A 72,089-nucleotide genomic window follows, 5' to 3' on the forward strand; every position below is an offset into this window, starting at 1 on the left:
ATATCATTTTGAAACCACATCAGTCAACTTATCAAGAACAAAGAGACTTGTCATCAGTGAACATTACAGCATTTCCTGTACCTGATGATATAGTTTGGGAAAAAGTTGATTTTGATATATTTGGCCTGACACAAATTTAAAAAATTCCACATTTGTTCAAAATATCATTGAGTGATCTCATTACCTCAAGTACATTTAACGATGATTAGGACTTTGAAACTGTTAATAACATGTTGTCTGATTTGGAAAAATCTGCTGCGTTTTCTATTAGTGAATTATTGGAAGGCACATCAGATTATGAATCAGTGTATTGTTATCAACATTATGGTCATCATTTTTTGCATAAATCTGCTAATCCTAGAAATGTGTTCACATACCACCAGTGGGAACATTGACCAACACCGCCAAAATGCAGTTCAAAAACATTTGCACAAAGGTGTACCATGTTTTTCAGGGTTTAATATGTCTGACCCAGCCTCATATTATTATAAGTTTGCACCAACATCAGCACAGAAAAATATTTTAACAAATACCAAACACATTTACTCTGCATCCTTTATTGCCCAGTTGTCTGAATAGGGTTACGACTTATGGAAAGACACTACAGACTGGAAATCAGTCTGGGGGTACTAGAGAAGAATGTATGACGTTACAACGCAAACATTTACAACGCATACCTTTACAACGCAGTTTTTACATCGCAATATCCATTACAACGCATGATTTTACATCGCATGCCATCACAACGCATTTTTAGAAACTACATTTACAACGCATTCCATTACATCACATTATACCATTACAACACATACCATTACATAGCATTTAGGTAAGTGTTGGATAGTGTAGGGGTAAAAATTACTATTTCCACTCCAGTGAGTGCAACAGTAGGGTAAGTGTTGGATAGTGTAGGGGTAAAAATTACTATTCCTACTCCAGTGAGTGCAACAGTAGGGTAAGTGTTGGATAGTGTATGGGTAAAACTTACTATTCCCACTACAGTGAGTGCAACAATAGGGTAAGTGTTGGATAGTGTAAGGGTAAAAACTATGCATTGTAATGGTATGCATTGTAATGTATGCGTTGTAGTGACATGCATTGCAATGACGCGTTGTAGTGACATGCAATGTAATAGCTGCGTTGTAATGGCATGCAATGTAAAGGCTGTTGCGTTGTAATGACTGTGTTGTAAAGGTAGTGCAATGTAATGACTGCATTGTAAAGGTTGTTTCCCACTATAGAATGGCAAGTGCAGGGGATAGAAGTTTTATTTAGAGTATGCCTTATCCCTCAACAAATCATGTTTTTGAATGAGACAGTGCAACAGACGTCTTGCCTTGGACTAGCCAAGAACAAAGACTTGAACACACCTCGGCTGCCGACACCATCGCACACGAGGGTAGTGAAACATCACGAACATGGATTACATTAGATGAAATCATACAATACAACAGATCAGATCCTGATTGGAAGAAATGGTTGATTTGGCCCACAGACATCAATGGTTGTCAGGAAAGATTCATGGGTAGAACTGAAGGGTTTAGTATCCATTGGCCAGATCCACGTTATGTACAGAGACAACATCCAGGGGCCGTGACATCCTACAGTGTTGGGAAGTTGTGCCTTAATTGGCTAGAAACCTCAACACTCACAGAAGTGAAACAACACCTATCCTTACTCACACAGGACATGGATCTTAGGGATTTTTTGCTAGGTCCCAGGAAACCAGGTCAGAAACGTTTCATATATGCTGGCATTTACGCTGCCTACAATGAAATTTGGAAATTATCACAACAAGAGGCCACAGCAAGGATACGGGAAATATATCATATTAACTTAGAGAAATCACTAGCAGTGGTAGACAATGGGCTAACCACATTGACCTCCAGGATATATTCCTTAGGCAACATTGGATAGTCTGCAATAGACATACTGGAACAAGATTTGGCCATGTTACAACACGGGCAATCTCAATTATGTTCTATTATGTTGTTAAACTGGACGCTACAATCTTTGCATGCAGGCTATGTGCCTTGACGTTTTATAAACAGTACGTCTCTGTTTTCTGAATACAATCTAACAGATAGAAATGGCATAAAGGGGAGCTAAATATACAATGCTGCGTATCGAAAAACTGGATAGATTACTGTTCACAGTGGCGGAATCGCCGCACACAGAATGGCTAATCCATGGCCACATAACTCTACCGGTCACTACTTTACAGTTTCAATATTGCCTTGAACAAAAGCAGGCAGGCAGATATGAAAAAATGGGTAAGGAATACATTAAGGAATCTTGGGAATTACCATACAGACTTTGATGCCTGAGTGGGGATCGAGAAGCGTTTCTCAGTGGTACAAACTGTCAGAGCACTTTAAGTGGATTGCTCATATGTTCGTACAGTCTACTCACCGGGTGGAGAGAAGCAGTGACAGAACAAGTCACGTATTGCCGCCGAAAAGAGCGGGCACAGCTTATCCCATCTGATGTAACCCTCCGAACGAACAATTAAGAAATAGGTTCAAATTGAACTCAGACCAACTGGTGAAACAACGGTACTCACCCATTTCACGAGGGAGATTCCTTGCAATTATAGAGTCCCCTACACATACACTAGGGTCCTGATGAAAGCCTATATGACCCCTCGGGGCATGACAAAAGGCTGAAACATGTCGACCTATTTTCTGGACACATTTTTTAGTGCACTAGACCCTAAATAGTCTGCTCTGTGCACGATAAGTAATTTTTAATCTTACTCAAATCCAGTCTTATTAAAATTATAAACTGGCTCTTTCGAGTCTTTTAAATTCCTTTTTTTCACTCACTATATAGCACTTCACCAAACACCTAACACGGTTTTTTGATCACAACTGAAAAAACCAGAGGAATTACCTCCGGGTGGAGGAAGCATTCATTAACCCGATGATGATGCTGTCATGTTGTCAAGTAGCGGATAATCGAACATACCGCTAGAATTCCACCTGTGAACTAACACGTGATTGAGGGTTTCTTAACAGTACTTTGTACTGTAGCTTTTAACCCTGGTTCTTTCAGGACCTGTGATCCACTCTCCATTGATATTTAAACGTACATTCTACTGCACAGGGCTTGTAATGGTTCTGTGGCAAACCTGTCCTGTCATCTGAGGGGTGCTCCAGCTGCCGTGATTAGTCCAGCGTTTGGGATACTTTTGAATGGGAGTTACTTGATGCTGAACGATCAAGGTTGCTGTGGAATGCTCCAGGGCATCGCATATCTGGTAAACGTGCGCTCCAGGGTTACTTGTTGTATGCAAGTTGTTGGACTCGGCCCTTTTTGCAGGGTCATCCCTGAACGTTTTGCCTTCCTCCTAGCCTTTTTTCTGACATGGTGTTGGTGGTTCTGGGAACTTTAGCACCGCTGTTCAGTGTAAAGTGCGTGTGTTCTCTGTGGTAAACATGGTAAGATTGATATACACCTGTTTGGCATATTTAATTTACCTGTCAGTCCCTTGTAAAGTGGTATCTCATATACCCGGGGCTGGTAAATTGAATGCTACTGGTGGGCTTGCAGCGCTGATTGCGCCATCCACTAAAGCAGCCTTTCAAACCTATCTCAGGCCTCAGGGCCTGTGCACCAGTGTTACTGCCGCTGTGACGTGGCACCTAAAGTGTGCGTTGTTTGTGACCCCCTTCTGTCAGTCACCCCTAGGTTATGCCCTAGCAAGCCCTATGGGCAGGGTGTATTGTAGGTAAAAGGTAGGACATGTACCTTAAGTGTGTGACATGTCCTGGTAGTGACAAACCGCCATTATGGTTTCTCACTGCTGTGAGGCTGCCCTCTCATAGGAATGCATTGGGGATTCCCTGATAAGTATTTCAGTGGTAATTCCTGGTATGAGAGGAGCAGCGTGGTCAAGTTTGGTATGTTTGGAATAGTGATAATAAATGCTACACAGTGGTGTGCACAGATTTATTATACCTATTTTAGAAGTGCCACTTTTAGAAGTTGGCATTTCTGTGTGCTATGTGTCTGCATGCCTGATGTGGATTGCATGTCTGTCTTTGGAATGACAGAGGCTGATGAGGTGTGTGTGGCTCCAGGGAGGGCAAGGTGAGTCAGCGCTAGGCTGAATAGGGGATCTGCATTTGTAGTAGTGGGAGGAGTAGTCCCCTGACCCTAAATAGGTTTGTGCCTTCCTGTGTGAATGCTGGCTCCACACCCTTGTAGTATGTCTGATCACCGAGCCCCCACCTGACAAAGGGGGAGAGGAGCCTTGTCAACAAAGTGCTCCAAAACCCCCAGAACCAGTTAAGGCTGGTTCCCCCAAGCCCTGTGCCAAATGCAAAAAACAAATGGTGTATAAATATTGGGGCTATGACCCCATGAAGTGTTGTGCTTTTGTGCTTCCTTGTGCTGTTTGGGGGATTTGCTGCTGGGCCCCCGGAGGAACCACCATGAGGAACAGCCTCTCTGCTGGAGAGCCTTGTGTGCTGTGCCCCATGTAACTTTTAGGACCCTAGCATCTCGTAAGCGCTATCTCTTTATTACCAGGAAGAGAAGGGGCGTGTGAACCTGCAGCACAAAGCTGCAACGTGCTGTGAGGGAATCCCGGCATGTGGGATTTCCCCTGCACTGCCTTCCAGAGGAGCGGGAGTCCACCCCACATTTGGGTGTATGCAAAGGCGGGAGCCTACCCCGCATTGATGCCGCTGTCGCATTTTGGTGCGCTTTTGATGAGCCCGAGCGTGGGTTCGTGTTCCTTCACCACCACAGTCAGGGCCAGAATTCAGGCATGGTGCCTGACTGTAGGCAGAGCCAGAAGTGAGGCAGAAGTGCTGCTTTTGGTGAGCGGGGCTACCGTGCCGGCGAGATCCCCATGAGTGCAGGAGACAGAAGAGCCTGGGTCGAGGCGGGAGCCCACTCCGCCTTTGTGTGAACCCGCAGGGAAGCCGCCGGTGAGAGCAGCAAGGAAGGCGGGCCCCAGTGTGCCAGTGGAGGCCCCAAATGTGGCAGAGGAAGTTGGAGCCTAGTGGTCTCCATTGCCGCCTTCCATGGAGGAAGCCGCCGGAGACTCGCTTTGTGCCCTGTTCGCCTTGTTCCCGTGAGAGAGGGAGCGACTGTGCTGCACAAGTGCACCCTTCAAAGATGAAGAGAAGAGCCCCGGTGAGTGGGGCTGAGATGTGAGCTTGTTGGGGGGTTGGTCGAGGCACATTGTCGGTGCCTTCCCCCTGTGGTCAGGAGTCCCAGAAGAGCCTCGGTGAGTGTGTCTCACACTGAGCAGTGTTGGCGCTCCTAAGGCACAGTTGTTGCCAGTGCCTTTATTGCTGGTCACAGATGCACCGCAGTTGCGGGTAGCTGCACCAATGGGGGCCTATTGTTTTTAGTACCAGGAAGGGGTGAGTTGCACTCCACGCCCCAAGCGCATTTGCACACCAGTGATTCCGCTGCATTGGCAGCCGAGGCTACCTGGGAGGCCCTAGGGGCAATAGCCCTGACTTTCTTGACATAGGGCATTTAAGCCCCAGTGAAAGACCAGTTGGCCTGGGGTTATTTATGTGATGGTGACAGGGCGCAAGGCCCTAAGGTGCTGTGTGCACTTTTGCAGTGTTACTATGGTACACGATTATGCCCAATGTGATGCCTACTGCAGAATGTGTTTATGCTTATGATATTTATGCATAATGTGTTTATGCCTATGCAAATGTCATGCTATGATGTTTAGGCCTAATGAGATTGCATATTGTGTTTATGCTAGTGATAATGCTGAGTACAGTATTTTGCCAGCAGTTACTGGTTGTGATATTTTTACTACTTGTGCTTGTGAGGGTTCTGACAGTGGACTGATTGGCCCTGTCATGTATATAATCCCCTGTAAATATTGCCTAGTGCCAGTTGCCACAGTGTATATGTGTGATTATGATTCTAATGTGTTTTGGATGATACAAAGGCTATTTTTTATATAACCTTGTGTGAGTTTCTTTTGTGGTGTGCCTAGTGTGTTGCTGCTGTGTGTGTGTTGCGCAAACGCTTTACACATTGCCTCTGGGATAAACCTGAATGCTCGTGCCAAGCTACCAAGGGGGTACGCAGGGGTTATCTTCAGCGTGTAACTCCCTTGCCCTGACTAGAGTGGTGGTTTCTGCCTGGCTTAGGCGCATGCCCTAGCCAACCAGAAATCCCATTTCTAACACAAGTATTGTTTCCACCGCCAAATACAGTCAGGGAGGTGCCAGTATGGCCTTCACTGAATGTTTCTTTAATACGGTTTGATACTCTAGGCAGAATGAAAGCCATGCTTTTACAGATGTCTGTACCCTTAACCTCAGCTCTAGAGACTTTTGAACTTGAGATCGCAAGGTCTTTAGCTGAGAGACAGGCGCTTATTAATACCAACTGCCCTTTCTATTTTGTAGAGATGGTAAATCGTATCTTTAACATGTCTGATACGACTGGAATTGTCCACCTATTCAAGACCATAGGTTCTGGAATTCTAAGCACCTTTCAGACGGTACTTGGAGTTATACCAAACTTCATACACTCCGAATTCGGAAGCATCTTTGAAGGTGTACAGCTGATCCTGTTTCTAATAGCAGGTATCCTGATTGTCTTCTATCTGCTGTGCAATGGACGTCCCAGTCACCAAGGCGATGGAAAAAGCACTCCTGGAATGGAAAAACCGTGGCCGAATGGTACAACATCTAGGCACGCCTAACCTGAGAGAACTAAGTGCATCTTGGTTCCTGTCATTTCAACCAGTCTGGATGGACTGCATCTTACCTATTCTATGATGCCTATTTTGGGGAGAAGAATGCATGTTAGACCTTTGTTCGACACTCCCGTCATATGCGCAACCGGATGTGAATGCTCTACTGGACCCGATAACGGCCCTTGTTCTGCAGTGTCCTCAGCGCATTCCAATGTTGTTGGCGGCATTACTTGAGGCAACACAGGTTATAACTGCACCTGTTGGTACGAACATCGGCTCCTCCACTGACACGAAGGCTTTGGATGGCGCAAAGGCTGCCCCAGCACCAGCTGTGGACAGCGTTGAACATCACCTGTGCTCGATTTACGTGGTTTGTGAGGTGCTACAGGGGCCATCTACTGTGGAAGCAAGCAACGATAATGTTGTGTCTACCAGCCAGGACACAAAGCATTTGAATCATTTTGGCTCATCTTGTGCTGGGAAGAAATTCGCCGTTTTTTAAAACAAGCTCAAAATGTGGAACTCAAAAGAAAATTAACATTGACATTCCTTTCATTTATTGGGCATACATGCCTTTCTAATGCTTATAGTGGTTCGGGCTATAACTACGGACACTTTTTAAAGCAATAGTTTGCAAACATTTTTCTTTTAACATTTTTAAAGTTTTTTAGCAGTTTGTAGAAGTTTTAAACATTTTAAGAAAATTAATGTTTTATGAACTTTGAGTATACCTATAACTAGTTAGGCTGGTAGTGCGTTATTGGTTACATATGTCGTCCAGTCGGAAGAGGTGTGGGTGTTATATTCCATATAGGTACCTTATATAGGCTCAGGTAAACATCACAACCTTTCACCGATATTCCTCCCTACATTACATATATAACGGTTCTTAGGCACTAACCTTTTACCTGTATATGACACTGCATTCAGACTGCAAGTTTTTTCCTGGTTCGATACCCATACATTATGCATGAGGCTTTTTGAAAGCACATCAGGACTCACAGCAGGTCAAGCATCTCCTGCATAATATCTATGTTAAAGTTCAGGTCTGACGTCATTCTTTAGGCCGACACAGTAACACAGCAAGGTAGGACCCCCGGGGAGACCTGTGGATATATATACATCATGTCTTTCTTAGAGAGACAGAGGAGACCGTGACTTCCCGGCTGACACACTGACCAGAGACGCTGAGGTTCCTGCATGCAGATGCTCCAGCTAGCAGTGGTCTAATATCCTTTGTGGGTTGTCCAACCTGAGACCAGGACAGGGTCCCACATCTCTAATTCTCAGGTAATGAGGTGGACTAGACCTTAGAGGGATTCTTGGCATAACACCTACACAGATGCTAGGTACATTTAGGAACATCTAGTTAGGGAGACATCGTAGGAGTACGCACTTTCTTATCATGTGTTTTATGTACTGGTATATATTCATGATTAATGCAAAATGGTAGAACTCTACCATCCTTTTACTTTCGTAGCATTGCTAACCATATATCTTTGCTACTATCTAATGGCTGTTGCAGCTCATATATTCTACACTAGAAAAACAACTGTTCAATAAATACTTATTGAAACGCCCAGACTGTTTACTCTGTGTATCTCTGAGACAAACTAAGTGAGCACGAGTGACTAAGCGAAAAGTAGTACATTGTTTCCACGATCCTGAGGGATCAGGGTTGTCATGTTCTGAGGTTGCCAGAAACTATTCTCTCCTGATAGGAGGATATTCTAGTGGCACTGTGAGCTAGCTAAAGCAGTTAAGAATAAATTGTCCCGTGGCATCAATTAAAACTGCCCTAACTAGTGGCACAGACAACTTAAAAATCACACAATAATGCTCCTGGTACATACAATTGACTAAAAACATATCTTTTTTATCAACCCAATCTTTCACAAGTATATTTTTATTGTAAACATATATATACAATTTCTTAAAACAGGGAAGTTCACACAATTTAAGAAGTCACAAAAAGTTCATGTGACACACAAAAAATTATTTCATTTAAAATACCACCAACAATATAAAATACAATCAATGGAGAAACACAATACAAAATGTATACAAAAGAGAGAAAGAATATCCTAGACATTACACTCTGTCATTCGTAGAGCATATCCTGTGGGACAATTAGAGAACTAGGCCTGGATACACTATATTTTGTAGTATCTGCAGTACCAAGTTTTCCCTGGATTATGCCAAAACAATGCGTCAACACGTTTCGATGGGTTTTGTTGATATTCCATCTTTATCAAGACCACAGTTTTCAAGTCTCTCTGTACATCCTGTTATTCTGTCACTGATAATATCCTGATGGATTGATGTGAAATGCCTCTGCTTTCCTTGTTTTATTATCGTTGGCATATACCCATTTGTTATAATTTAATCTCAGATTTTAAGGCGCACTGCTCCCTCCGTTAGTGTAATGGGCAATGCGTTGTATCCCACATCGGTATTGTATTCCCTTTGCCTTTAATTAACCTCAGATTGGAATTCACGTAGGGATATTCCTTTGCGGGTTCCTGAGTTCTCCTATTTCGTAACTGCAGGGCTTTAAAACCTCCTTCTACTTATAGCATCCGTCCACGTGGAATCAGCAGAAGGTCAGATCCATGAGCCGTCTCCCTTCCGGTAGTTGGCAGACGGCTTGTGGATCTGACATGCTGCTAAATTGTATGTACCAGGAGCATTATTGTGTGATTTTTAAGTTGTCTGTGCCACTAGTTAGGGCAGTTTTAATTGATGCCAGGGGACATTTTATTCTTAACTAGTTGAGAGCACTTCAATCCCCTGGTGTTTATAATGGGCCTCTCTCTGTTTTTAGGTAGCTAGCTAAAGCAAACAGGCTAATGTATCTGGTGGGGGTACTCAGAACCAGTCTGCCACCAAACCCACAGTTTATGTTATCCGAAACACGTAGATCCTGTATAGGTAATATAGGAACTACACGACAGTAGGAGTACGACCAATGCTTGATATTGGATTTTATGCCTGCCTTTACACATTCTTTTACCACAATGGTGGAACTTTTTATTCTGTTCACCGTTCTGAAGCTTTTTGTAACTTTGCTTCTGTCCATTGATTATTGCAGCACCTATGTTCTATACAAGAATCATGTTGGTGCAATAAAATATCACCTAACGACTTTGGGAATTTCATATCCTGCAACTCCCTTCGATGTTGTGGTTTTGTTTAGTTTTTGATGGTAAGCACTACAGAACACATTTTGTTTTTTAAAGGATGGCAGGCGAATTGCTTGACTGGAATCGAGCCCGCCATTTTGTTTTATTTGCTGCGTTCAATACTGGCTCTTCTGTGCAGTTCTCAATGGAGTTTTTTCTGCCTCATATTTTTTCTGACAAAGGTCAATTCCTTTTGCTGTCTACATTCTTGAATATTGCTGGCAGCAGATTTTCTCACCCTTATGTTGTTTGATGTACCATTGCTCCTTATTGGCATCCTTGCATTGCAGTGCATGAGGTACTATTTTACATCTCATATTACTGAAACATGTTGAAGTTTTTATCTCATAGATTAACTGTATACAGAAAGCAATAGTTTATTGTCTTGCTGTTTCATTGCAGCATTCCTTTTGATATTTCAGTGAGGACTCAAAATCCAAGCCAGACCTATTGGCATTGCAAATGTTGTTTTTATTTTTTACCTATAATAATCCAACTATAGGTTCCCGTCAGCCACAGTGCCTCTCTGTCTCCACTCTCACTCTCTCTCCTATTAGAGTATTTAATACCCACCCTTTAGAGAAGCAACTGCAGTTTCTGACATATTCACATGTACAAAGTCTATATCAAAACTTTAAGAAAAGTAAATAATTTAACTGGTATACCTGATAGCCTTAGGGTGGTATTCCTCCAACATTTTGACTGTCTCCTTCCATTTTTCTGACCTTGGTTTTACTGGCTTTAGGACTCTGCACACTTTACCATTCCTAAACAGTGCTAAAGTGCTTGTGTTTTCTCCCCTAAATATGGTACAATTGGTTCATCCCCAATTGCCATGTTTAATTTACTTATAAGTCCCTAGTAAAGAGCACTACATGTACCCTGGGCCTGTAAATAAATGTTTACTAGTGGGCCTGCAGCACTGACTGTGCCACCGACATAAGTAGACCCTTAACCATGTATTAGGTCTGCCACTGCAGGGCCTGCATTTGCAGATTACTGACACGTCAACTTAGCATTTAAAGATACTTTCCAAGCCTAAAACTCCTCTTTTATTACACCTAAGTCACCCCTAAGGTAGGCCCTATGTAGACCTAGGTGCAGGGTGCTATGTAAGTAAAATGTAGGACATTTACTCTTAAGTTTTACATGTCCTGATAGTGACAAACAGCTCAATTAGTTTTCTGTGAGGCCTATTCCTCTCATATGATAACGTTGGGAATTCTTTAACACACTTTTAAGCTGTAATTCCTGATCTGAAAGGAGCCGCTGTCTTGTATTTTATATCTTTGGAATGGTAACAATAAACACTCTTTAATAGTAAAGTTGGATTTTACATTACTATTTTAGAAATGACACTTTTAGAAAGTAGGCATTTCTCTGCCCTTAGCTCTGTGTGTCTTGCTGTACACGTCTGGGGTGGGAGACAGCTACACTTTGTGCTTTCCCTCTAGACAGCCACAAATACTGGAAGTCCAGATGTATGTGAGTACCCATCTAAATGCATCTGCATACTGATGACACGTCCTGGACACGAAGGGCAGGAAGGGCTGACATTTCCACTTCAATAGGCAGTGGCCTGAACCCACTCAAATGAGTTATTACCCCCTACTGATAGTCTGGAGCCAGGGCGGGTAATAAAGGACCTTGTGCACTTCAAAGACCCTTATTTGAAGTAACCACACTTCAAAGGCACCTTTGAGTATAAGTACTGGGTATCTGACCTTCCCTAGGTAGTACACTTCTGAACCTGTGACTGCTCTGCCAGGAAGAAGAGGAACCATTGTGCTGCTAAAGGACAGCCACTCTGCTGGATCTGCTGTTTGCTCGAATGCTTGCCATACAGTGTTGCCCTGCTGCTGCCTCTCTGCCTGGGTGAGAAGGACTAACCCTGTATCATTTGAACCCACAGTGACTCCAAGGACTTGCAGACTTGCCTCCTGTTGCCTAAGTCTCAGGGTCACAAAAGACTTTGAACTCTTCCTTTCCAACCATTGGGCTCATCTGCTGGTGAGTCCTGCCAACAGGTGCCAACCCAGTCCTGGACCTTGGATGTGGACCTAGGGGCCTGCTCACATGCTAACGATGTATTGTCTGATGCCGCTGGAATAGGATTTATGCATCGCACCCGGATGTCGCCGTATTGCACTTGGACTTGCCACACTCTGGGACTGACGCTTCGCTCACAACCCTCGTTGCTTAGCTGCTGCTGCATTTTGGACCACCAAAGCATTGCTCGGCTGCACCCCATCTCTATCCACGTGAACCTAGTATTAAGGGACTTTTGTTCAGCAGGCTTAAGTGGGTGGCTGTATCTGGCCGGTGCTCCCATGTGGTCGGCCTGAAATCTTGACTTTGTCCTGGACCAGAACGACCAGTTAACCCTTAAAGTACTATTTGCTTCTAAGAGCTACTTTAATATTTATTTCTTTAAAATCTATATCTCAAAAATTATATATTGGGTTTTCTTGTTTTTGTCTTGTTTTATTTAGAAAGTCATGCTTTATTTTTCTAAGCTGTCTTTTTATGGTGTTTTCACTGTTATACTGCTTGGGTTTTGAAAACTCTCGTTCAAAGTGCCAATTGAAACAAGAATGGACACAGTGTTGTGAATTATAGAAAGGGTCATATTTTATCTACAGCAGAAAACCCTTGGATTTCAAAAATACAGAAAGGATCATCCATCTTTTTCTGTTTGTTCGCAGAACTAAGCAAAATATCAAAACTTACCTGTGTTTTTGCTGTTTAAGGTTATGTTCTCTGGATTTGTAAAGCACGCTATCACTCGCAAATTCGATTTTCACTACTGCAAGGCCTATCTCTTCCATAGGATAACATTGGAATTACCTTATTAAATTTTGTAGGTGTAACTCCCAATATTGAAAGAAGAGACTTTTTTGAGTTTGGTGACTCTGGAATCACAATGTAAAATCGAACCTTATGGTCAAGTCAGATTTGAAATTGCAATTCTGAAAATGGCACTTTTAGAAAGATACAGGGCCCGATTCACAGAACAAACTTAAGACAAAATCCTAAACTTAGTACCATTTTAGTATTCACAGAATGCACTTACTACGTCTGGTATTCACAGAATGAACTTACTACTTTTGCGATTCACAGAATAAACTTACTACTTTTGCTATTCACAGAATGGATTTAAGACTACTAACTTTACGTCCGCACTCGGGCCGGAAATTCCGTCCCGGAGGCGGGGCTTCCGGGCCGGAGGCGGAGCTTCCGGCCCAGAGGTGGAGAGTTTAAATCTCCGCCACTGGCCGGAATCCCCACCTCCGGCCCGGAAGCTCTGCCTCCGGACCGGAAGCCCCGCCTCTGGCCCGGAAGCTCCGCCTCCGGGCCGGAAGCTTCGCCTCCGGGCCGGAATTTCCGGCCCGAGTGCGGACGTAAAGTTAGTAGTCTTAAATCCATTCTGTGAATAACAAAAGTAGTAAGTTTATTCTGTGAATCGCAAAAGTAGTAAGTTCATTCTGTGAATACCAGAAGTAGTAAGTGCATTCTGTGAATACCAAAATGGTACTAAGTTTAGGATTTTGTCTTAAGTTTGTTCTGTGAATCGGGCCCTATGTCTTGAAACAGCCTAATGCACTACAATGAGAAAGAAAACCCAATCAACAATGTAAACAACAGTAAAGTAGTAGTGTGTGCACCAGCAGTGGAGGCTCCGCCCAATCCTCCTGATTCAAAAGAGAGCAAAAGAAACCTAGGACAAAGTCCTGGCCGGCAAGTGCACTACAAAAAGCACTCAAAGAGTGTGAACACAATGTAAACAACACTTGAAGCAACAATAAAATAACTTAAACACATGATAATGAAATGAGAATGTCATTTTTCATTGTAAATCCATCTTTAAGGATGAAGCAACCAAACTCCACCTTGGGCTGGTCAAATTCGTGTTTATTCAACAAGCAAAACAATCAGCTTTCTTACAAAGATTGTAATGGTCATCCCAATGCACTTGGGGCTCAAACCAATAGCCATTTGTCAGGGGAATCTGTGAACAATGATATATCTATCAATACATTCAGCGCAATACAAGATTACATACATTTCAGCAAACATGCCAAACAAAAAGGCTCAACACCAAAAGTGCATGCTGACATTGCTGATAGCTCTGAAAATTGTCAATATATCCAAGACTCATAATAAATGGTGAGAATAGTACGTAAAGACAGAAATGATAATTTCTCAGTGAGAAAAGATGCTGTACCCTGCCAGATGATAAGGATATCATCTATATATCTGCGATATAGATGGTCAGTCCAATGCTTATCAGATTGGATGTGATCCAACTCAAACTTCATCATGAAAATGTTGGCGTAACTGGGGGCCCCAGAAAAACCCATTAATTGAAGAAAAAAATCATTCTTGCCATTTAAAATAGCTGTGATATAAAGAGAACTGCAATAGCTGAAGAAGAAAAATCTTATTGGACTGTAGTTCATCTTGTTGTAGAAGCACCCACTCAACAGCTTCGATACCTTCAGAATGTGGAATGGAAGTGCACAGGGCAACCACGTCAACGGTGCATAACGAAATTTTTGAGTCTGCAGGTAACATCACCTGTTGGAGCAATTGTAAAAGATGAGTGGTATCTTGCAAATATGTGGAGCCACCTTGCACAATGATTTGGAGAAATTAATCCAGGTAATGACCAAGAGGTTCATGTAACAATCCGCACCCAGAAACAATGGGCCTTAGGGGAGAGTCATTCAAGCATTTATGGATTTTTGGAAGAATGTACACAGAAGGGCGTCACGGATAGCGTGTGAAAAGAAATTGTCGATTTTTTTCCGAGATCCAACCCATGTCCTGTGCATGTGTCAAAATATGCGAAAGAATGCCTAGAAATTTATCAGTCGGATCCTGAGGTAGTGGCAAATAGGTAGGTTTGTCAAGTAGCTTGGTGTTGACCTAGTTCTCAAAACGGTCCATGACGACCAAAGCGCCCCCTTTATCAGCTGGTGAAAAAATTGTGTTTCTCCTGAGTGTCTTTAGACCTTGACTATCCGGCCTGGATAAGTTGGAACACTTGGTAGACGCATATGATAGTTTCTTCAAATCTGACCTAACAAGGGTCTCAAATGTGTCAATGACCTTATGAGACGTAGGTGCCACAAATGTACTTTTTGATTGGAATTCACCAAACTGTGGAACTTTTTGATCTGGTCGAGTATGTTCAAGATTAGTAAAAACGTAGCACAGCTGCAGTTTTCTCATAAATTTGTAAAGAGCGATGTCAGTCTCAAATGGCTTAGAACAGTAAGTGGGTACAAATGAAACTCCTTTGTCCAGGACAGCGTCTTAGTCAAAGGACATGAGGAAATATTAATTACAATTGTTTCTTCCCTCTACTGCCGGCCGTGGCTGGTTTGACTGAATCTGTGCCCTCTGCGGGTCTTGTTGTGTCGCCCGTTGACGCTGGTGTTACTATTGGCGGGTTGTTTGCTGCTGGACTTACATCTAAAAAAAACACATTGGCAACAGTAGTAGCATCAGATGTGCCTTCAGTGGATTGAGTGGGGACAGTAGACGGGACAGGTGGTCTAGTCAAACATGTATCACCACTGGATGCCACACTTTCTTCTGAGGATGTAGCTCCAGGTTTCTTGAAATTGCGTTTTTGCGTATATACTTCCGCCCAAGAGTATACCTCAGCCAACTTATAATCTATGGTGCCCCTCCTGAATTTGCGTACTTTGCGCTCATGGATTTCCTTAGCAAACACATCTAGTTTAGTGTTGATCTCTTTGAGGGTTGTGTCCCAAGTATCTGCTTCCATACGTTGACTGATGGATTCGTGTAATTCCCTAATTTCAGACTCCAAACCCACAAGTACTGAGGACAACTCTTCAACGATTAGGAGTATCAGGTCGGGTAAGGTGTATTTATTTATTTTTAACTCGTTTTTTTAAACTTTTAATCAATTGTTAAAGGGTGGGTGGGAGGCGGGTGGCATAGCGGAGCTACGTGGAGTTACACAGAGTTTGTTCTTACCTCCGTGGTGCTCCGCGCAGCCCCACTCCACCGACTACCCCATGGGTTACTTCTGGACCTGTAAAGACCAGGTAGAAGCACTGTTGTGCTACTGATGGGCTGCCACTCTGCTGGACTTCTGTTTTGCTGGACTTCTGCCTTGCTGTGCTGCCCTGCTGCGTGCTGTTCCCTTGCCTGAGTGAGAAGGGCTGGATCTGCATCACTTGATCCCAGAGTGACTCCGATGTCTAGCTGGCTGGTCCCCTAATCTGAAAACTCATGGACATAAAAGACTTCCAACCACCCTGTTTTTGCACCTGGACTCTGTCATCTGTGAGTCTGCCCTGCCAGGTGGTGCCACTTCAGTCCTGGACCCTTGGGAATGGGCCTAGGTTTGCTCAAGGAGAATGTGCCTAGGTTTCCTCAAGGAGAACCCAAACATCTTCCTCTCATCCCCATTGATGGCAACCTCAAAGACAAAGCCGAAGCTCCACATTGCAGCAGCTTGCTCATCAGAGCCAAGTCATCACCAATGCTGCGCGGATCAGTACCAGCACATCACCGCAGCTGCATGCATCGGCACTGGTGCATCGCCTCATCTGCACCCTGCATCTTCAACGTCAACGCAACCAGGATTAGGGCACATTTGTTCAGCGGGTCTCTGTATCCGGCCCGTGCTCCATCGTCATTGGCCTGAACTTTTGAGTTTGTCTCAGTAAGGTATGACCAGTTATCCCAAGTAAGCACTTATTGCTTCTAAGCACTATTTTACAGTTTATTGTTTGAAAATAAATATCTCAATTTAGTCATTTTGGTCTTGTTTATTTATTAAATGACATTCTATGTTTCTAACCTGGTGTGAAATATTTTTGTTTAGTGTTTTCTCTGTTTTACTGTTTGAAGTGTTGCACAAATACTTTACACATTGCCTCTAAAAGTAAGCCTGATTGTCTTGTATGCAGTTAAAATGTTTCAATACAAAGTTAAGATAATCACTCTAGAAAGGGCTCCATACAAAACTTAAAACAGTTTAAGACAATTGACACTGATACAGCTCATCATTATCTCCCCACTAATTTTCTATGTGTAATAACATGAGTAAGAAATCTAAAAACTGTAATACACACTTGATCTGTCTGGAGCAACTGTAAATGCTCTAAAGCCTCCTTGCATTTCTGGTTATTTAAAATCTTTAAAGTGGCTTTTGAAACTGATTTCTTTGTTCTTTATAAAGATCACAGAAGAAAAACAGATACAATTCAGATTGGGAGGTAGTTGCGTTACATGGGCATAATTCCAAATCCTTCTCAGCAAAAACATTGGAAAGATAGGACACCAAGAAATGGGCCAGGCCAAGTCTAAACCTCATCAAAAGAAACCTGTAGTGGTGAGATACTCTCAGAAGTTATGGTTCAATATCTTTATTTCTGCCATTAGGGCCATAAAAGTAAACATAAAAACAAATACAATACCAATGTCTTAAAACATACAGTAGTAAACATATAAAAAGATTTATGATAAGGACCTTCCTTTGAAGTAGTATTTAAAAAGATCATGATTAAACTGCTATTATAAAAACAAGTCCTCTCACCCTCCCACCTGTGCTCCATCATATGCTCCATATGCTCCAATATTTCATTTTTGACCAAAAGCCTGGTCCCATCAATAGGTATCGGATTCTTGAACAACTCTGTCCTGCCAATTAACTAAAGTTCATTTTTGGCTTAAGTCAGCCACCTGATCTTATGGACCTGGGAAGGTTGTAAACAGTCATTTATCAAAGACTGCAAAAGTACCACCTCAGGTTTTGACCAGATTGAGAGCGAAGGTAAAACAGGAGCATGTTTGAGGGAATCTCCATCATACTGCACACCTAATTTTCATCTATGCAATTGAAGCAGGGGTTCAGGAAAGTGATAATAATCTGCATAAGAATTTACCTTGACTATTTTGTAAAGCAGCATGGTCAGAATAGCCCCATATGCCAGCACCATAGGAAGCTGTAGGACTAGGTCTCACTTTGTAATATTAAGAGCAGCATCCAAAGGGAGGGACCCTAATTTGGAGCCAAATTTAAAATTTAAAAATGGCCACAATAGCCTGTTCCAGTTGTGTATCCCTTACAATTTTCAAATGTACCCATTTACTTCGATGATTAAATGAGATCCCTAATTATGTGAAAGTGGCAACAGTATAAGGGTGGTGTTACCAATGTGAAATATAGGGGTTCTGCCGCGTGGGCGACCACAGATCAGTTTATGATTTAGTTTTATTAGTTGTCACTCCTATGTCAGACATGAATCCCACAAGCGATCCAGTTGTTTTTGGAGTCCTCTTCCTGTCTGAGCCATAAGTAAACAATAATTTGTGTGCATTAGGACCGGTATCTTATGAGTCCCTATCCTAGGAAGATCTATATCTGCAGATAACAAATAATTTTCCAGCTCATTTATATAAAAAGTAAAAATAAAAGGGTCCAGCACACAGCCTTGTCTGACCTCTTTTTTGATCTTGATAAAAGGGGTACATTCCCCGTGTGGCCAAAACCTAATCTTAGCTGCCACATCAGAATGAAGTTGAGAGAGGAGATAAACAATTTGTTGATTAGCCCCTGTTCAACAATAGCATTGACGACAGCATCCCTCTCATCATGTTATCAAACTCTGTGCTCAAGTCCATGTATGTCAGGAAGAGACAACCCCCCCTTGCTGGTCACATACTTACTTACAACTAGATGAAGATTTAGGCACTCATCTACAATTCCTAATGCGTGTCTGAACCCATACTGAACAGATGACAAAATCTGATTCTCACTAGCCCAAGTCTCTAAAAGGTCCAACAGGATCAAACCCATCAACTTTGTGGTCGAATAAAGCAAAAATAATGGGCAATAACAACTAGGGTCACTCCTATCCCCTGTTTTAAAGATGGGGACAATTGTTGCCTGTGACCACGATTTAGAGGGGGCATCCTCAATCACACTTCTAAGCACATCCAGAAGGGTTAGAGCACACAGTGCCAAGTTATCCTTGAAAAGATCAGGTGAGATCCATCAGGGCCTGACACTTTGTGATTATGAGATCTATTCAGTGTGGAGACAACATCCCCCAAGGACATTTTAGGATCTTTTGGACCAAATAGGGTCCCTTCCTCAATCAGTATGCTTCCTTTACAAGATACTTGCTCATTAGAATCATACAACTTATTAAAATGAGCAACCCAATCATGTTCAGGAATAGTTACCTCAGTGCCAAGTGCTGAAATAGATGCAAAGTAAGGAGCAATAACTACCTTCAAAAATGGCACAGCATTTTTTCTGACAAAGGCACTAACCGGCTGCTGCCAAGCTTCCTCTCTAATCTATTTTTGCCTTGCGCACAAGGGCTGATTTATAAGTCACCCTACAATTCCTAATAAGTGATGGATCCCTGGGGGTAGCTTTCAAGGCTTTTAGTAGATCTCCATGTGCTCTTGTATATTGCTAGTTTGATTCTGAAATATGGGGGGGTTTGGTGTCACTAGTTGAACCCGGGCCTGGGCGCAGATCTCAGAAAAAACCTCCAGTACTGCCTCAGGTTCAGAAGTCTTACTTAGACATGTCTCAACCTGGGTCATGCAACTACCCACCAGATGCACCAAAAATGTATTAGTTTCAATGTCCTTCCATTTCCACTGAACCATTCTATTTCTAGAATACTTAATAGGGCAGATCATCTTCTCAGAAAGAGCTTGATTCAAACCCAGCTTTAAGCTGAGAATTAGTGGGTTGTGATCAGTTAAGGCCCAGATTTTGATATGAAAATTACACACCGTAGGTGACCATATTTTAGATAATATAATAAAATTAGTTAGTGAGCCCTTGCCTCTACCCGTCAGCTGGGACCAAATCAATGAGATCATGCAGACCAAGCAGCCTATTCAGCTTACCTGCACATACATTAGAACTGAAAAGTAAAATATTGGAATGGCCATCCCCAGAGGTACCAAAAACATTAAGCATCATTAATAGGACAGAGCTTAACATTAAAATCTCCCCCCCCCAAAATAATTACATAATTCTCCATTAGTGTTGAGGTAACCAGCTCTTGATCATGGGCCAGAGAGTCTATAATTCAAGTGTCGATAGAGTTAAAATTGTTATGGTTAAAATTAATAAGTATTACAACGATGCCCCAGATTAGGAGAGACAAATCTCCTGAAAAAAGGTGAATTTGTCCAAGACTTTATCAACTTCGCTGCCAGGGTGGTGCTTATGAGGGTTAATAATCCTCCACTATGGTTCCCAGAGGGAAATTAAATAGCAGGTGAGAGTCTCCTGAAGGCATAATGTATGATGGGCCAATATAAATTTTATCCAACTATTGTCATTTAATTTGTTGTGAACCCCTGCAACGTCCTAAAAAAGCACTAGAATAACAGGTGAGACGAACCCCCTACTAATCTTGTCCTTAGTAATCTCTGCCCTCTCAAGTGTACAGACAGAATTATCCTATCCATTTGGGCTTAAATAGGAGGAGTCATCATAATCCATCGCAGGGTGTGCTATCATCGAATTAACTTTGGGCAATCACAAAGTATCAAGATCCAAATCGTGAAACCCAGTTTCAGTGGGCAGAGATTGCATTGTGGAAGATAAAATAACATTCAGTGATTTAAGAGTATTATAAGCACACAGTTCACTTTGGGCCCTCCCAGAACCTTTTTATCCACAGTAGCAGGTTGTGGTATATTCCTTAAAGTCAATCAATCAATCCCTTCCAAAACAGAAAAACGGTTCTGAGTTGGAAGCGAGAAACCCCCGGTTGTTCCATATGACACACCCCACTGGGATTATACAACTAACCCAGAAGGGCCAAACAAATTCTGCCAGCCGGCCCTCATAAATTGTTGACACACTCCAAAATATACCTCACAAGATTAGGGTCACGATAATTAATAACAATACAATCACCAGAATCCACTTTGGGGTTTTTGCCCACCCATTGCACCTAGCGGACAAAGTTTATTCCTCTTGTGAACACATTGTTACTTATATGCTTAAAGGAAATATTCAATCAATGGACAACCTATATTGTTGATATTGTGACTCCCGTTGAACAGGGGCCAAAGGGGGAACATTCTTGAATACAATTACATACGGACTGCATTCAGGAGGAAGGTGGGGAGTCTGGGGATTTCCAGAGTTACGCATTACAGAGGGAACCGGGTTGGATGCAGCCAAGGAGCATTCCTTGCTCTCATGTTGCAAAGCCAGAGATGTACACAAGGCTGAGCTACAGATAGCATAACTGAAATTGGGGTGCCCCATCCCTCAACTGCCCCACATTTTCTGCAGTTTGTATTTTAACTTGTTTCCCGGTTCTGTTTTCTATGGTACACAGTACTCCGCCATAGGGCTTCACAGGGCCATTTTTATTGGACTTAATATGCATAATCAGCTCCTGTAGGAATGCATCTATACGTTGGAGTGCAAGTGTCACATAAGTCGACAACTTTGTAAGAATGTTTTCCAAAATGGGAGGATTTCCTTGTAGCTCCTAATCTCTCCTCCACAGATTTGATTTCCAAATAATTGCAGACATGGCAGTAGTAAGATAATTAGTGATTGTGCCTGCACCCATCTCTCCTTCTGGCCAGTGATAGTAGCATTAGCCTTCCGCCTACTCATATTGTAAAAATTTCAGTGCTCAGATGCAGAGTCTTTGAACCAATTAGGGTGGGCCAGTCGAGATTCCTCCGGGCCCTGACTGGCACAGATGGGCCCACCCTTGGCCCAGGCTTTGCCAGGGTGCGATCCAGGCATGCCTGCATGTATCCAGCACTGTGGGAGTCTCCTGGTGCCTTTGTAGCATCAGGGGAGGATGACTCTTCCTCCCTAAGTGCAGGGAATGTTGGGGGACAGAGTCCCACCCTAGCACAGAAACCAACAACCATTGTGGACCTCTATCAGCCTGTGAAAGCAGTGTCCCATGCTGCGGGAGTCTCCTGGTGCCCTTTCAGAGTCCCAGAGTGACAGTCGCAGCTGGCATTATTCCTGGGTGGAGGGGGGTCGCATGGAGAGGGTCACTCTGGGAGGGAATGTTACTTTAATAATAAATAAATCAATGTACCTGTCCGCTGGCCGTGCCTCGCCTTTTCTTGGCACCTGCTCCTTCTCTCCTGCCTCTGGCAGAAACAGGAAGCAGGCAGCCTCCCTCCGATAAGCCAATCACAGTGCTGCAATTACAGCATTGTGATTGGTGGGGACGCCGCCCAGCCAGGGGCTTACGGGGAGGCCATTTTCTCCATATAGGCTGCATTGCAGCCTGCATGGACAAAGGGCAGAGTGTGCCCCATACAATCTTTGCGCCCTCAGAAGTGGGCACACCACTCCTCCCCTGCTCGCAGAGCAGCCCCGCCCACCCATCCTCCCGCAACTAAACATGTAATGGTAATAACGGGAAGTCATTATGATATTACGTTTCTGCTTCTCGCACTGCAAGAAAGCAGTGGGGTGACGGTCCTCTGCCCTAGAGGAATAGCCGCCCCTGCCAAATGCAGGGAATGCTTAGGGACCGAGTCCACTCCAGCGCAGCAACCAACAACCGATGTGGACCTTGATTGGCCTGTGAAAGCATCACAGGTAAATTTAGGGTTTGCCTGCTTCTTACCCTGACTATGATTGTGGTTGCTGCTTTACTAGGGCCCATACCCTAGTCAACCTACATCCCAATTTCTAACAGTCCAAAATCCAGACTGCATGCCGTTGAGGAGATTGTGGTTGCTGACATGGTATTTTAGGAGTCAGTTGATAAGAATCTCCAAGACATTTCCAGGTATGGTAGGAGGGAGAAGGGGACGGCATCTTCAATATGTTTATGTTCAGCGTTTTGCTGCGTTCCCTGCAAAGTTGAACATAGGCCCTTCAGATCATTGGAGTGGGTCCTGCGCCTCTGTGCCCTCGGAGACCATGAGTGGTCACAAGCTGGCAGGCTATGGCATGGAGTTGACGGGATGACAGTGAGCCTAAAGAACAGAGCATGGAGCAGAATGTCAAACTTGGATTTTTTCTTCTTGAAATTACAAATGCCATGAGTTCCCAGTTAAAGCCAAAGTTTTGCCATGTAAATTGTGTGATCCAAGATGGCAGTCTCTCCATTGGAGGCAAGAGAACTTCCCAATCCAAGATGTTCCTATTTCAGGCATATAAGATTCAGGGTTCAGAAGGGCAATGCATGTCACAAACCATTTTCATTTTCATTGAGCTCTCGTTCACTTGCTATATATTTGTGTTTCCTAATTTTCTCAGCATGTTAGATCTTTCCTTGTGAACTATCTTCTTTTTTTCTGTTTCCTCATCTAGCGTTGCTATTGTTATTTTTACACAAGTAGTTTGTGCATCAACTTCCTTGTGAATCTTCTAATTCTGACCTATTATCCCATTTGACTCTTTTTGCCTCCCTGATGTCAGGGGGAGTTTGGTGTTGGCTGATTTCACCATCTTCAATCAAGATCAACACAGACTGTCAAAGAATATTTTTTCTCGTTTGTTGGTTTTTCCTCCTAGCTGTGATCCTGTAAAGGAGACGCTTTCCACCATTGACCTATATTATTCTGTGCAGGGTGGATTCATCCTTTCCACAAAGTGCATTCATCAGGCCTACACCACGTCCATTCTTTGACAGATTGTGATGCAGCTGATTTTATAGGTTCTCTAGTACTATTGATCCTACTTCGGACCTGGTACAACAATTGTGATGTGAACATTTGGTGCTAAAACAGACCTTAGTGACACATTCTACAGCTATACCACTAATCCCTTCAAGTGCATCATGCTTTTCTGGGATTCAGATAAACTGCAAGACTTATTTTGATTATCGTATTGTGAATTTTGCTTTTTGTTCCCTAGCGCTGTTCCATTAAGATCACCAAAGTGATTTCAGTCATTAGTTGGTGACTTAAAGTGCATTGCATAGGTTAAATATCAATTACAATCTTACGCAATTCCATAATGAATTGATATACATGGATACAAATAATTATTGGCTGGCCTTTGAGGAAAAGAAATCTTTAGTCACAGCTAGAAACTTTAGAAATCAACAACAATGCTTATGACTTACTTCAAAAATAAATATGATAAAAATAACTCTACAATGCAATCTACTAATATATTAGAGTCACCTGTGATCCCCCCTCCCTCTCGAAAGAAGATATAAAATATCATCTTTAATAAAGCAAGCAAATAAATATATGAGCAAATTAAATGTTCCACAGCCTCTTTACCTTAGAACAGCAGCAAGAAAATCTTTGGTGTTTATCTAAATGGGCCCACACACACTCAGGGCCTCGTTTATGGCATTTTGGCATAGGGCAGGAATGCATCATATTTAAGCAATATGGTGCATTCCTGTCCTTTCTGCCTGCACGGGGGCTGTTTTGACAGCCTAGCGCTAAAGTAGTTACCCTTGCACCATAGCAAGGGTGCCTCTGTTGCAGGCAGGATTGTTTTTGTGCAGGAAGGGTCTCCTTCCAGCACAAAAACAATCCTACTAGGTGTTTTCCTCCTTTTATGTGTGCTGCAGAATGAAAGAGGAAAAAACGAGGAGAAATAAAGATACATCTCCTCGTTACGCCTCACCACGGGAGGCATATGGATTAGATGCTTCCCCCAGTTTACATCACTATGTAAATCTGGGGCAGCATCAAAATCCATGGGTGTTCAATGAAAGAACCATCTGCAATGCCTGTGGAAGGCTTCCGGGCGCAGAGAAAGGCAATGCAGCGATTTGCGCTGCGTTGCCTTACTCAAAATTTATGAGGTCATTCAAATCCACGCAGGGTGGCTTTGCGTAGCTTCATAAATCATTATGAAAGCCCTGTGTCATGCAAGTACCACTTTACGTGGAGCAAAATTGATGCAGGGCTCTCAAAAATAAGCCCCTCAATATCTAAAATTAAAGTATGTGATAACCTCAAACGTAAAAAATGAATACGTAATTCAGCCTAAAGTTTGGAATCCAAATATAACTGAGTTATCAAATCTGAGTGGGAACACAATAAATAAAGGGATAATGGAGAGAGAAGAATAAGTTGCTAGTGGCGGCAAAGAGAGTTAGAACAACTGGTAATCTCAAGAAAAAAGCACACATGGAGAGGTGGGCGGGAGCGTAAGATGTCCTCTAGCCAGTGATAAAAGAGGAGAGGGAGAGGGTTATGCTACTGGGAATCCCGGGGACGTATGGGGAAAGGCTCACAGATATCTTTCTGTCTGATAAAAGGAGCTTTATTCCTGGGGCAGATTTAAAATTGCAGAAATCAACATCCTCTCCCCAGTCTCTTTACACACTTTCCGTTTCATCCATGTAATCCACAACTGTTTCCATACCTCCCCAACCCGGAAAGCATCAACTCACCTAAATTGGATCAGAGGCACCCTATGGCTATTTCTTTGCAGTCTCCCTGGTCCTTCCTCAACTTCTAGCCTGAGGATGGACCTCATAGTTTAGGAAAGACCTAGCAGTCACCAGCAAGCCTCTAGTTTTGAGATATAAACTGACCAGCTTGTGGTCTGTTAATCTATCATCTGTTAATCGGCCTGGGAAGAGGTCGAATTTAACCATCATTTTATACTTACCAGACCACTAACAAAGCTAAAAAAAAAACCTTTCCGTATTCCACAGAATACAAGCAATCTGCTTGGACAAGCCCATCTCAGAACAGGTAAAGTCCAGCCTTGCCTGTTCCTCCAGGAGCACAAACGCATGAATGACGACACCTGATGCTGACCAATCAGCAATCGTGACAAGTACCTTTCTCCCTAATCCGACGTCAGAGGGGAAGTGCCCCTATCCAAAAGACGAGGAGGCTCAAGGCTAAAGCTTTGAACAATCGAAAAGAAATAAAAGTTTAGTTGAAGAGCGATCAGGATTTCAATTAAACTGCAAAACGTAAATGTGCCAGAATGTAAGATACGGTGGAAAGAATATATATCAGTCAATTTGTGTAGAATTGTTTATCACACTTGGTAGTAAGTGCTGAGAATATGCGTCCACGCCTTTGATGAAAGTAACATTTTCTTTTAAAACAATTATTGTTCTCTGAAGCTGCTGGGACCAGATTAACCACAATGTACAAAGTGACACAACAGTAATAATGTGCGCACTGCCCGAGCTTAAGAATGCACTATGCTGTGCCATGTCCGTATATGAGCCAAATAGATGGATTGCCAACAAAGTGCACCCTCCTAAGGGAAGCAAGGCGCTGAAGCCTGAACGCGACGACGCAAACACAGTCCTGTTGAACGTCGAAACTCTTATTAGGCAGGCGAATGCAAGAGTTTGAGCACCTAAAGCAAGACAAGGGGGCTCTGTTGCTCCAAAGCAAAGCCCCAGAATGCACAATGGAACAAAAGGGAAGACATTTAGGAAATAGGTCCGGGGCTTATTAGCGAACCATGTAATTGAATCACCTGACTATTAAAGGCTTATGGTTAGTCCTGAAAAAACATTTTGGCGTCTCCCACTGACTATTTTCTTACTTCACTAAAAAAAAATTTTTTTTCACAGACTATCTTACTTTGGGAAAGTTGATTTCATGGGAGACCTGTTAATAGCTTTCTTGGGGCAAGCTGGTTTCATGTGTGAATATTGAACAGTTTTGAACGAGTTTAATGTCAATGAGAGGTCTGTTTTTGATTAGCAGTCTCTTGCTTACAGAGCACCTCTCTGCAAGGTAATACTTGCATCTCCCCTTCGAAGTTGAAACAGTGAGAGAGGGAGACAGGAGAAGTGATGGGGCTTCTATGTGAAGAGAGTTTAATATGTCTGTATGGCTTTGCTCAGATCCAGTGCTATTATGTGAGGCACCCAGTTCCTCAAATACCTGAGCTGCTAATTTGAAAAGGAGTGCGATTTAGCACTTTAATACCATTATAAGGCAGTGTCCTTTTAGCCACCTCTTTGGTGACGCCATATGCAGTTGAGCTCTCAAGTGCCCTCTCTTAGAGCCTCCATCCCCTTACCTTTCCCTGAAAGACACACAGAGGTCACAAACAGTGCCTTCACTTGGCACCTGCGATGGAACATGACTCTATCGCCATCTGGCGAGTTGATTTTCATGTCATGAATTAATACTCAGGAATTGAATTCTAGCGTTGTTTGCTGTCATGGCATGCATTCCTTTTTCTGCCATATATGTGCACAGCTGGGTTCATGAATTGCCCCTCTCTTTTACTTCTTCATGTCAACCTGCTGGAGCAGAGTTTTCTGTTGAAAATTTATCGAGTTTTAAGCTCAAGTTTCGTATATATGTTATGATTTAAAATTACTAATTTGTAATGATTAATTAATAGTTTGTTTGTCTAAATTAATCAATATTACTAATGAAAGAAACTACACGTGGGATGCATATATGTTGCTTAATAATAATGTGCGGGTTTATTAAATGAGTGTTGTAAGTGCTATTTGTTTTGTGTTTGTGCGTTTAAAATAACGTGTACTAATGCTTTATTGCGTTGCTGAAGGCTAGATAATTACATACACATAGGGGTATTAGTGGGGATTAACACTTTTTAATCCTTATGATGTGGTAACGTTGAAAAAAACGATGACCGCAAGGGACGCGATGAATGTAAAGAGCGCAATGAACATGGACCCTCTCTAGTCTAACATTTTTATAGGGAAAATAACAAATAAAAAGTTACAAACAAATGTTGAATATCCGTTTTCCGTGAGGACAGCAGCTCCGGGAATGATTCCAACAGACCTTGGAGAAGGATAAAGCCACAATGAACAATGACTAGCCTGCGGTGGCTCTGCTAAGATATCAAGGAAGAGCTTTTACGAAAGTAACATTTGCAAACTCGAGTTTCCTTCTTCCGTATTTTTTATTTTTGTGATTTTTCCTGAGCGGAGGTTTTCTAAATGTAACCAAGAGACTTCCTTTCCTGCTCGCTCTGCTCAGCGGCTCAACGGATATTCAACATTTGTTTGTAACTTTTTATTTGTTATTTTCCCTATAAAAATGTTAAACTAGAGAGGGTCCATGTTCATTGCGCTCTTTACATTCATCGCGTCCCTTGCGATCATCGCGTTCTGGACTTCATGCTGAGGACGGCAGCTCGAGAGACTTTACCGAGAGACCAGTCCTGACCCATTTAGCTAGAATAGGTAATTATGAGAATAATGATTTTGCTAATGATTGATTTCCATTTTTGAACTAATTTAGATAAATAAGCATTTATTTGGAATCATGTGTCGGGTGGTTATTTCTTTGTCATTTGTCATTTACAGATGTATTTCCTATGTTTAAAATCATGACTCAGGACAATTTCTTTATGGTCGCATTGACCTCGCTTTAGATGCAGATTGGTTTAGGTTTCCTCTCCTATATTCAGTGTGGATAGAGTAATAGTGTGAATTTCAGTGTGATGGGTCCTAGCGTATGATGAGTGTATGTGCGTGTGACTGTAGATTTACTCTGTCCGTGGAAGTAGGGAGAATTTATATGCGCCGATCTGCAGCAGTTTCCTGGTAGCAGAGGATGGTCAGATTATTGTCTTGATCTGATAGATTGCTTGTACATAAGCTTTTGATTTATTGATTATTGATTGATGTTGGAATATGTACTAATACTATATGTTGAGGTCATCGTATTGAGTTCTATGTAGTGTGTACGGCTTCTGGAACTTGGGAGCTGGTGACGGTTCCGTAGTAGGGCAGAGGGAAGTGAGTGCTGCTCTCGGGAAAGACGGGATTGTTGGCCCTGTACGTATGCGGGGAAAAACGTGTGACAATTGAAGTTGCACATCACATTGTCTGGGTTCGGAATCAGTGACATCGTCGTGTGTTACTATTAGGGACATATTTTCAGTATAAAAGGAGTGTGAATGGTAGCGAAGGTTATCTGTGAAACTCTGGTCTTAAGTCCCAGGGATCCGTAAGGTTCGCCGTTAAAGCTTATTGCGGGAGTAGTAATAGGTATTCTCTAAGCTTGTCTGAAGGACTGGGCAGAGGTAAGAACTGCTTGGTTAATGTGTGTTATAATTCTGTAGTGGGACAGACTGTTCGCTGTTCTCGGGAAAGGCAGGATTCTGTGTGCATGTGCTACATTTTCTGGTGTGAAAGTGCGTGAATGTATAAGCATTTAATTGATTGTAAGACTCTTTGGAGCAGTCCTAGAGGAAACAGTTAATGGATGCATGTTAGAAGGGCAGAGTAGAGGGATGTGCTACTGTGTCAATAAAAGTAATAATTCCGTGGTGGAGCAGAGGTAAGCGCTGTTCTAGAGAGAAGCGGGATTCTTGTGAGAAAGATTTTCCTTACTATTTTGTGGTTGTAGTGTGAAGCAGACAATGGAGATGTTTATATGTTGTAACTAATAGATTTTGTAGAATTTGAAACAAAGTCTACTGAGAAGGCTTTGTAAAGGAGGGGTAGACGAGTGATAGGAGACAGGAGCAGAAGCGACTGCAGCGACTGCTGACGTCATTCGGACCGCGCTGTGATTGGGTAGTGGATCAGAACAGTGCTCGCGCTAGGATTGGTGCGTTAGTGTGAGCCGCGCAGGGATTGGAAGGAATACAGAGTGACGTAGACGCTCCAGGATTGGTGCGTTGGTGTGAGTCGCGCTGTTATTGGACAAAAGATCGTACAGTTGCGGAAGCGACTAGAGAATATTGGTAAACGTTAAAATGTATTATCAACCGGAGGAAAAGAAGAAAAAATCTTTGTTCGGTAAAATAAAAAGGTGGTTCGACAAGGATAAAAACGTGATAACTAGAGAGGGTGAATTGCTACCTCCGACGAGAACTCCTGCATCCTTCATGGTTGCGAAATATGGGTATCATACCTGTATATGGTTAGATAACTGGGCTAAGTATACTAAAGAAGATGGTGTCTTAGCGTTCCCGGATCATGGTTCATTTAATCTGGCCGTGTTGAGAAATTTGCGGGAGAAAATGATGTGTCTAGAGCCTAGACAAAGGCCGACACAGTTCGAGGCGCTGGTGGAATGGGAAGATGAGGTGCATGAGCGAGAAAAGCAGAGGAGTGGAGGCAATTATAGGTACTTTTTTGGGAGGAAGTATGATCGTGAGACTCATCATGATCGAATGAGGAGATGGCGAGATGCTAGTATGTCAGAGGGATTATATCCTATGAGGACTATTGAAGAAGCGGAAGGGAGGAAAGGTGCAGAAAAGGTGCCTGATGCAGAAGTGAGAAGGTATGGAGTTAATGATTATGAGGATGAGGTCTTGGATGACATGATTTACAAGAGACCACCTCCGTATAGACCAGAACCAGAAGAAAGCACGCCAGTTGCTACTCCTGTAAGAGATACTTTGCGAATTATTAAAACTGAGGTTGTGACACCTGATTTGAAAAGTGGTAGCTCTTTCACGGAAAGGGAGAGAGAGAGAGAGCGAGAGAGAGAGAATCGAGTCAGTGAAGAGAAAACAAGAGAATTAGCCAGAACAACATCTGAGCTGACTGAGAAAATCCGAGAGCTGACGAAAAATTTTGAAGCCGTTACAGTGCCTGTAACAATTGGTCCGGTTGTGCCTATTTTTGATAAGCAAAGAATGGGTGAAAATGGTTTGACGGTTTCTTATGTTGGAAATGGTTTGGTTGGTACTTGTACTTTGGAGGAATCAAGAATGAGAACAGGAGGAAATGATTCAAGACAGTCGAGACATGACACATGTGGTGGAGGATTAGATGTGAAGCCACATTCAGGATTGAATATTGGATGTTTGGGAGGAACAATTTTGGAACCACAGAGAATGACAGAACAAGTGGGTGCAGTGAAAAAGTCTACTGAAATAACAGCTGAAGATTTGAATGATTGGTTGAAAGTTCTTCAAAAGAAGGATAAAGATTCACAGGCAATTGATGTAGCTAGGTTGCGCATAGAATTGGAGGAGCTTATTGCAGGGACAATTCCTACAGATATACTCAAAAACCATCATGATGGAGAGTTGTTATTTATGTGCAAAAGTATCACCTGGAGGGCTAAGAGTACACATGACAGGTTAAGAGCAATAGCGAGTGAACAAGGAGTTGACATGGATAAGGTGAAAGCTTTGCAGAAACCTTACAGGGTGGATTTTTCAGACAAGGATATTGAAAATCTAAATGGTGCTGGCAGAACAGGACAGATTAAGGAAATGATTGCCTTATTGAGAAAATGGGGTGATGTAGAAAAGTGGAAGGATAGGTGGTACAAGAAAAGGGAAGATTCAGTGGACAGGACTTACTCAGCTTTTCCCATGAGAGAAAAGGAGAAAACTATGGATGCTTATCCTATGAGAGAGATTCCTGGAGGAGGATATGTACATGTCCCATGGACTAGACAGGATATTTTATCATTTACGAATGATTTCCCTCGACTGAGAGAAAAGCCCGTCGAGTGGTGTAGGCAGGTAGACAGGTTTGTGAAATTGTCAAAAGTGCTGTGGATTGACCTGAATAGTCTGTTTGATATAATTGTTCCAGCAGACTTGTGGCTGAGTGTAAAATAGTTGTAGATTGGCCTGCTAAGGAGTATCCAAGAGACCCGAAAACAGGAGCACCAGATCCAGAAGTAATGAAGAAGTACGAGCAGGTAATTGTGTTCCTGAAAAATAAAATACCCCCAAAAGAGACGGACTGGGTTAAGATAGATCGAACACATCAGGAAGCAAAAGAATCAGTTCATGCTTTTTACGAAAGGCTGATACTGGCTTTTAAACAGTTCAGTGGAGATGAACACCTGGGTGACAAGGATTTGAGTCATTTTGTATACAGATTTGTATATGGCCTGAGACCAGAAATCAGTGAAAGAATACGAGAGCATACGGTTGATTGGCAGAGTAAAAAGATTGATGAAATCCTGAGACATGCAAAGTACTTCAGTGATGAGATTGAAGCAAAACAGAGAAAGCTGAAAGAGAAAGCAATGTGGGCACAGGTGAAAGTTGCTGAGAGACAAGAAGCACAGTTGATGGAACAGGCAAATAATCCAGGAATTAGACCTAGATTTGCAGGAAAAGGAAAGGGGAATTTAGAGGAAGCAAAGAAGAAGTTCCCTTGTCACAACTGTGGACAATTGGGGCATTGGAGATCCGAGTGTACCAATCCACCATTAGTGAGTAATGAAAATAAACCCTTAAATCAACAGGTGCAGAATGAGGGGTGTAATCAACAGCAGCAACAGCAGAAGGTTGTCAGACAGCAGAGTCAAGAGCCAAAACCGCCTTTGCCACAGAATAGAGGGTCCCAAAAGTATAACCAGGACTCAGGATTCTACAATGATGAGCAGGTAAACAAACCGAGATGTTCTAACTTGGTACAGCAGTACTGGTTAAAGAATGAGGGGAGTGAGTCTGAAGGGGACTATTGACGGTACCGAAGAGAGGAGGAAGAGTGCATACTTGGTGCAACTCTAGAAATAGACCAGGCAGGACCATTTGTAGATGGGAAAATAAATGGGGAGAGTGTTACTTTTTTAGTAGACACAGGAGCGACGAGATCAACTGTCAGGTCAGCAGATATTAGAAATCTTCCTCTCTCGGACGAAGCAATCCAAGTAGTTGGTGTAGCCAATACACAGATTAAGACTCGACTTACTGAACCAGTAAGGGTAAGAATAGGGAAATTTTCAGACATGCACAGATTCGTAGTCTGTGACACTAGTCCAGTGAACTTGTTAGGTAGGGACCTATTGTGCAAGATGAATTGTACAATTTTCTGTACTCCGGATGGAATAGCTTTTGAGACACCAGATGAGGATGTTTTGTACCGAATGACTCTAGATAATAGAGAGAGTGAGATTGTTGGTACATATGCTGTGTTTAATCCAGATGATTTGCCACAGGAGTTGAGACACACAGTGAAAACAGCAGTTTGGGATTTTACTGGAGAAGATGTGGGATTGATGAATAATGTTGATCCAGTGAAAATTGCAGTGAAAGAAGGGATTGTTTATCCTAATATTCCTCAGTACAGATTGACACCGGAAATAATTGAGGGAATTACTCCTATAATTGACAAGATGATTCAACAGGGTGTTTTGAGAGAGTTACTAAGCAGCCCGTGTAATTCACCGATAATGGGGCTAAAGAAACCTAATGGAAAGTTCAGGATTGTACAAGATTTGAGAAAAGTTAACAAAATTGTGGTGGCATGTTGTCCCATTGTGCCAAATCCTTCAGTGATTTTGTATCAGATTCCACATGATGCTGAGTGGTACACTGTGATTGATTTGTGTCATGCTTTCTTTTCAATTCCATTGCATCATGACAGCCAGCCGATTTTTGCATTCCGGTTTGGCCAGTGTATTTTAGCATGGTGTCGTATCCCACAGGGGTATACAGAGAGTCCTTCGATATTCAATCAGTTGTTGAAAAAGTCATTGGAGAGTTTGATCATGCCTGAAAGCTCAGTACTAGTGCAGTACATCGATGACTTACTTGTGGCATCGAAGACACGTGAAGCTTGTGAAGTAGATACCATAGCTTTACTGAATCATCTGGCAGATGGAGGGTTAAAGGTATCTCCAGCCAAATTGCAATTTTGCAAGAAAGAGGTGCATTGTCTTGGACACAATATTGAAAAAGGTCTGAGAAAGGTGACTGATGACAGGATCAAAATTATCAGAGGAATGAGAGCCCCAATGACCCAGAGAGAAGTGAGGATGTTTCTGGGGATGGTGGGTTATTGTCGTCAGTGGATAAGTAATTTCTCCCTGATAGCTAAGCCACTGATTAAGCTGACAAAAAGTGAGGTGAGAGACCCATTGGAACTAGATGGAGAACAAATGGCAGCATTTGAAGAGTTAAAGAGCAGAATGTGTGAAGCCCCTGCTTTGGGAATGTCAGACTATGAGAAAGAGTTTGAGTTGTACTGCAGTGAGAGAAATGGTTGTGCACTTTCAGTGTTAATTCAGAAGCATGGACAACTGAGAAGGCCGATTGCGTACTTCTCATCGACACTTGACCCCGTAGCTGTGGGTTTGCCAGGTTGCCTGAAAGCAGTAGCTGCTACATGCAGAAGCTTGGAACAGAGTGAGGATATAATAATGGGATATCCTGTAAGGGTGTTCGTACCTCATGATGTGGCAATTCTTTTGACAAGAAGCAGGACTCAGTACATGTCACATAGTCGGTTGACTAAAAATGAGAAAATCATTCTGGGAGCATCAAATGTGACTCTTGAGAGATGTGTGAATGTGAATCCAGCAACGTTGTTACCGGATGCTGACAATGTGAATGTGGGAGATGATGTTGATCATGATTGTTTGGATGTGCTTGATTACTGCACAAAACCAAGACCAGACATAAGAGATCTGCCGTTGCCTGAGAGGGATCATGTGCTGTTTGTGGATGGATCATGTTTGAGAACTGATGATGGTGTGCTGAGTGCAGCATATGCGGTGTGCAAGGTTTCAGAAGTTATGAAAGCTTCGCCTTTGAAAGGACTGATATCTGCTCAAGTGGCTGAATTGGTGGCATTGACGAAAGCTTGTAAAATTGGGAAAAATCTGAGAGTGACTGTAATGACTGATAGTCAGTACGGATTTGGAGTCGTTCATGATTTCGGCCAGCTTTGGCTACAGAGAGGTTTCTTGACGTCGAGTGGGACTCCAATAAAGAATGCTGAAGTGATTGGAAAATTGCTTGAGGCGATACAGCTGCCTAAAGAGTTAGCAGTTGTGAAGTGTGCTGCTCATGGACAAGGAGATGATTTTGTTACTCTTGGTAATAGATTTGCCAACGATATAGCACAGTATTGTGCCAAAAACAATCATTCGATTAATAGGGCACGAGAGAGGGAAATGTCTTTTTGTTCTGTGATGTTTACTAATGTCCTGGAAACGTGGGATGAAGTGAAGCAGTTGCAGGATGAGGCAGGAGATGAGGAAATGAGAGATTGGATCAAGGCAGGTTGTGCCCCAAGAGAAACAGATCATGTTTGGATCTACAGAGATGGTAGACCAGTCATGCCCAACTCAATGCTGTCGACAACGGCAAGAATGTATCATGGCCAAGGACATCTGGGGAGGGACGCAATGATTAGGTCCTTTAAGCAAACCTGGTACAATGCAAAGTTCAGGTTGATTGCAGAGAGCATCTGTCAGAGATGTTTGATTTGTCAACAGTTCAATACTGGGAAAAAGACAGTGGTGAGTCTAGGAACAATAGGCAGAGAAGGAGGTCCTTTTACCAGAATGCAAATAGATTTCATTGAAATGCCCCAGGTGAACAAATTGAGGTATGTTCTAGTGGTAGTCTGTTTGTTTTCAAGATGGGTGGAGGCCTATCCGACTAGGAGAAATGACGGGATAACAGTTGCAAAGTTACTGTTAAGAGAGTTGATTCCTAGGTACGGGTTCCCAGTGACCATTGAGTCTGACAGAGGTGGACACTTCTATAATGAGCTCATGGGTTTAATTTGTGAAGCATTGAGCATACAGCAGAAGCTACATTGTGCATACAGACCAGAGGCTTCTGGAGTCGTTGAACAGATGAACGGCACAATAAAAAACCGAATTGGTAAGATGTGTTTAGCCACTGGAATGAAATGGCCTGATGTCTTGCCTCTAGTGCTGATGACTATTAGGTCTACTCCAGATAGAACAACAGGTTTGAGTCCGCACGAAATTTTAATGGGACGTGCGATGAGACATGCATTTGTGCCTGTCAACAAGTTGATGACAATAACTGATGACATGATTTTGGATTACTGTAAAGGCCTGGCTGACGCAGTTCATTCTGTGTTTCACCAGGTTGGAGAAGACGCTACCACACTTGAGAAGAAGCAAGGCCATGATCTGAGTCCAGGGGACTGGGTGAGGATTAAGGTGCACAGGAGAAGAAATTGCTTGGTTCCAAGGTGGGGAAGGCCAAGACAAGTCATTTTCACTACAACAACTGCAGTAAAGTGTGCTGGTGTGAAAAACTGGGTGCATGCGAGTCATACTCTGAGAGTTCCAAATCCAAAAGATGGGACTGGTAAGGAGTATTTTGAAGAGTCAGATTCCAGTGATGATGCAGAAACTGAACCAGTGAGAAGGGGGAAAAATCCTGAAAGGGGTGAAGGTGAAAGAGAGTTGAGTGATTCTTTCCCTTTTCCGAGAGAGGCTTCAAGAGAAACATTGAGAGTCTCAGAGGAGAGATCGGATTCCGTAAGAGTGCCTGAGGTTCCAATAAGCAATAGAAGAGAAAAAAGCAGTTCCACAGAAATTACACCTGAATCAGATGAAGAGGTTGAAAATCCACTTGAGATTACACCTGAAGAAGCAGGGTCAGAAGAAGATAGAGAGGGACAGATTGCGGAAGACCCCCGAGGAGGTGTAGGGAATATTCTTGATAAGCTAGGTGAAGGGACAAGTAGACAGCAAGAAGATTGCGTGTCGGAGACCCGAGGAGGGACAGAGATAGGGAAATCTCAATCAGTGGTGGAAAAGACTGTGGAGCGAAAGAAAATTGTTGAAGAACAAGAGGCAAATGAAACGGAATCGGATGAGAGTGAAAACGAAAAATCAGAGGGTCGAGTTCTGAGAAAGAGAACTTGGATCGGAGAAAGAAATAATAAAGAGGTGAGACCAAAAAGGGTTGTAAGAGGAGATCTTTGGCCCAATAGGATCAAGAGATTAAGGTATAGACTGACACGAGCAAATTCATCGAAAGGTGAACGAGGTGTCCAGTCAGAATCAAACAAAGGGTGAAAAACAAAAGGTTACAAAAGAACCAGAGGAGATCAAGAGAATCAGAAAACCTAACCAGAAGTATAGGTCACCGGAATGGACGTACGTGGCACTGTCTGAAGGTGAAGAGGCAGAGAGTCAAGGAAATCCAAAGGGGACCGTACGAGAGGTGGTTGAGGAGGAAACTGTTGGAATCCTGAAAGTTATCCTGACTGACATTGGAGAAGAGTCGGATGCACAGGATGTTGTTGATGATCTGATACAATTTGATGTTGCTGAAGAAGAAGTGAAAAGTGATGAAAATCCAAACTGAGTGAATTGAAAGAGTCACTTGGAGAAAAAGTGAAAAGTAGAAAATCTAAAATTAGCTGTTTGGAATAATCTAGAGTTCTACAACTCAGTAGTGGAGTAGAAGAGGCTAAGTCAAAAGACACTGTCAAAGTAGTAAAATGGCTAACACAGAGAATAATCAAAGTAGATGTGCCTTCTTGAAAAGATGGTGTAAAATGTGCTGCTGCTGTACTGGATTATTAATGCTATTATGGGGTGTATTAGCTTTATTAGTTACCTTTAGGTTTACAATAGACACCTTAGGAATACATGCTGAGAATATGACTAACATAGAGAGGAATTCACAGAAAGTAGTTCCGACTAGAAGTAGTAACATCTATGTACATAAAGATAGGTCAATTAATGATTTTTCTAGCAATGTTTTTTCAAAGTTGTTGTACGAATACGTAAAGACAATGGAAGTTAGGGATTGCTACGTCTGTATGCAATTACCTGCATCCGTTTCAGAGGGTGTTACTTATCACCATTTACCAGCTACGTATGGAATTTCATGTAGTGTGCTAAGTAGTGTTTTTTATTTGTTAGGGAAAATAGATTATAAGATGTCTAACGAAGATAACATTTTTGGGCAATTGCCTATGGACAAAAGGCTGAATCCAGCTAAAGAAGCTAACATTTTTGGTGAGATTTTTATTGAGAAAGAAGAATTAACTTTAGATTACATTTTTAGAAACAATTTAACTTGTAGTTTGAAAGAAGAGGAGAAGGCTTTCCTAAACATGGTAGAGGAAAGAAGAATGAGCATGCATGAAAAGGCAGGGAAATACGAAGTGAGTAAGACAATATGGGACATTGAGATGGGAAAGGAGTTGAAGAATGGGGCCAGTCCGACTTTGGCTTTAGATGCGCCACAGAAGGGTAAACTATGCATTACCAGAAAGAGATCCCAATATGATACATATTTTGTTGGGATTAGTGAGTGTCATGATACATACTTAATTGCAACAGGATGGGGTTTTAAAGGTGGTGAGGATCCAGTTTTCCCAGGAGTGTATTATGTTTGTGGGAACAAGGCTTATTACAAGTTGCCTGACCATTGGTATGGCACGTGTTATGTGGGCCTGGTTTTTCCAAAGATTTTTCAAATAGATAGGATAGAAGATGTAGAACATATTAATCTACTAACACGTTTTAAGAGAGAAACTTGGTCAGAGATTGTAGGTGACATTTTTGGTGCATTGATTCCAGCAGTGGGAATTTCTTTGAATGCATATGGGATTAGGAAACTGTCAACAGTGGTGGATCGTTTATCGACAAGTACCGCTGGAGGGTTTCTTTTGGTAAATACGGAGATGATTGCCGTACGTGCCATGTCTATGCAAAATCGACTTGCCCTTGATATCCTGTGAGCAAAGGAGGGTGGGGTCTGCGGAATGCTAAAAGTTCAACATTGTTGCACTTACATTCCTGATGAAAGCAGAGACCTAAAGGTCTATATCAAAAATATTACTGATTTGCATGAAGAATTAGTACCGCTGGAAGCTGAAAGTATCTGGACTAAAATAGCTAATAAAATAGTTGCTGTTAAGAGTTTTATTGATAAGATAGGTAGTACCATTATTGGTAAAATATTATTTCCATTGACATGTGTAATTGTTGCTTTATTGATACTAAGATTGGGGTGTTTGTGTTGTAAAAACAGGGGAGGGAAAAAGAGAATAATTAGAAGGGATACTGAAAAGAAACAAAAGAGGTCAAGGAGAGACCCACAAGAAATAGAATTAGAAGAATTGAGGGAGAGTGTTTACTTGGAGTCTAAGAGGGATGATGTGAGAGAGTCTGGTGTTTAATGTTCATAAAAGACATTTTCAATTTCTCCTCAAAATTGGGACAAAATTTTTTTTTTGGGTTGGTTTTTGTGGTGATAAGATATCACCAAAAGGGGGATTGCTGGAGCAGAGTTTTCTGTTGAAAATTTATCGAGTTTTAAGCTCCAGTTTCGTATATATGTTATGATTTAAAATTACTAATTTGTAATGATTAATTAATAGTTTGTTTGTCTAAATTAATCAATATTACTAATGAAAGAAACTACACGTGGGATGCATATATGTTGCTTGATAATAATGTGCGGGTTTATTAAATGAGTGTTCTAAGTGCTATTTGTTTTGTGTTTGTGCGTTTAAAATAACGTGTACTAATGCTTTATTGCGTTGCTGAAGGCTAGATAATTACATACACATAGGGGTATTAGTGGGGATTAACACTGTTTAATCATTATGATGTGGTAACGTTGTTTTGTGTTTCTTTTAATTAAGATGGTCCGTTTTGGCCTAAAACAAGATGGCTGCCATTTACAGCCTGCACTCGAGTGATTGAATTTTGATGAGAGGCTTTGCTGAACATGGTCAAGAGTCACCTGACCGCAGCTTCTGCCTGGGTAGAAAGTTTTCCGTGAGGACAGCAGCTCCGGGAACGATTCCAACAGACCTTGGAGAAGGATAAAGCCACAATGAACAATGACTAGCTTGCGGTGGCTCTGCTAAGATATCAAGGAAGAGCTTTTACGAAAGTAACATTTGCAAACTCGAGTTTCCTTCTTCCGTATTTTTTATTTTTGTGATTTTTCCTGAGCGGAGGTTTTCTAAATGTAACCAAGAGACTTCCTTTCCTGCTCGCTCTGCTCAGCGGCTCAACGGATATTCAACATTTGTTTGTAACTTTTTATTTGTTATTTTCCCTATAAAAATGTTAGACTAGAGAGGGTCCATGTTCATTGCGCTCTTTACATTCATCGCGTCCCTTGCGATCATCGCGTTCTGGACTTCATGCTGAGGACGGCAGCTCGAGAGACTTTACCGAGAGACCAGTCCTGACCCATTTAGCTAGAATAGGTAATTATGATAATAATGATTTTGCTAATGATTGATTTCCATTTTTGAACTAATTTAGATAAATAAGCATTTATTTGGAATCATGTGTCGGGTGGTTATTTCTTTGTCATTTGTCATTTACAGATGTATTTCCTATGTTTAAAATCATGACTCAGGACAATTTCTTTATGGTCGCATTGACTTCGCTTTAGATGCAGATTGGTTTAGGTTTCCTCTCCTATATTCAGTGTGGATAGAGTAATAGTGTGAATTTCAGTGTGATGGGCCCTAGCGTATGATGAGTGTATGTGCGTGTGACTGTAGATTTACTCTGTCCGTGGAAGTAGGGAGAATTTATATGCGCCGATCTGCAGCAAACCTTGTAGAATGACCATCAAAACCTTCCTGTTTCTTGGTGAGGGACTGGCCTCCTTACCTGTGCGATTCACTCCCGTGTGGTTGTGCGCACCTCACTTGTAGCTCAGTTCCTTACATTGAGAGCCGCCAAAAGAAAGAGAGCGGGTCGGACTCCTTGCACCAGCCATTGCATAGTAATGAAGCAGAACGTGCTGTGCAGGATCCGTCCCCACTCCTAATTTCTGTGTTGGGGGCTGAGTCCATCGAGATAACAGGACACACTTGTTGAGAGTTGAATACTACTCGGATCTCCTGGCTCTCTTTCTTCTACAAAAAAGTACAGACTGAAAGTATTCCCTCAACTCTTTCAAACAATGTTTTTTCCTGAATTAATAAATGAATATCGCATGTGATCTAGAGTAACCTGCCTGTCCTCTTTCCAATAACCTGATGGGGTTATATGATTTTTGCTCTGTGTCGCCTCAGCAATCCCGTCTCTGCTATTGGCTCTACAATAATGGGGCTGTTTTGTCACATTTTACATTTAGCTTTGCCAGGTCCCTTCCTCAGTTCTCTGTTACCCCATTGTTAACAAACCAGCTTTACAAGGACATAGTGAAACGCAGCATGCACTTCAGTTATAATGGTGTTTCCCTTTCCCCACTCTGTTAGCTGAGGTATATGGTCAGGCTTTGCAGTCGTCCTGGTCAGAGAAACACATCTCTTATTCTTTAAATCATAAATGGGTCTTCATTCACCTCTAGTTACAGGAAGGTGACCGCACCAATGCCTTTGGTAGTTGTAAGAAACCAAGGCCCGAGTTGTAGGCCACACTCAATAGACAAAGACAAAGAATTGGCTCGAGGCAAACATATTTTGTGTTAGGGAAAAACATTCTTGTATTTATTACTCGAGAGAACTGCATTAAAATATATTTTGATTCCCATCACAACTGTACATACTTTTACATTTAAGATGAAAAGAGTAGGAGAACTGCTTTACATTGGAATCCCCTAACCAACATTGTTGGCGTGATGTTTGGCCACCCCGCTGGAACTTAGAGCACTGGCTAATTGACTTGCGAGCCCAATTCCAAGTCACCAGGCACCCCACATATAATCTTTAAAAGGCAAAACCCCTGCTTCCTCACAAGGAGAGGCTAGTATGTTAGCTGAGCCCTTAAACATCCATGCCAAAGCAACCAAAAAAGGGACCCGTCCTGGCACTCTTCGAAAGATGGCTTGGGCAACTGGGCTGGGTGTAGTTGCCCAGGAACAAGCTCCAACTCCCAACAGTCCCAGGTCAGTACAATAGAGTACCCGGAGGACCAAGGACCATTGCTGTAATGTATCTTCCTGGACCTGCCTTACAGACTGTAGTACTTTTACCCAACTTGATCAAAGGTTTAAAGAAAAATGTAGCCAAAATGTTCCTGCCTTTTCTTGCGAGGTTGGTTAACTGACCAGGCAGCTGGACTCCCCTCCCACATCTACACCCCCATAAATTAGAAAAACGTTGCACTGCAAAGGCTAACAAGGATTCCACAAACATGCTGTTACCCTGAACTGAAAGGTGTACACTATCTTTGCGAAAAAAGGTGTTGCCTCTAAGGCAGCCATGAGGGATTGTTTCAAGCATGGCTGTATTAAGTAAACTCTTTACTTGACTATTCAGGCACATTACTGACTCATTCAGTACTATGGAGGGAATACATACATGCTATACATGACATGGAATAATATTGTTATATGATTCCTAAGAATTTAGCTGGGTTGTGGATTTAGATCAACAAATCTTCATAATACAGAGACTGAGTCGTCTTATATAATCCGTAAATGTTGATTTGTTGGGCTCACTCAGAGCACTACATCTAAACCCCAATCTTGCAGAGTTCAAGATGCTGTCGGTAGCCTGGACCATCACTCTGCCAAGAAATTAGTGGAAATAGATGTAACACTTTTGTTTGTCACTTTTGCATGCCCAAAGTGTCACAAAGAAAGAAACGATAATTCATTTTCAAATGCTAATTGAAAAGCTCTAATCTATGTAAATAAAACGAACTGTGGTTATTAAAAAGATGAGACACATCATTGCTATAAGCATTATTAGAATGGTGAAAATATTTTAAATTTTTCCTACTGTTACTCACTTATATCTATCACTAATGCCTCTATACAAAAGAGCAAAAGACACACAATTGATGGACTGAATGCGGAACAAATCAAAACATTCTCCCCCAGTCAAGAGATCCGGGGTAAATCCATCATTCTTTTGCTCACCATGCCACCCCAGTTTAGACCTGGCCATATGCAAATCAGTCTTGACCCTGTGCCTCATGGGAACAGTCCAGCCCAAACTGCCAAGCCAGGTCCTCCCTGGACCAGAAACAAGCATCCTAGGACTGGTTTCAGGGTTTCACCCCTCTTCAGCCAGGATAGCTTGAATCCAGTGGCACAGTGAGCCTGGGACCTACGTCTAGGCATACCCGGCGCACTTAGTGTGAGTAAGCAAAAGACACACAATTGATGGACGGAATGCAGAACAAATCAAAACATTCTCCCCCAGTCAAGAGATCTGGGTTAAATCCATCATTCTTTTGCTCACCATGCCACCTCAGTTTAGACATGGCCATATGCAAATCCGTCTTGACCCTGTGACTCATGGAAACAGTCCAGCCCGAACCGGTCCTAGGATGCTTGTTTCCAGTCCAGAGAGGACCCGGCTTTGCAGTTCGGGCTAGACTGTTCCCATGAGGCACAGGGGCAAGACTGATTTGCATATGGCTGGGTTCAAACTGGAACGCCATGGTGATGGATTTAGGCCCAGATCTCTGTACTGGGGTGAATGTATGACATTGTTCTGCTTTCTGTCCATCAACTGTTGTTTTTGCATTTGTCACCCCGAGTGGGAAGGGTATGCCCAGACCTGGGCCCCGTGCTCTCCATGCCACTGGAATCAAGCTCTCCTGGCTGAAGAGGGGTGAAACTCCAAAACCGGTCCTAGGATGCTTGTTTCCAGTCCAGGGAGGACCTGGCTTGGCAGTTCGGGCTGGACTATTCCCATGATGCACAGGGTCAAGACTGATTTGCATGTGGCTTGGTTCAAACTGGAATGGCATGGTGAGCAAAAAAACTATAGATTTAGGCCCAGATCTCTGTACTGGGGTGAATGTATGACATTGTTCTGCAGTCTGTCCATCAACTGTTGGTTTTGCATCTATACTGAAGAAAGCCTATCGGTGGTACCCTTCAGCCAGACATTTTGGAATGATCTAACCCCATACCAGGTACAGTTTGTCAGGAAGCCGGCATCATTGCATGAATGAATGCACCCAGTTTTGAGTGTGCAGGCTTGAAAACTTCTCTTGCATGGCTATCTATCTTCTCAGGTGGATGAAGGATGGGGACTTCAGAGCTGCATGTCAGTCACAGCTCGCAGTGGTTTCAACGATAACTCTGGTGCAAAGTGAACCTCTCACTGACTTCTGCATGGATGCTGTTTAAATAAAAAAACAGCAAGCTCATCACCCTGAGCCAGAGGCGCAGAACAACATCCTATTTGTTAGAGTGGGGATCAAGAGTCCTGTCCTACAAGCATGAGAATAAAAACAAGGGCATCACGTTCTAATATGTGTGACACTGGAACTAATTGTGCAGACTATAGTGTGACAATGTCTATCAGAAATAAATGCATGCATGGCACATTCTCGCGTTAGGGGAAAACGTGCAAATCACCATTAGAAAAACATGCTAAGTTAAAAAAGGAAAGCTAAAATGAAGACTAAATGGAATCACTACAAAAATATGGGACCAGTCAATAACCATCCCTAGGAACCCACTCGTCAACAACGATATTTCCACCAACAACTATTCAAAGAGGCCTCTTCTCCCTAGAAGCGCCAGATCATTACTGCCTAGGTAGAAACTGCTAAGTGGAGGTGGCTGCATCCTCCTGCCCTCGACCTCCTCAACCAACTGTCACAATCCAATGCCCTGACGACATTCTTTTTCGACCAAAAGAAAATGCAGTCTTGCATCAGCTGCTTATCTGTGAAATCAACTCTGCTTCAACACTTCTACTGATCATCGCACAAAATAATGGCCAGGAATTCACACACTGACTGCAGCCTTGTCACCTAATTCACAGAAAATATTGGAAAAGGAGCAAGACATGAATAATCCATCACCTTCAATGAACTGGGCATTCACTATATCACGTTCAGGCGCAAGTCGTGTTTGTAGCAATTAGAACTCCATCTCCCTATTCTCGTGACTGTCTCTGCATTGAGACTCACCCTTACCACTGACATAGCCACCCCTGTCCTTAATTATTGTGAGCTGTAGTTGATGGTATCTTTGCCTGTCTCCCGCAGTGTAGCAAGCATTACCTGGTTAAACAGCTATTTCGTGAGCAGTATGCCTATGCCATGCACTCACAATGAAGCAGAAGTTGTGCAACGGCAGATGAGTGGAAAAGCACACACAGCAGTCACCCTTTACCAGCTGGTCAGATTTTGAGCAAGGCAGGGTGACGATTAGGTCCTGCTTAAGCCAAGCGATGAGACTGAACAACAGCCCTCCTTTAATGTGCTTCTTGGACCCATCCACAAGCTCCGAGACCCTGAATGCACCATAAAAGGCTAGGGCAGAAGCTGGCACTAGTGTTGCCTCATAAGCTGAGGAGCAGACCGCCTGCAGGACTCTCAGGATTTTTTCTAGGTTATTGATGTCTATTGAATGTCTGGTGTCCACAAGGGCCTCTTCTCACCTCTCCCAACCCCTCAGAGCCATCTTAACTAAAAAAGAATGCGAATGGACCGGTGTCCTTGTGAGCTTGCCGAAGAAGGCCACCACTGATATATGTTACCAGGCGTATGCTACAGACTTGCCCTCAACTCTAATGTGCTTAATAATGCTCAACCAGTTTTCCAGGGAAAAAGCTGCACCTATGTGTGTCCTGTAGTGCATGAAAGAAATGCCTAGAAGGCCCTCTTGTAGGCCCTCTTAGTTTTGAAGGCGAGACTGACAGTGATTAGATGTGGTATGGCTGGGCACCAAAAGTCTATAGAGCTGCAGTGAAATGAGTGGCCTCCACTTCAGAACCCTGGATGGACACACCAAAAGTCCTGAAGTTAGGCAATGCATCAGCTGCATTATTCATGATACCGAGAACATGCTTAGCTCTAAACAAAATGTGATTCTTTAAACAGATTAGTACCAATTCCTGCATTACATCAAGGACTCCTTTACATTTTGCGTGCTCTAAGTTAATGGACTCAACAACAGACATGCCGTCAGACCAGAATGTTATGGATTGGTTGCAGAACTCAGCCGTCCTTATATGTAAGGCCGCACCTATTGGAAACAGTTACAAGAAGTTCACAATGTTTACCAAACCCTGGTTGAAAAGCAAAGGTGCCGGCCATACCATGGATCCATTGAAGTTCTCAAGGAAAGATAAACACATTCTCATGGCCTGCTTCTTAGCTGCAGACAGTCAGGGTCTATTGTATTTTTCCCTCAATCCAGACATGGCCTGTGCAATAGAGTGTTTGAAGGGATGGCCCATGGGGATGATGCGTAATTCAAGATGGAGCTGGTCTATGAATACCTGCAACTGCTGTAGAATTACTTTCTGAACCTGAAGATGAGTCTCAAGTGAGGACCGAAAAGCCTGAACTTTCTCTGGTGATAACCTGCATTCCCCTCTTTCACTGGGTCAGTCTCGATATCAAGAAACACCAGAGTCATGATTGAACCAGCTGTCTTATCATGGGTACCCCAAATTTATCCATCAGTTTAATGAAAGTAGATACGGAATCGGTGAAACTCTGCAACCCCTGGTGCCAATAAATAAGAAATCATCCAAGTAATGAACGACCCATCTAAGAGTAAGAGGTCTTTGCTAACACCCACTCTATAAATGTACTGAAGCGTTTGAAATAAGCGCCCGAAATCAAACACCCTGTAGGCATGCATTTGACATAGTGAAAACCACCCTCGAATTGAAAACCCAGTAGGCGGAAGTCATCTGGATGAACTGGGAGCAGTCAAAAGCTCAATATCTCCATTTGCAATAAGGGCACATGGACCCAATTTTCTCCGCTTTTGGAGGGCACAATCCAGCAAAGCATACCTTACTGAGCAGAGCAATGGGCCAATCACAACATTTTCTGACCTTCTTTTTGTGGCTGATAGGTTACAAATGAATCTAAATTCCCCCAGCTTTTTTGGGAGGTAGCCCCAGTGGGGAGAAGCAAAATCCTGAAAGAGAGAATCCGGAAATGAGCCAGATACCCTCCCCAACACCACCGCTTCCGCTATCTTTTTCTGCATGATTGCAGATTGCTCGAGAAACTGTGACCCTGTACCTCCTAGGCTGGATTTCTGAAGCTGCAGCAAAAACCACAATAAAACTGCTGGGCTCTCTCATGTTGTGGGTAAGCATTTAGTCATGGATTCAAAGCCAATAAGGACACTGGGACAGAGCTCAGAAACCGGTAGGGATGGGTGAAAAGTAAATGCTAGAAACCTATACTGCGTTAGCCTGCAAGGCGAGTCGATGCTCAGCAAGGGCGCAGCAAACCAGGAAGCGATGTGGGTGCTCAAAAAGTCCATGGTTTAAATGTCCCTTCCTGTGTCCCTACCGGCTGCCTAGGCGACACCACTGACCAATGGCAGCCGATGGGTGCCAAGTGCAGCTACCTGCATATCCTAGGAAAACTCAAATTTCAAATGTAAACACCAAAACAGCAAATGCTGTTGGCGCACACATCCATGGGCCAGGTATCAGCCCCACCTTTTGCCAGGATCAGACATTATGGCATTGTTACTCTGATCAGTGTACTCTAAGTAAGGATACCTGCATCAAACCCATGAAGAATACTGTAGCCCGCTTCATATACTGTTAAATCAGTGTCGATATGAGGAAGATGCATAAAGTCTACAAATAAATTAAGGAAGTCAATAATGAAGGAAAACTACAAAGATATCTGATTTCTGTGTATTACTAGACAAATGCATGAATTGAAAGAATCAAAAGTACCTCATAATCATCAGTTAGTACATTTCTCACACATGTTTACTTTGTCGTGTGGAACCTAGGTCGTAGCAGAGGTGTTTTGGGGATTTGCTACCTTATAAATTGCTCCCCAAGGCAGCTCTTCAGTTCACAGCCGTAGGAGATTTTTAGCTTGTGCAACCAGTTGTTACTGCTGAAGTTAGCAGTTGGCTTGAACTTTCTGCTCTCCTTTTCTCTCAAACAGCACACACTATGTGGAGACAGACCACTCCTCACCAGACGAAACTCCACCAGCTCCCCATCCAAAGGAGATGCCAATTCAAGATCCTGACCCACACCTACAAATGTCCTGCACAACCAAGGACCAGCATGCATTAATCACTGCTTGTGCTTCCACCAACCGTCCAGACTCCTAGGCTCTGTCTCGATCGCCCTGACACACACACCTCTGCATCTGCACTAGCAACAGTGGAGGATGGTCCTTCTCCTACCTGGCAGCCAAAACCTGGAACAGCTTCCACCTACACCTCCAGACCTCACCCTCTCTTCAGGAGCTCAGAAAGGGACTCAGGACCTGGCTTTTTGACTGAAGCCCCCCCCACCTGAGCAGCCTTTAACTCAGTGCTTGGGTACCCTAGCAAGTGAGTAGCACTCTCTGCAAATCCTGATTGATTGGTACACATACACACACACCCTCCACCAAGGAGCCCACTTAGCTTGCAGACAAGGTCACCATCTCTGGTGGATCTCGACACACTCACAGCCAAGACAAACTGCAGACTGACAAGTGTAAACAAGAAAAAAAAGGCAGAAGGCCTTTTCCATTTATGCAGCACTGATCTGGAACAACATCGCTGTATCTATGTATTCATCAGGGTTGCCCCAACACAGCTTCAATTTAGGAAACAGTTGAACACGCACCTCCTTCATTACAATGCATTAATCATGGACAAACCAGATACCTCTCCTATCACTTGTTTACATTATGCGTGTCTTGCCCTTGTTGAACATTCAGCTGCCTTTTGGCTAGATACACATTATAAAATACCACATATATACACAAACCCACATATTTACCTACACAGCATCATGTCATAACATGTTTCTCTCTCCCACAGGTCTTGCTGCAGTCACAATGTCAACCTTATTCACGTGGCATACAAATAGATGCAGTTCATGCAACCAGACTACTTTACTGTTTTAATATGGGATTTCTAGCATCTAATTCTCCTTATCAGAGTAACTCCCAATGTACAAAAGACAGCTCTTTCTGAAAATGTATTACAATTACTGTTTATCTATTTATTTATCAGCATAACATTTCGAACAGAATTGCTTTCCAGGAGAACAGTAGTGGCACATAGTATCCTGAGCGATACTGTCAGAGAAAGATGGGTAAGGTATGTGATGGGATCTGCACATGCTTTTTGTAAGTATGAAAACATACAATCATAAACAAATGTACAGGACTACAAAACAAAGGCAGACATACACATGAATGCAAAATTACTTAAGTTGACATAATTCACCATATGCAACGCCACGGTGTATACATTAGTGTGTTCCATTTTATTTCACTGCTGAAAGACAGCCGCCACCAAAAGAAATGGTGCAAAATGCCACATGTTTTCAGTTTGTAGCACTTTCCTAAATGGCAATCAATAACTTTAAAGTTAGGACAGTCAAAGCATTTTATGTAATACGCCCGCAGTGCTCCAAAAAGGGGCAAATTCATGTTTTTCTAGGCGCCAATTGATATGAGGTCTTTTCTTTCTGCCTTAAGGTAAGTCCAAATTTCATTCACGTCTAGTATGCTGCATGGTGTGTTTTTTAATTGCAATGTCAAGGTAATTTATACGTTCATTTTAAACCTTTAGTTCAGGTTAAGATGTAAAAACTATTTTATTATCACCAGCTGCACATACAAAAGGAGCATGGAGCTGGAAAAAGCACGTTATTAAACTATGTTCTCAAATGCGTGAAAAATCGCACATTCCTTTTTTAACAGCAACTTCAGAGAGGGAAGGGAAAAACGTACGAAGCTTGCACGGCAGTTTTACGACCACTGAAAGTTGGCTCATGCAAATCCCTGAATCTCTCCTCTACCTCATTACAGGGTTTCAGATTTATGTGACAAGATGGTTTCAAAGCTCTCACATAATTTAATGCCAACATTAAAAATACAAGTCCTTTTTAACCTTTTTCTAATATTTTATAACCTCCACAGCTTTTTCTGGAAAATATTGAAGTTCTGCCAAACTACCACTTCTATAGCATGACATGTATTTTTCATGGGAAATTGGATCATAAAGTGTTTGTTGATGTTATTGGGCAACCCATGACGTCAAGAAGGGTAGCAATGGCTTAATAGTTGATGTTAGTCCTGGCATAACGTGTGGTAGCCCTGTCACTGTCCTTATTCTTATGTGTCATGTAATGATGCCTAGGTTACTGTACATTATTCCTAGGTACCTGAGAGCTTCCCCTTCTGGGATCAGGATTGGGGGATTCTGACAAGCTGTGAGGCAGTCAGTTGCTGAAGTTCTTGGAGTGACCCGGGGCTGTTATCTCTCTCTACAATAAAGAAGATTTATCATTATCCCAGTGTCATATCTTCCCAAAACTTATCACCCCTGGTTTCAGGTATATTGAAAATAAACACCAGCAACAGACAGTAAGGAGGGAGGGCTCTCTGAATACTGATTAATTTCCGCTTGTTTTCACTACCTGCCCATCGAACAGCCTCTCAACAAAATGCTTGTAAGTTGTGCAGGGACAGATGCGGGGCGGGGTAGAATAGGACTCGCCTGCTGTCTTAACAGTCAAAGGATTTTCATTGTCACATCAGCATCCATGAGGACAATTTGGATAAACTATGCATCTCACACCTCCCTCTCCATCACACTGCTAAGCGCTGAACCCCGGGCCGGTCTTTTCGCAGACCACGCTCTGGGCTGGGAATCAAATTTGGCCATCACCTCCTTCTTGGCCCACATTTCATCTAAGCTGCGGCCTACAATTTACTATATGAAGACAAACAAGGAGCACATTCTTAATTGCATTAACTTTTCGAGTATTTGTTTTGCATCCTTGCACTTATAGCGAGGTTAAAAACAAAACTGCAGGTATTTGAATGTAAAGAGAAACATCTAACACAAATTTTGTACTCGCAAGCATTTAACAAGAGAGAAGGTCTTCAGGCTTATAAAACAATAATTAGAGATTCAGGTACTACCGACACAGACGTTCACTGCCTGGCTGGCTGCTGTCCTGCCCGACTCATCTTCCTTGCTGCCCTGAAGTAAAATGGGTGAGTACTTTTGTGGTCATTAGCCAGGCCATGGCTGTTTACACAAACTTCCCCAATTCTCCACTGCTCTCACCTGGATCATCCTCATCTCAGCTCATTCGAGCAGGTGCCAGGGAGGTGGGGTTTGAATGAGATGAGAGAGGGAGATGATCTTAAACAAAACGCTTGCAGCCTGTGTAAGAAAAAAGAATGATTAATTGAGGAGAGGCTGAATCGCTGGGCCGGCGAACGACCTTAACAACGCGTCGTTACACCGTGATACATTTACATCGTGGTCAATACAACGCAAGTCGCTACAACGATTTGCGCTGGATGGCGCTATACACTAAGGAATAGTATGATTTACTATTCCAACACCTTCCCTACTGTTACGTAGGCTGGAGTTGGAATAGTAAATCATACTATTCCTAATTACAGCACCTCTAGCACAAGTCGTTGTAATGACGTGCATTGTAATAACTACTATGTAACATACTGCGATGTAACAGATCGCGTTGTAACGTCACATATTCGCCGGACCCAGCTCAGAGGGAGAGCACTGCATGATCTGCATACACCACTCTGAAGGTCAGAGCCTCAGGTGTGTGCACAGCTTACCCATGCTAAAAGCCAGACCTAACTCTACCCCAAGACAAGACCATCGCTCTGGTCACTTACCCACAAAACAAAAACAAAATGACTCCCACAGAGGATCACCACCAATACAACATTCGACCAATCATGCACACTCCCCTAAAGTGTACCATGCTAATCATCTTAGAGACCTACATAGGGTAAGAAGTGCTATGTTAGTGCTCAATACAGTTAAATGCAACTTGTGTCTCAAACATAGGGACCCACATAGGCTAAGAAGTGCTATGTTAATGCTCAATACAGAGAAACGCAACTTGTGTCTCAAACTGTGTATTTAAATGAACTTCATTTTGCTTAGATTTTGTGCATTCGCACAGTAGACACAGTTAATTGATGAGCTTCATTTTGCTGTCAGTCTTGTTCTTTGCACTTTGTGCATATTAAAATCAACTTTATTTTGCTTACAGCGTGTGTCTCGTGGTTGGTACATATTTCAATCAATCAATTTCATCAACAACTTCTACCAAGCATTGAGTACTTATTTAAATCAACTTCATTTTGCTCACAATGTGTGGCTTGCAATTTATGCATATATAAATCAACTTCATTTTGCTTACAACTTTGGACTGGGTGCATTTGTAAATGAACTTATTTATTTACTTATTTTGTTTAAAGATTTATAATGCGCACAGCTACCCCGAGAGGTATCCCAGTGCAGAGGCAGCAAGGTAGGGAATTTTGGAAGTAGGAGATTTAAAAAGCCAGGTCTTTAAACCCTTATGAAAAGCAAGTAGTGATGTACAAGTCCTCAAATGCTCTGGAAGTGGGTTCTATAATCTTAGGCCCAAATAAGAAAAGGAACGCTTTTTCATGCAGACCAGGTGGAATCTAGGTACATCAAACAAGGCTTGATTCAAAGATCTTCAAAGCTCAAGTGGGCTGATAGGGCACCAACAAATCCTGAATGTAGCAGGATCCCAGTCCAGCTATGGCCTTGAACACATGGCATAAGGCTTTAAATTTGATGCGTTTAGAGACTGTGAGCCAGTGCAGAGGAGATGAGAGACCCAAGCAAATGTTTGATGCCGGTGCAGAAGCCTAGCAACCTCATTCTGTACTACTTGCAGCTGAAAAATTGTTGTCATGTTGGTGCCTAATATAACACATTGCTGTAGTCTAATCTAAATAAGACTAGGGCCTGGATCTCAGTCCTTTGGGCTGGAATGGGGATTATCCAAATTATCTTTCTTAGCCACTTAAGCACAGCAAAATAGGTGTCAGTCACCTTGGTCACTTGAGGCTTCATAGAAAGCATGCCATCCAACAATCCCAAGTTTTTGTCCTTCGGAGTTGGAGTCGACAGAGGCCCAAGGGAAACCAGCCAATGTTGTGGGCCCCAGAGAGAGGAGTGCTTTACCAGAATAATGACCTCCATTTTATCCCCATTGAGCTTGAGCGAGTTTTCATTCATCCATAGAAGATGCAACTCAAGGACAGGTTAAGACCAGAAGGTACATGATTCTGTGCAGATCAAAATGTAAAGATGATCTGCGTGTCATCTGCATAAGAAATTAGGGTCAAGCCACAACTCTCCACTACATCTGCCAAAAGGTGGACGTAAATGTTGAACAGTAATGCAATTTGTTTTAAGTACATACCTCTAGAACTGTGTGCATAGTTTGATCAAACTTGTTTTCCAAAGCAATTTGATTTGAAAATGCGTATAAATGATGTTGTTATGTGCACATTTTAGAAAGCCATGTCTGCCCTTAGATTTTTTTGTTTTCGATTGAGTAGATAACTGCACATCTTCTTTTCCAGATGCACGTATGTCTGTAGCTGGGGAGCCAGTTTCCTTTTTCTGTGTCTCTCCTACTGCAGTTGTTGCATCCAGCCTACCAAAAGGCTGCAAATGTTACTCTCTAGTATATATCATTGGGCCAGGACTTAATATATAGTTGACTTGCACTATCACAGCAGGCACTCCTCATTTCCGCCATGGCCTTCTACCAAAGCTAGTTGGCTTTCCCCTTTCCAGTGCATCTCCCATCTTCTAACACATAATGATGACTTCCTCATCTACAAACACAGAATTCTATAATTAGAAGATCATGATAATCAATATAGAAAATACAACCTGTTGTCTCCAATTTGTCATTGGAAAGAGAGATCTATATGTAATCAATAATTGGTAGCCTTAACTTAACCAGTGCACCACAAAGCTTACTTTAATATGTGTAATCAATCTGCCTATAACAGACTTATTTGAAGAGGGGCTTAAGCTCCATATGTTAAAAGCCAAATATATGCAGTCTCTATTTTCTAGACACCTACAACAGGATTTTGCCCTTAGGACAGACTATCCTGAGGTCTCACATTGTGAGCATATTTCAATTACCCATTTCATCAACAATGTTCAGTGCATTTGGTGAATATTGAAATGAACCTTCTTTTTGACAAACAACCTAAGGCTAGCAGATGGTGCATATTTATACCAATTTAATTTTACCCACAATTCCAACTTTAATCTGTGTGCACATTTCAATTTACTTAATTTTGCCCTCCTCATATTGCTTTCGTAGCTGACAGAATGGAGGCAAAGTAATATCCTCTCACCACTTTTCTCTTTTTCACCCTGAAATGTGATGCACTACTGGTAATGGCAGTGGACATTGTTTGGGAGGAAATTCTAGAATTAAAAAAATGCCATCTCAGGTTAATCTAGAAAGAGGAAGGGTGTATTCGATTTAAGAAAAATATAGGGTTTGTATGAGGGATGAAGACAAAAGTGTAACTCAGTTTGGCTGATTTATTCTTGTGCTGTTTTCCCTGGCTCCCGGTGCATTTCTTAGGGGGGGGGGCATGTGATTCCCTCCCGGAGCCACACTAGGCCCCGGGGATCCCATCTCTCTGGGCCCTGCAACATATTTAAGGGGGACAGGGGAATGTAGCCCCCTCCCCGGGCCAATATATTTTTTCGGCCCCAGGCACTGTCCCTATAGGACCCCACCACCCGGTCTCGGTGATCAGGTATTCCTACACTGTCCCCTGTGTCTTTTTTTAACATTTTTTGCTTTAGGACTCGGGAGAGTCCCGAGTCTAAAAATGGCTGCTACCACTTCCTGGTTGAGTTGGAGGCAGATCTTAGTTTGTTATCTGCTGGGATCCACAGAGATTCCACGTCTCTAGATATACAACATTTTTGAGCACTAAATGCTAAACCTTTACTGAACGGATTTACAGCAAAAATCAATAAAGCACTCCTTCTGGACCTAGATCTAGCTTTCTAACACATTTGGTGTAAATCCATTCAGTGGTTCGAGCTGTGACTAAAGTTCCTATGGGATAAATGAATAAGGAGAACGTATTTTGGGGCTCCCCTTTTTCTCAGCCCTCGCTTGACAGATCACCCCGAAACTTTCCACGACAAACTAGGCAAAATATATATACATATACATCTAAATGTCCAACAATTAGTCCGTCTGTAATGCGCTCCTCTCACAGTAGGTGCCGTGTCGAGGGAGGACTGTGCCTCGCATTTAATTATCCCCAAATTATCCACCGCACTCCAGGAGAGTACGTTTCTCAATTTCAACTTATTTTCACAAATGCCATTTCCACCACAACCACCACCAACGCATTTCAACCAAAAAGGTCTTGCTCACGATGTCGTGAGTCTATCATCAATTTCTATATTTGTACTGGTCTCCCATTGCTGTCCATTATGAGGCCTTATGGGATTCATAGTTTATTACAAAATAAATATGTATAAGTCACGTGACAATCACATATTTATGGTCAATGCAGCAATTACCTCATAGATGTCAAGTGACAACGTCTACCTACTGAATTCTCCTCTCTCCCCAAGTATTTTCACTTCTCAAATCATATTTCTTTTCATTACAGATTGTAATGTTACTTAATCCTGTATTTCAGTATGTTATAATTTTTATATAGTTCATTATGTTTAAAACATGAATATATGTATATACATTTTGTGTTTAATGCTTCAGTATCATGAAATGAATCCAAATTATGTTTTAAAGGAACTCCTTCTGAATCATAATAGAACTATGTAATTTTGAATATTACCATAGTCTTTTCACTATGTTAATTGAGGAAGTGGTTTGTTTTATTATTTTTATGGGAAGTTGGAGTAATTCACTATGTTGGCTTTGACAAAGACCGTGGTGGTCGAAAGGCGGCAGCCAGAACAATAAAATCAACTGTTGTTAATCCCTGGCGTGCCGGCTTTTTCTTGCTTGGGATCACAAAAAAGAAGACTTTTTTGAATTTCAAAGTGGGTCCTGTTCTTGCCCCCGTGCACCAACCCCGTCAGGTGAATGCAGTCGGTATCAGCGAGCTGTTTACTAAAAGGAAACAGACTCCAGCCGCCATTCCGTGCATACCGACGATATGTGAAAGGAGCTCATTGCAGGATACTCGCAGAAGTGAATATTTGGACAGTTCACTCACTTGGAACATGGCAGGGGCGGCAGCGAGTGAAAGTAGTAACCCGCAAACGAGGTGAGAGGCTGCGGTGTGCTGTGAGCCATGTTCCTCGCTGGGACGTGGAGCCTGACGCTTCCTCTTAGTCTCCTAATCGAGGAGGAGAAATTGGCAGGGGTGCCGTCAAACACAAGGATTTATGTTTGAGATGGCTGGGTTTTCACCACGATAGTGGAGGAGTAATTTTTTGTCATTTTTTAGATACATTTAATTCTTGATTGATAAACATGTGTGAGGCAGTTACAAGAAGCATGGAGGAAGCGCGCAGCTTCTTCAATGAGAATGAACAAGGCATGTCATCAACTCGAGGTGATGCTGGAGGCAGTAAAGTTTTGGTCACTGGGACTTAAAAGCAACAATTGAATCAATTTGAACCGCTCTCCAAGAAATAGGTAAATAGGAGCTGGGAAGTGATCTCATTAAACAACTACATAGAGGTGGGAGGGGCCAACGCGGCTTGAGCATTTTGATAACAGCCACCTATCAAAATCCCCACCCTAAGCTGCTGGAGGAACGGTCTACTCTCATGGGGTCTACATGTAAAAACATGCTGGGCCTCCTGTCCAAATATGCGGCTTTGGAGTTGGAACAGTTAGTGGTGGATTTGAAAAAATTGCAGGATACCTTTGATAAACATCATGATCAAGAAGAAATCAAGGCTTTTCTAAAGGGAATGGAGACAAGACTAACAATGTATGAAGAGTAAATCAAGATGAAAAAGATATGCAAATTTATGAGGGACAAGATAGACTATGCGACAGGCAGAGTCTTATATTTTGGTCGCAAGTTTGATGCCTCAAGTAAAGAATTTAGACATACAAATGCTTTAAGGCAACAGGAACAAGCAACCTCAGAATCTAGCTCTGATAATTTTTCGGACTTGGAAGACAATATAACAAATACCCTGCCCTTCTCAACCTTGGAAGAACATAGTTTTTTTCAGTACAATCAAGGAACAAGAAGGAAACCACCAAAAGGAAAATATGGAGGCAAAGAAAAAGGAGGAAAAAAGGAAAGGGAGGAACAAGCAAAAGGGAACACCTTGCTGCATGAGAAAAACACTTAGCAATCCAAGAAAAACAAGTAATGGGTGAGAGAAATGTGTTAATTTATTCAAGCATCAGCTTACAGAAGATGAACATTCAGTTTTAGAGCTTTGTTTAACATTTTGTACTATAGCTAATTTTCCTTATGCAAAGACAAGGATTAATCTTTTTTATTTTTTACTAGAAAGGTGAAACACTTTATGATGTTTAAACAACAGAAGTTGAGAGATATGCCAAGGATGGGGGGAGGGGTGTGAATACCTCTACCCAAGATACTTTGAACATGGATGATATACCGGGACTAGGCATCCTGCATGAACTTGAGAGAGCTGGTAGGAACTTGGATACTGAGAGAGAGATACTTAGAAGCATGGGTTTTGAAACGGATAGAACCAGTAGGAATGATTTCCTACCCAAGTCCAGGTACAACCCCATCACACCACATGATAACATTGATACTTTTGGAGAAGTGGTGGAAAGAGATCTTTTGCAAGTTTGGGTAAAGAGCAGAAATGAATATGCGACGTACTTGAAACCAGGGCAGACAACTGCTCTCACGACATTGCAAGGGGAAACCTCGTTTGTGACCACATTGAGAAGTTGCTTTGCGCCCAGTTCAGATGGAATTTTCATGGGATGGTGGGAGGCACAACATATCTGGACTGAGGGCAATCAAGAGTGGCCACAACACATAGCTTTCTGGACCCGGTACATTAACGATTTGTTTATAATCTGGGATGGACCGTGTGAGTCTCTGGAGGCCTTCTTGGCCTGGATTAACCGGAACCAGCGAAGTCTCAGGTTCACTTGGAAAATAAACAAATCAGTCATGGAAGTTTTGGACATCCCTGTCACAGTAGTGGATGGGGTCATCCAGACAAAATCATTCAGGAAATAGACGGCTGGAAACAGCATCTTGCATGCATGTAGGCATCACCCCCCCCCCCCCCCCCAGTTTAAAATGGAGCACTCCCTATGGCGAAGTACTCAGGGCCAAAAAGAACAACAGCGCAATTGAAACCTTCAATGAAGAACAGGGGAAGATGATCACTAGGTTCAGGGACAAGGGGTACCCGACTAGAGTTATCAAATCGGCCTGTCTGAAAGCAAAAGTGAGGGATAGGGGGAGTTTGCTACAGCCCCAACCCAAAGAAAAAAGAACGGATAACATCAGGGTGATCACTACTTACAACAGTGAGTGAGACTCAGTAAGAAAGATACTGAATAAACATTGGAATCTGATAAAATCTGATCAGGTCAATGGACAAGACATAAATCCCCATCCACAGCTGACATATAGAAAGAGTAGATCTCCTAAAGACACATTATTACACAGCCATTACAATGAGAATCTGGGAGCAGAAGGGATTCTACAATTGTCAAAATTGCAAAGCCTGTACACATAGCAGAAACAGGAGGACATATAAAATACCCACGGGCAGGGATGTAAAAATCAACAAATTAATTCATTGCAATAGTGATTATGTAATCTATGTTTTGGTATGCCAGTGTGGTTTGCAGTACGTAGGAAGTACCATCTTTCCAGTTAAGAAGAGAATCCTAGAACACCTTAGAGCTGTTAAAAACAAGGACCCTAGTTATTCATTTGCACAACATTGGGAATTTGCAACATGCATCAGAAAATGACCCGATTTCCTTTTTTGGCATTGACAGGGTGGTGATGGGCAAGCGAGGTAGAGATATGGAATGCATCTTGCGGAGGCGTGAGTCCGAATACATCATTCTATTGAATAGCCGTCAACCTATGGGTCTCAATCAAGATGAGGAAATGCACGTCCATTAAGGCTGAACACACTACTCCAGTTTCTTCAACGATTGTGATTCAAATACTTATATTTTTATTTGGTTATTAACCCCTTCAGTGCCCATGACGAGCTGGACTCGTCATGGGCCGCGGTGGCGCTGTGCCCATGACGAGTCCAGCTCGTCATAGACCCCGCCCGCTAATACAACGGCCGGCACAGGGCGGGGAAAGGGGCGGGCACTGAAGGGGTTAAATTAATTTCAAGCTTTTTTGGACTATATATTATTTTGAAAGCTGCACAGATTTTGTTCTGGGTTTCTAGTAATCATAGTCATGGAAGAATAGAATTGTAATATGGTGCAGTTTGAATTTATGAGGAATTGTTGGAAACCTGCTGGGAGCACATTCAATATTAGCTTTGTGAAACCAAAATGTGTATAACTATATTATTTTAACAAAATCGGTGGGCAAGAGTTAATCCATTTTTGAACATGTGAAGTGATGACTTTCTAGAAAAATTAAGATGTAATTGGTATTGACTCACTGAGGTGGTGTATTGTAAGGAATTTAACACTGTGGTAGTGAAAAAATCAAAAAGAAGGAAAAATATATTGAATCTAAAGATATTGAAATACAGGATTGAGTAACATTGCAATGTGTAATGAAAAGAAATTTGATTTGAGGAGTGAAAATACTCGGGTAGAGAGTAGAATTCAGTAGGTAGACGTTGTCACTTACACAAAACCAGGAGTACAGTTCCTCTGGGAAGGGAAAAGGAAGGGGAGAGAACTTTATCTCTATATAATGCCCTCACACACCTAGCAAGGTGTCATGCTTCATCATAGGGCTATGCTCCTCGTCGGGCCGGCGCTGCAATGCCCGACGGGCTCCCGCGAAGGGGCTCTTTATCGGAGTTCTTTTTAGAGATAGCCGTATGGGTGCGTGGGGGTAAGTGCAACAACTGTAGTGAGTGTGAGTGAAGTGAGTATAAAATAGGTCTGGTATTGTCAGGCAGAGAACAATTTTATTCTGGTGGTATACCAGCCTAGTTAAAACGATAGGCTCCCGTAGGGATTATAATGTTCCCTCGGGAAGTAAGAGGGTCGACATGTTTCTTGCCGTGTGCCCAGAACGGGTCAGTGGCAATTCTTCAGGACCAGTGACAGGCAGTGCTCAGGTGAGTGAATATATAGTTTCTACTACATATTAGGTGAAAGTAAATTTATACTTCACCATGTGTGTCCATAAGATCCCACAAGGGGGAGTCAGGGAATGGACCCACTGTTGTCACACCTAGATAAGGGAAGAAAAACAAAAACAAAAACAACACAACAACCAGGGAACAAAACGGACAACAATCAGTAAGGACATAGTAGTCATGAGTAAACAATTGGTAGTGATGTGCGATGCTAGGATGGCGGTGTACATCGAAGGCATGCTGAAACACCATGCTAGGTGGTGCCCAATACACACATAGTAGCTCTAAAGTGCCAAAGGAGGGTGGACTGATATGGGGTATGTGCCGGGGTGCCGCGGTGTGTGAAAGCCGGACAGATTATCGGTGATATAATCTGAAGGTTACAGACCCCAAGTGCCGGAGTGCCACAAGGTGTGGAAACCGGACGGATTTTCAGTGCCGGGTGGGGCTCAAGGTAACATGCCACGGACCTGGTGCTAAGGTGAACTGAATTTGGTCGTGTACTCTAAATAATAAAGGGGGCCTGGAAATTGTCATGGCGGTGGACACAGGAAAGTATTGATGTAAACTGCCTATGCCCAGAACTCACCCCTAGGTACAGCCACTTGCTGTACGGATTAGCATCAAGACCGGGAGAAACGGGGCTCGCCCTAAGGAAAAAATGCAATTTAGAATCGGGATGAAGAACTTAGAATCACGACGTGCGTTTAATAATTACGGATTGAGGTGAGCTTACTGCCGTTAGAGTCGAGATCAAGAAATCAGAATCTCGACGTGCGTATTAGTAATACTTACAAATTTGGGCGCGCTCACTGCCGTTCACCTATTGTGGCTTGTGCTTCCGTGAATGAAACGCGGAAGTCGATTTCTAAATAACGGAAGTCGTCGCTAGTGGCTAGACCCGCAACTAGACCGTAATGTCGTGCGGCCATCTTGGTAGTATGATTGTAACTTTATTAGTAAGGAAAGTGAAAGAAGACGTTGATGGAGCGTCATGATTGAATATGAGGGCATACAATCCGTGGTATACCAGAAAAACTATTTGCCCAAATTGGGGGGAGTTGATTAACAAGGTTGGATTAGTTATTTTTTAAAGCGGGAGGGAGGAAGGTATTGGGAGCGTCACCTTAATAATAAGTGTGGGTAAAACCAGGGTGGAGGAACAAGAGTATTTTAACTTTTCTTATGGTTTGAGGACTAGGCACTATTTGTATTCATAGTCTTCGCAGGACTGGAGGATACAGGTCCTGGTTAAAGTACACGTACCTGAAAGGGAGTTATAAAATAGAAGATTCAGCTCATAGGCACTTATTGTATTCATAGTCTTCGCAGGACTGGAGGAAACAGGTCTTGGTTAAAGAACACGGACCTGAGGGGGAGTTGTAAATTAAACGGTTCAGCTCATGGACGTGGCGTGAGTTATGAGTTGTTGAGAGTTGTCCATGGTATATCATCGTTCAGGCCACGCGTGTGACTGGAAACTCTGAAAATCCACTGTTGTTCCTTGCGGAACAAGGCCTCCTTGTTAATTGCAGGGAAGGCTTGCAAGATTGTCCATTAAAGATTATTGACAGTATGATTGTTTTCCAGAAAGTGGGAGCACATTTTGGTGTTGGCCTTTCTACACCTGATGTTGCTTCGATGTTCGGAAATTCTTAACTTGACTGGTCGTGTCGTCATCCCTATATACTTCAATTCGCATGGGCATTGAATCAAATATATGCAGTTGCTCGTATTGCAGTTAGTGTGTGTTTTTTGTTGCCAAATTAGGGATTCTGAAAGTTTGATATTCTTACTTGTTGTTGTCAGCGAACATGCCGTGCATTGTCCACATGGATGATGATCCGTTACCGGTGGTAGGTCCCACAGTCGTTGGCTAGAAGACGGAAGTGGTCTGGGTCTGGTTCTGATCAGTAGATTTTTTATGTTATCAGTTCTTTTGAAAGCAAATCTGGGTTTGGGGATTTGCCAATCTCCAACCGACAGTAGATTCCAATGTTTATTGATGATCTTTTTGATGGAGTTAGATTCCCACTGACAGTCACAGAATACAGGCACACGACCTAACGGGCCACTTAACGAGAAGAGAATATCCAAGGGCCATCACACAAAATGCTTATAAAAGAGCACGCAACACTAACAGAGAAGTTCTGCTGACCCCCACAGTAAAAAACAATTCTGAACAAATTACATGTGTTACCACCTTCACACCGGAATCTAACTCCATCAAAAAGATCATCAATAAACATTGGAATCTACTGTCGGTTGGAGATTGGCAAATCCCCAAACCCAGATTTGCTTTCAAAAGAACTGATAACATAAAAAATCTACTGATCAGAACCACACCCAGACCACTTCCGTCTTCTAGCCAACGGCTGTGGGACCTACCCCCGGTAACGGGTCATCATCCATGTGGACAATGCACGGCATGTTCGCTGACAACAACAAGTAAAAATATCAAACTTTCAGAATCCCTAATTTGGCAACAAAAAACACACACTAACTGCAATACGCGCAACTGCATATATTTGATTCAATGCCCATGCGAATTGAAGTATATAGGGATGACGACACGACCAGTCAAGTTAAGAATTTCCGAGCATCGAAGCAACATCAGGTGTAGAAAGGCCAACACCAAAATGTGCTCCCACTTTCTGGAAAACAATCATACTGTCAATGATCTTACATGGACAATCTTGCAAGCCTTCCCTGCAATTAACAAGGAGGCCTTGTTCCGCAAGGAACAACAGTGGATTTTCAGAATTTCCAGTCACACGCGTGGCCTGAACGATGATATACCATGGACAACTCTCAACAACTCATAACTCACGCCACGTCCATGAGCTGAACCGTTTAATTTACAACTCCCCCTCAGGTCCGTGTTCTTTAACCAAGACCTGTTTCCTCCAGTCCTGCGAAGACTATGAATACAATAAGTGCCTATGAGCTGAATCTTCTATTTTATAACTCCCTTTCAGGTCCGTGTACTTTAACCAGGACCTGTATCCTCCAGTCCTGCGAAGACTATGAATACAAATAGTGCCTAGTCCTCAAACCATAAGAAAAGTTAAAATACACTTGTTCCTCCACCCTGGTTTTACCCACACTTATTATTAAGGTGACGCTCCCAATACCTTCCTCCCTCCCGCTTTAAAAAATAATTAATCCAACCTTGTTCATCAACTACCCCCAATTTGGGCAAAAAGTTTTTCTGGTATACCACGGATTGTATGCCCTCATATTCAATCATGACGCTCCATCAACGTCTTCTTTCACTTTCCTTACTAATAAAGTTACAATCATACTACCAAGATGGCCGCACGACATTACGGTCTAGTTGCGGGTCTAGCCACTAGCGACGACTTCCGTTATTTAGATCTCGACTTCCGCGTTTCATTCACGGAAGCACGAGCCACAATAGGTGAACGGCAGTGAGCGCGCCCAAATTTGTAAGTATTACTAATACGCACGTCGAGATTCTGATTTCTTGATCTCGACTCTAACGGCAGTAAGCTCACCTCAATCCGTAATTATTAAACGCACGTCGTGATTCTAAGTTCTTCATCCCGATTCTAAATTGCATTTTTTCCTTAGGGCGAGCCCCGTTTCTCCCGGTCTTGATGCTAATCCGTACAGCAAGTGGCTGTACCCTAGGGGTGAGTTCTGGGCATAGGCAGTTTACATCAATACTTTCCTGTGTCCACCGCCATGACAATTTCCAGGCCCCCTTTAATATTTAGAGTACACGACCAAATTCAGTTCACCTTAGCACCAGGTCCGTGGCATGTTACCTTGAGCCCCACCCGGCACTGAAAATTCGTCCGGTTTCCACACCTTGTGGCACTCCGGCACTTGGGGTCTGTAACCTTCAGATTATATCACCGATAATCCGTCCGGCTTTCACACACCGCGGCACCCCGGCACATACCCCATATCAGTCCACCCTCCTTTGGCACTTTAGAGCTACTATGTGTGTATTGGGCACCACCTAGCATGGTGTTTCAGCATGCCTTCGATGTACACCGCCATCCTAGCATCGCACATCACTACCAATTGTTTACTCATGACTACTATGTCCTTACTGATTGTTGTACGTTTTGTTCCCTGGTTGTTGTGTTGTTTTTGTTTTTGTTTTTCTTCCCTTATCTAGGTGTGACAACAGTGGGTCCATTCCCTGACTCCCCCTTGTGGGATCTTATGGACACACATGGTGAAGTATAAATTTACTTTCACCTAATATGTAGTAGAAACTATATATTCACTAACCTGAGCACTGCCTGTCACTGGTCCTGAAGAATTGCCACTGACCCGTTCTGGGCACACGGCAAGAAACATGTCGACCCTCTTACTTCCCGAGGGAACATTATAATCCCTACGGGAGCCTATCGTTTTAACTAGGCTGGTATACCACCAGAATAAAATTGTTCTCTGCCTGACAATACCAGACCTATTTTATACTCACTTCACTCACACTCACTACAGTTGTTGCACTTACCCCCACGCACCCATACGGCTATCTCTAAAAAGAACTCCGATAAAGAGCCCCTTCGCGGGAGCCCGTCGGGCATTGCAGCGCCGGCCCGACGAGGAGCATAGCCCTATGATGAAGCATGACACCTTGCTAGGTGTGTGAGGGCATTATATAGAGATAAAGTTTTCTCCCCTCCCCTTCCTTTTCCCTTCCCAGAGGAACTGTACTCCTGGTTTTGTGTATGTACCTTGGAGCGTTGTACAGGACCTCATAAAAAAGCTCTTGGTTCCTCCACCCTTTTGGAGACGTTGTCACTTGACATCAATGAGGTAATTGCTGCATTGAACCTAAATATGTGATTGTCACTTGACTTATACATATTTATTTTGTAATAATTAGTATGTATTTTATTATGTTTAAAACATGAATATATGAATATGAATACATTTTGTGTTTAATGCTTCAATATCATGAAATGCATCAAAATCATGTTTTAAAGGAACTCCTTCTGAATCCTGAAAGAACAATGTAATTTTGAACATTACCACAGTCTTTTCACTATGTTAATTGAGGAAGGGGTTTGTTTTATTATTTTTATGGGAAGTTGGAGTAATTCACTATGGTGGCTTTGACGAAGACCGTGGTGGTCGAAACGCGACAGCCAGAACAATAAAATCACCTGGTGTTAATCCCTGGAGTGCCTGCTTTTTCTTGCTTGGGATCGCAAACAAGAATACTTTTTTGAGAATATATATCAGCTGCACTCCTGCCCCTCTCCTTTCGGATTCCAAAAGCAGGCACCGGCACTATGAGATTTGAAGTCAATTCATTTAATTCACGGCAAAAACAACAAGAGATGACACATTTTGGTGTAAGCTCCAAGCTTGTTCGCATAATGCGACTGCCATCTTCTGTTAACTTAAATACAACAGTGCTCACCTGTGCTTTGTGTGAACACTGACGAAATACTCTTAGCAGTGATCAACTAAAGTGCTGTGTGCTAAATTAAAGTGCATTACATTTCTTGAATAAATAAGTAAAGCATGTCCCACCTAGCAATGTATTGATTCACAATTCAAATTTAATGACTTTTACAAAAATGAAACTCATGCATCGATAAATTACGGCATTCAGGTTAAATAAACAACGCTCATAGCAGTGTCTATACGTGGGCTGGGTTAGATCAATCCCTTCAAAATTCATTGCACCCTCCATAATACAAGATCATTCCACCCAGTGGTCACCACAGCTCCAAAATGAAAAACCTCTGCACCTGGCTGGTTTTTACCAGGTGCCACTGATCTGTGTAAAATCTTTTTGTCACAATTGCAAATTCTTAACACAAATTTAGCCCCATTGGGTATTCGCTGCAACCTGTGTTTCTTTTACTGCCATGCTTGTGACCTATTAAGGGTTGAATAAGCTGGATTCTTTACCAGTGTCTAGGCTATTTGATCTTAACAGATATTTCTGGTACTCAGACGTTTTATTTTTTTATTTTTATAAAACCCATTTATGCCCTGCCTAGAAATTACTCTCTTGGGTGATAAACTGAAAAATAAATTACTGCTCACTGTAAAAAATGAACTAAAAATGAAATAAAAAAATCGACACCGCTGCAGTTTGCGGCCTACTTCATTACCTGTGGCAAAGAGAAGCTGGGAACCAATCAGTAATACATATCTTACACAACAGGTGCACATACAATTCTTCATCCGAATTCAGACCATTCGGCACTTTGCTGTTCAACATTGTAATGTAGCGAGACTCCAGTCTCCCCATTTTCTGTTCCCTATTGCCACCCCTCCAGTTCTTCGGGACCCCATCTATGACGTAATAGATCCATTGTTCAGTACATCTGCGCTGATCATATACTGAACAATGGAAGACTTCATCAGCCCGGATAGGCATGGACTTCCAAACTGCCTTGCAAGTCTCTGTAACTGAACAGCCAAGACAGCCTCATAATGGTGAGTGCATGTCTGCTGCTGAATGAGTTTCCTTGCAAAGCAACCTCATTAGTGTTTGAGGTCCGGGGGTTCAAAATACACTGAAGAAAACGGTAGACTTGTAAGTAAATTCCTTTCTTTTTTATTATGCAGCAATATTGGTGGAAAATAAACATGCACACAAGTGGGCCTAAGAAAATGAAAATAAAGTGGGATGTTTCAAGCAAACGATAATTGCACTGAGCTAAAAGTCATCATATCAACTTCCCACAGAGACATTGGGTGACAAACTAATAGCAAATAACAAAAAACTCTAATTATATCAATAATAGTGCAAATACCATAATAATTAAAAAAGGAAAACAACTAGAGAACTACAAGTACCACAATGCCTGAAACCAATATAAGGCATGTGAGCACAGGATGTTAATGAACGTCATATCCAGCCACCGTGAACAAGACCGTAATGGTTGAAACGCATAGGTGATATACTGGTTACATTTGCCGAATACAATTTGTGACATTGAAGCCCCCTGGGAGTGCAGCACTGTACTTTTGTACTTTTTGTCTCTTGAAATTAAAATATATATATATTTAGTGGGCAACATCATTTTCTTTAACAGTATAAACCTATCCTCAATCTGCTGTGTTACACCCACTCTGAAGGCATCAACTGTCCAACTTATGTGCAAGCAGGCTTAACCCAAGTATGTATGTAGTTCTTCATCAATATTGAGACCATACGGTTCATGCCATCCCTATCTAGGTTGAATCTGGTTTCTGGTTGTCTGAAATTACATTCTCTATCTGCTCCTCTTATACTTTTAAGAACCTGTGCTAAGACACTAACTCTTAACTGGGACTCCTCTCCATTCTGAAATTGGCTAAAATATCTGGTAACTTGGTAACTGAAATCTCCATTTTTAATCACCCTCAAATGTTGCAAGATTCATTTATGTACAGGCAGTGTGGTGCTATCGCTATCTGTCTTTGGGCAGGGGTACGTTAATTGGTATACCACACATGTGCTTCTGTAGGGCAAACTACCCTTAACCTTGATGTTTTTATTGAATGGTATTTTAATTGTAGAAGGTTTCACTCCATGCAGTCATGGCTTGCATTTATTACATTTCACAAACCCCTCCCCAGGGGTAAAGCCATGTCAATTCATTTTAAGCATTTCTTATATAACTCCTCACCAAGTGATCTCACAATGACCAAGCATGTCTGTAACAATTGAGAAGTCTCCTGCGAATATTCTGGCCAATTGCCGGGTCACTTCTAATGGTGTGCCAATGTTTACTAAGGGTAGCCTTTAGTCTCAAAATGTCATAGTTATATATTGTGGTGACAACTTGTCGTCCCTTATTCATCTCTTTCTTCCTCGTAGGTGTAAATAATGTTGTTTCTCATGTGCACTGTCCTGCTCCTTTGGAAGATAAAGCCAGATTATTCTCACTGTACCCTTTTGCCTTAAATATGCTTATCATTTGTCTTTCTATTTAACAACATTCCTCATTCATACTACATACTCTTCTGGCTCTGTAGAGCTCACCAAAAGGCATACTCTTAATAAGTGACACAGGGTGGAAACTATTAGCATTTAAAATGCTGCTGCCTGCTGGGGCTTTTTGTATAGTGTTGTTACTAACCTCTGTTCATCTACCATTATTTACACATCCAGGAACTCCAACTCTCTTCCACTTATCTTGCTAGGAAAAATCAAATTTAAATGATTGTTATTTATCTCATCCACAAAAAGGTCTGCTTCTGCCTTGCTGCCTTCCCATATCACAAATAACCCCTCTATGAAATGTACCCATAATTACCTGCTCTTCCCACCAGCCTATATTCAGATTCGCATAGCTGGGGGCGAAACAGGTGCCCATCGCTGATCGCCGGGGATAGATAGATAGATAGATAGATAGACAGATAGACAGACAGACAGAGAGACAGACAGATAGATAGATAGATAGATAGATAGATAGATAGATAGATAGATAGATAGATAGATAGATAGATAGATAGATAGATAGATAGATAGATAGATAGATAGATAGATAGATAGATAGATAGATAGATAGATAGCTAGATAGATAGATAGATAGATAGATAGATAGATAGATAGATAGATAGATAGATAGATAGATAGATAGATAGATAGATAGATAGATAGATAGATAGATAGATAGATAGATAGATAGATAGATAGATAGATAGATAGATAGACAGACAGACCCAGTTGCGGTAAGAAATACATTTTTGATTTGCTAATAGAATAACTTTGGTGCCATTTGACGAATCTTCACAAAACACTAAAAAAAAAAAGTCTCATTCACCTCAGCACCTTCCTGGAATGTTTTGGTGATCTGTCAAGCAGGGGCAGAGAAATAGCAGCATCCCAAAATGTGGTTACACCTTGACATTCATTAATTATAGGCAGGGAGTGAGGCCCCCTACTTGTGTCTCTGACCCCATCCTCAGAGCCGATTATGTTTTTAAGTGGAGGGGGTGTGCATACCCACCAAGTCTCTATAAGGGCCCAAGGACCACATCCCCGTGCCAGTTTATTTATAGGGAGGGGAGTGCCAGTCCCCCTCTCTGAGCCGTAGACAGGCCCTGGGGACTCCTTCCCCCAGGACCCAATCAAAGCGGTGTCCTGGGAACGACATCCCAGGGACGCTGCTCTAAAATACAAACTTAATTTCCTGCCCACACTCTGATGGGCAGGGAGCACAGCGTTTCTCCTGCCGGGTGGGAGCAAAATAAAAGCTGCTGCTGCCAGGTGGGAGGAAAGCAATGTAGCTGGCTCCTACCGGCACCCAGCATGGGTGCTGGCTGGGGAGCCAGCAAGGGTGGTGGGAGCCTTGGGGCTTCCATGTGGCTCCAACATTTGGCATGCTCTGGGTGCCTTGAGTGGCCACCAGGATGTCCAACTTAAAATATTGGTTGGCTCCCACCAGCACAATCTATGGGTGCTAGCTGCAGAACTGTCAGGGGCCACAGGGGCCTTGGGGCTCCCCCACCCAAAGCCCCCAAGTAATTACAGAGTGTGGATGTCTTGGATGGGATTGAGCACCCATAAACATAAATTGTAAAACAAAGGAATAATACATGAGTGGCAGAAACTGCTGATTTTATTAGTCACTGCTCCAAGCAAGGAGTACACTGAAATGCCTTGCAGGTCTTTTTATTTATATTTTGGGATCCTACTGATGCCCCTACAAGGGGAAGAAGCACCATCAAGCATTATTGTAATGTTCTGGACAGCCAGGGAGTGCTGTAGCCCAATCTCATGCCGAGCATAGCCGAAGGCCTTGTGTGGCTGTGGGTTGGGCACCTGCGGGGTTGTGTGCAGGGTCCGGCAACAGGCCAGGCCTTGCACCAAACCCCATGCCACAAACAGTGATGGACAACATATTTTATGTTAAAAAATCCAAAATACATTACCTGAAAAAAAGGTTAAATTGATGTTACAGTTCGTATTAGAGCTGGCATCCTTGGCATGGTTTCCCCTGTCTTTTTGCTTCTGCCTCCTGTATTTTTGACTGTGTGCTGGACTTTGTTTTTACTGGTTTTTGATCTTGATTGGGTACTTAACCACTGCTGTTCAGTGCTAAAGTGCAAGTGCTCCCTGTGTAAATTGTGATTATGTTTGGTTATCCACGATTGGCATATTTGATTTAACCCCTTCCCCGCTCATGACGGAACCGCTCCGTCATGAGCCACGGTTGCCGTGTGCTCATGACGGAGCGGTTCTGTCATGCCACTACCGTTGGCGGCCGCTCTGCCCACGCGGCGCTGTTTCCCCGCCTGTGCGGGGGGACAACGCAACTGGGCGGAGTCATGACGGAACCGCTCCGTCATGAGCACAGCTCAACCGTGGCTCATGACGGAGTGGCTCCGTCATGAGCACAGCGCCACCGCGCTGCCCCCCCGCACCCCCCAGCGCTGCGGCGGAATTCCTGCCGCAGCAAAAGGGTTAAAGGTAAGTCCCTAGTAAAGTGCACTGTGTGTGCCCAGTGTCTGTATATCAAATGCTACTACTGGGACTGCAGCACTGATTATGCCATCCACATGCGTAGCCATGCAAACATGTCTTAGGCCTGCCACTGCAGTGTCTTCAAGTGCAGTTTGAAGCTCCATGTCGAGCTGCCAAGTGCACCCACTTGCCAGGCTCAAACCTTTCCTTTTAGTACATGTAAGGCACCCTTAAGGTAGTAATGCAACAGAAAGGCGGTATAATATATAGGGAAATCGGTGCCCTAAAGGGTGAATCCACTTGATATCTGAAAATTACAATCAAGCTGTTTTAAATATTGTTTCCAAAAGGTAGAAAAAAATGAATCCACACAAAGAAATTAAAATTTTGCCTTGAAGTCTCTATAGAGGAAATACGGTATTAATGTAATGTACCTATTAACGAATTGAAGTACATAAACTAGAGACATCAGATTCACCTAACAGTTTGTCTCTTAAAAGCTCATCTTCAGGCAGCTATCGGTTTGTAAAAATAATCTGGTGCATTCGGTATTACGAGTTAATTTGCGAGGAGGTTCCGGAAATTTCGACTGCTTAGGGGAATCCACATGGTTTTATCCGGTACTGAGTATTACCCAGGCGCGTCCCGTGGAGGGAGTTCCGTGGGGCGAAAAGGCAGGGGTGGGGAGGGGCAGGGTGGGGGGTACTAAAAACCGGAATATGGATAATTGGAGGTAAGTAAACAATTGATTAAATAAAACGAATTTCGTAGCGCGCCCTGCATCGCAAATTGCCGCCCCACGGAACTCCCTCCACGAGCCGCGGCTGGTATTACCTGCCATTTTCTTAACACATTTCCTCTGCATTCCTCGCAGTGTTGTCCATGATATACCTTCATGTCCGTTTTAGAGTTTTGACAGTCTGTTTTTAAACCATTCAGATGATATATCTTATCCAAATTACAAAATGTGTCTAAATTCCAGTAGAGCAGACTTTGTCTCACCTACACTCCCAGTCTTTTATTGGGTTCTGTCGATTTGGAAACAGTCCTCATGTTTATGACTTGTCTGTTCTCCTTTCACATACAGGATGAAGTGAACAAATAAAACTCCACACATTTTTAACCTTTCAAAGTTAATGATTATAAGGTGAGCATATGGTCCTACGGTACGGTATAATCGCATATTCCCAAAACTAAACGAATACCGTAAAACAGGCACACACATTTACTTAATCAAGCTGTTAAAATGAATGACGGTTCCAGGAACAATCTTTGTGTAGAGAAAATTCCTATTTTAGCATACATCTGGGTACTGCAATAAAGTACATCTGCAAGGCTGGCAAAGTAAGAAGGAAAGCTTCCAATTTCCTGCACTGACAAGTAAAAGAGAAATGTAAATTAATGTGTGAGGCTTATCTAAGATGAACCTAGGTGAACAAAAACAAATCTTAAATCTGAGGTGCTTTGTACGAGCAAAAATAGACATGAATTCTTTAAACTCTTGTGGTATGCAGCTCTCTGTTTTTGTTTCAGCTTTTTTCCTGAGCCACGGTTTTTGCCTTGGTGTTTAATTTGTTGTTATGTTTTAGAAACTTATGAAAGTGTTACTTGCTTCTTCCTCCTTCTGATGCTCTCATGTGAATAAAGTCCCAAAAGTCTGGTAAATCCTAGGGTTCACTAAACGAGCCCTGATGAAGCGAACGAACAGCTTTGACTTTAGTATTGTGCACGCACACAACATTCTGGGAACCTTTCATACACATGATACGCAGGTATGCCTCCTGAAATACAGAACCACAGACACAGTTTCACAAAGTCCAGGAACCATTGTGACAGACACGGACATTGACCAATAAACATACAGCCATGAGTGGACAGACTACAGTAGCCATCGCAAGCACAATTAGTCCCGAATATTGACAGTGCTAATGATGACAACATTTCTTGTCAGGGCTCCCTTCACTGCTACATTGCATAATTTTGGGGATTCTTTTCCTGGTCTGTATGCGGCCAAAGGTGCATTTTAGAACAGTGGGCCAGTGCCGTTAGATTCAGCTTGGTATCCTTTACACAAGGTTAAGGGTCTTACTTTTACATTTTTGCACAATAGGGTCTTAGCGCCTGATTACAAGTTTAGTGGCCCTATTGCTGTACTGCCGCTGCTGCAGTCTGAAGAACACCGCTGCTGCAGCGGTCTCCCTCCCACCATATTATGATGTC

The sequence above is a fragment of the Triturus cristatus genome, chromosome 2_2 (genome assembly GCF_964204655.1).
Source record: "Triturus cristatus chromosome 2_2, aTriCri1.1, whole genome shotgun sequence".
Taxonomy (NCBI): Eukaryota; Metazoa; Chordata; class Amphibia; order Caudata; family Salamandridae; genus Triturus; species Triturus cristatus.